This window comes from Lycium ferocissimum, chromosome 2 (genome assembly GCF_029784015.1).
Source record: "Lycium ferocissimum isolate CSIRO_LF1 chromosome 2, AGI_CSIRO_Lferr_CH_V1, whole genome shotgun sequence".
NCBI classification, from domain to species: Eukaryota; Viridiplantae; Streptophyta; class Magnoliopsida; order Solanales; family Solanaceae; genus Lycium; species Lycium ferocissimum.
In genome coordinates, this window is record NC_081343.1 from 33,336,527 (window position 1) to 33,404,395 (window position 67,869).

The 67,869-nt window shown below is 35.7% G+C and overlaps 3 protein-coding genes and 3 non-coding genes across 13 annotated transcripts; 1 reads left to right on the forward strand and 5 right to left on the reverse strand.

The window, feature by feature from the left end:
• Positions 1 to 16,587: 16,587 nt before the first annotated feature.
• On the reverse strand, positions 16,588 to 24,238 carry LOC132034984 (kinesin-like protein KIN-7C). Of its 7 annotated transcripts, none has more exons than XM_059425312.1 (13): positions 23,592 to 24,235; positions 23,341 to 23,430; positions 23,138 to 23,238; positions 22,778 to 22,894; positions 22,603 to 22,684; positions 22,210 to 22,277; positions 22,066 to 22,131; positions 21,861 to 21,985; positions 20,983 to 21,319; positions 20,151 to 20,246; positions 18,975 to 20,072; positions 17,835 to 18,142; positions 16,588 to 17,088 (listed from the first exon to the last, which is right to left on the reverse strand). In XM_059425312.1, exons 1-13 carry the CDS (start codon positions 23,761 to 23,763, stop codon positions 16,776 to 16,778), a joined length of 2,973 nt encoding a protein of 990 aa, XP_059281295.1. In that variant the 5' UTR covers positions 23,764 to 24,235; the 3' UTR covers positions 16,588 to 16,775. The 7 variants fall into 7 exon arrangements, with proteins under 7 accessions (XP_059281295.1, XP_059281290.1, XP_059281307.1 ...); XM_059425307.1 differs by having other exon boundaries at positions 17,835 to 18,148; XM_059425324.1 differs by having other exon boundaries at positions 17,835 to 18,148; positions 23,341 to 23,426; positions 23,592 to 23,731.
• A 5,578-nt stretch (positions 24,239 to 29,816) lies between these two features.
• LOC132048437 (U5 spliceosomal RNA) lies at positions 29,817 to 29,928 on the reverse strand. Its single transcript, XR_009412979.1, has one exon. It is a non-coding gene; the product is annotated as a U5 spliceosomal RNA (small nuclear RNA).
• A 3,027-nt stretch (positions 29,929 to 32,955) lies between these two features.
• On the reverse strand, positions 32,956 to 33,072 carry LOC132048434 (U5 spliceosomal RNA). The gene has a single exon (XR_009412977.1). It is a non-coding gene; the product is annotated as a U5 spliceosomal RNA (small nuclear RNA).
• A 5,632-nt stretch (positions 33,073 to 38,704) lies between these two features.
• On the reverse strand, positions 38,705 to 41,952 carry LOC132035016 (fructose-bisphosphate aldolase 1, chloroplastic-like). The gene is made up of 6 exons (XM_059425340.1): positions 41,712 to 41,952; positions 40,436 to 40,705; positions 40,231 to 40,340; positions 39,859 to 39,949; positions 39,481 to 39,750; positions 38,705 to 39,163 (listed from the first exon to the last, which is right to left on the reverse strand). Exons 1-6 carry the CDS (start codon positions 41,871 to 41,873, stop codon positions 38,885 to 38,887), a joined length of 1,182 nt encoding a protein of 393 aa, XP_059281323.1. The 5' UTR covers positions 41,874 to 41,952; the 3' UTR covers positions 38,705 to 38,884.
• Positions 41,953 to 44,009: 2,057 nt separating this feature from the next.
• LOC132035019 (protein CHAPERONE-LIKE PROTEIN OF POR1, chloroplastic) lies at positions 44,010 to 51,708 on the reverse strand. 2 transcript variants are annotated; one of them, XM_059425348.1, is made up of 5 exons: positions 51,515 to 51,708; positions 46,585 to 46,734; positions 46,370 to 46,470; positions 44,805 to 45,249; positions 44,010 to 44,475 (listed from the first exon to the last, which is right to left on the reverse strand). In XM_059425348.1, exons 2-5 carry the CDS (start codon positions 46,695 to 46,697, stop codon positions 44,325 to 44,327), a joined length of 810 nt encoding a protein of 269 aa, XP_059281331.1. In that variant the 5' UTR covers positions 46,698 to 46,734; positions 51,515 to 51,708; the 3' UTR covers positions 44,010 to 44,324. The 2 variants fall into 2 exon arrangements, with proteins under 2 accessions (XP_059281331.1, XP_059281327.1); XM_059425344.1 differs by having other exon boundaries at positions 46,370 to 46,473; positions 51,515 to 51,702.
• A 31-nt stretch (positions 51,709 to 51,739) lies between these two features.
• Positions 51,740 to 51,812, forward strand: TRNAE-CUC (transfer RNA glutamic acid (anticodon CUC)). Its single transcript has one exon. It is a non-coding gene; the product is annotated as a tRNA-Glu (tRNA).
• Positions 51,813 to 67,869: the final 16,057 nt, after the last annotated feature.

The window sequence follows — 67,869 nt, forward strand, 5'->3', positions numbered from 1 at the left end:
ATACTAATATTAGATAATCGATAGCTTAGCATACTTGACTAAAGCTAGAGAAAATTGGGCAGCATCTCTTTTATTTATACAACTTTCTCCATATCATATATCAACTCCCAAACATTTATAATAATATTCACAACATCATAAGCAACAATCTTCACACACCTATATTATCCATATTTCCCAATTCGCTTCAAATCATCCATAACCATAGACATATCACACTATTACGTTCATTCATATACAACATCTATCCCATGTTCTCAATATCATTTATAACATGGTTACAATCATAATATATCAAGAATCATAACTCAATCCAAACATTTACTCAAAAGTGACACTATTCCCACATTCATGACCCATTTCCTATTTCCTTATATAATAAAAGTATTTCAACTTTCAAATACCTTAAACAACATGGAAATACCATAAAACTTACCTTATATAGTGTAGGAATGAACCTTGGGTGCAAACACTTCACTTGAGCAAAACCCTAGTTTCACCTTCACTTGGATTTCTTGTTTTGGATGAACTTTAATGGGTTTCTTACACTTGATTCACTTAGTTTGATGTAGATGATCACTAATATCTCTTGAATTTGTGTGGGAGAAATGTTCTATAGAGTTCTAGAGAGGAGTGAAATGTGGAAATGAAATAATGAACTTGGTCCCCTTTTTAATAACTCCAAAATCTGATCTGTCGGGAAGTTATACGGACACTTATATGGTCCGTATAAACTTATACGGTCCGTATAAGTGACCGTGAAATGGACCCTTCATTGTCTCTTCTCTGTGACCATTATACGGTCCATTATACGATCCGTATAACTGACCGTATAATCCCACCAGTAAGGGACTTTCACTGTGATGGTCCTGCAGTCCATTATACGGTCCATATAACATTATACGATCCGTATAATGAACCGTATAACCCATCAGTCCACTGATCTTGTTCTCGTCACTTCGTTCGATCTCCAATCCTTATGGAACCTTCTTAACATTTGTTTAACACTTCATTGACAATCTAAGGGACATTATAACTCCTCTCCAAAGCATTATTAACTCGTTACTCATAAATCTCTTCCGATACTTGTCGTATGCCTTGTCTTCTCTTGGCAACTTTCTACCCTTACTTCGAATACCTTTAATATCTTAATTAGGGTCATCAAATGTCATTCTTTACTTATTGAAACACCGTATACTTCGTACTCTTCGTTAGTCTATTCACTGTGCATCAACGAAAAATTTTCCGAGGTGCAACAGTAAACACTTTAGTAATGTACATAACTGGGAGAGTAATACAGAAACATAGTTAATAAAACTTACATGACTTAAAGACGGAGAGAGGTTTTCTTTTCAGGGAACCCCAAAAACTACTTCTCACACTTAGAGGATTATTGAAAACTAGTACTATTGTACAACAGAGGTTTATATTACAAAAGTTTGGATTGGGAAAAGGGGTTGAGGCATTTAGTGAAAGGGAAGGGAAATATGGATTTTTTGGTGTTTGATGCTTGTATGTGTTGTTGGTTATGTCTTTTGTCTTCACAAATGATCTCTATTTATAGGAGCTTGCGGACTTCAACTTCGGATTTTAAATTGTTAAAGAATCTTTTTTAATTCAGCCAGGGGTGCATTGGGCCCCATCTCACATGAAAATTTCAAAGGAGTCATTATATTATTGTCCTTGTTGGTCCTGTAGCTGCTTTAATAAAGCTACTTTATCAAAGTTGTCTTCATCCGTCTTTGTTTCTTTCTTCAACGAATCTGCTTTTTCTTTGTCTTGGCTATAGTAATTATATGTCTACCAGCCCTTTTTATGTGTCTAGATTGTATAATGCAACAGAATTAAAACTCATCCCTGAATAGACATCGTTTGGATCTTGTGAATCTTGAAATGCACTATTCTGAAAATCTACCATATCTTTTTCAAGGTCTGAACTATGTACTGGAGACATTTCTGGACTTGGAGATAGTTCTGGACTACGATTTTTAATTATATGCTTGTCTTGATTGTCTTTTTCTAGAAAAAAAAAACTTTTCTAATGTCTGTTTTACTATATCCTCTATTTTATCACTTTTTTTCTTTTTTGACAATATTTTTTTCTTTTTTGGATTGTCCCCTAGTGTTAATGTTTTTGGGAGTCTTCGCCTTGTCTAGAGTGATGAACAACCTCCATCTTCACTTTTGGCAAAGTGACAGCCATTAACAGATTTGATAAGTCTTTACCGGCTACCGTTTGAACCGGACTAGCTGTATCTTTATCCGATACAGTGGATTTTACTGCATTCATTGGGGAATGCACACCCGTCTCATCCATTTTGTCTTGAGATGGAAAACTCTGTGATTGAACCAATTCGAATTTGACCGCTTGGAGTCTGTGTTCTAGCATTCTCACTTGCTCCATGAGTCTTGCTTTTTCTTGGATCAATGTCTCATTTTTCTGGTTTAGTCTTTTGAATGCCTCAGTCATGGAAGAACAATGGTCACCAAAAATCACTTTTTCTGTGTCCTTTTGGATATTGTATTGAGGAACTTTGTTTGGATTTTGTCTAAGCACTAGAGAAATATAGTAATTTGGACCAAGTATTCCTTTAGCATAATCTAAGGCTTCAGTAAAATCATGAAATCCTTTGAAAAGTGGTTTTTCCATATCTTTTTTATTGAATCTATAACTTCAGGCCAAGTTTGAAAAATACCATTTGTCTTGCCATGTATTACCACATAATATTTAAATTTTTTGTCTGTAAAATACTGGCATAGAGCATTTAAAGTTGCTATAAAATGTTTTGTGTCTTTTTTATTGTGTGATATTCATAGATTGTCTATCAAGCATGTCTGTGGTCTATCTATTACACATTCTAGTAATTTTCTAAATGTCATGTTTGACGGTGGGAATGATATTAAATTCTGCTTTGTCCCAAACTGTATTCTTTCTAAAACATTACTTCCTATTGAAGCTTGTGGTCTAAAATGGAGATTACTTAATACTGTCCGTCTGTAAATGTACGGGGTGAGGCTTAAATGCCCTTTCCCTTGTCCGCAGTCTTTGCGATTGTTGGTCTTATGTTGTCAATAATGAAACAATGTTACTAGTTAACAGTGATTTTTAACCTACTTAACTGGTCTGCTAAGTTATTATCTTTTCCTTTAATATGTTCAAAAATCAGATTATAAATTGATATAGTATCTATAAAGTTTATTCATCTTCTTCTACTACTATTTTTATCGTTTATCTTTTGGTGGAATTTAACTATGGCTTCACAATCTGTTCTAATTAATATTTCTGATTTATTTAAAATATATAACCTGAAACTATTTAGTCCATCTATTACAGCTAAAATGTCAGAGTCTATACTACTCATGTTGCCTTTTTTTTGTACTTGCCACTTTGATAAGCACATATTTTCTCCACTCTTGTTACTATATTTATTGGGTCTTGCTTTTAATACTGCTCCCCATCCTTTAACACTATCATCTGTCTCTATGATTAAATAGTCTGTTTCTAATGGCATATTTAGGTCAGGGATATTTTTTATTTTTTCTTTGATTTTTTATACTAATTTAATACCTTCTGTATTAAAATGGTTTTGTCCATTAGAACCTATCTTAGAGTATAATGGTCCTGCTATTTTTCCTAAGTCTTTTACAAAATTTCTAGCGTAATTTACTATTCCCATAAATTTTTATAATTCTTTAGCATTATCTAACTTGTCTGGCATTTCTAAGGCTTTCTTGGCTATATGGGGTTGTAATTTAATTTTACCATCTCCTAGTACTACTCCTAAGAAATTTATATAATGTTTACATCATTCCATCATCTTCTTACTAATTATTATCCCATTTTCTACAAATAGTCTAAATATTGTCCGCAAATATCCTAAATTTTCTTTGATATCTTTATTAAATACCAATATGTCATCTTCACACACTAATACAAACCTTTTTGTATTCTCCAAATATACTATCCATTTTTCGTTGGAAAATTGGTGGAGCTGTCTTTAATCCAAATGGCATTACTAACCATTCAAAATGTCCTTCAGGACAGGTGAATGCGGTCAATTTTATACTATCTTCATGCATTCTTACCTGCCAGTTTCTTGATTTACAGTCAAATTTACTAAATATTGTCTTTCCTTGTATCCTATTTATTAATTATGTTTTGTCTGTTAATTTATATCCATCAGTTCTAGTATTATCATTAAGTCTTTTATAATTTATTATCATTCTAGCTTTTCCTCTTATTATCTCACTATGGTTTCTTACCATAAAGGCCGCAGATCTATGTTTAGAAGTAGATCTCCTTATTACTCCTTGATTCATTAATTCTTTAATTTGTATCTTAAAATCTTCTAAGTCTTGATTTGTAGCTTCTATTGAAGCTATTTTAATTACATATCCTGAGTTTATTATGTCTAATCTATATACAACCTTGTTGTTTTCCCAATGTTTTAAAGGTTTTTCTCCTATTATTTCTATTTCATATAATATTTTTACTATATTATCTAGATCTTTTTGATTTTTTATTACTCCTATCCCCTCTATACCTGTTTTGAAATTATATAATTATGTTTCTATATCTATCAAAGTATAGTATTTTCCTAATAGATCTTCATTTTCTAATATATCCTCATCTTCATTTTCTTCTAGAATTAAATTCTTTGATTTTGTTTTTTCTTTACAGCATGTGTTATTTCCTTCACAGTCTTTACAACAACTATCTTTTTTCTTTTGCAGGTTTACCTAATCTGCAGTCTATATTTTATTGTGTCTTATTCTAGTTTCAGCTTTAATAGTTTGTACCAGTGTATGAGTGATATTGTTTAAGAAAATCACTCCATCTCTTGTAATCATACAGCTATCATTATTATGTAACATGAAATCTAATCCTATGACAATGTCTACATTTATATTTAAATCTCTTACCCATATTTTATCCATTTTGTACCTAGGCTTGTAAAATTCTTGTAACAACCTTCTATAGTCTTTTCGGCATTTTCGCTTTTTCCGAGCATTGGCTAGCGCATTTTGACCCGAAGTTGACTTCTGGGTAAACGGGCCTTTTTCAGAGATCTGTCGATTTCGAGAGGTTCGGATAATTTCTTATGACTTGTCTGTATATTTGGTTCGGTTCCCAATGCACTTGGATGCATTTTGGGACTTGGGTTGGAAATTGAAACTAAGGCGTCGGGGGTTGACCCGGTCAACAAGATCTCCGTTGAAAATTCCGAGGCCATGAGCGCTTTCGTAGCATATTTTTGTGTGGGTCTATGTATGTGGTTTGTGAGCAGATGGCCTCGGGACTGGCTCGGGATCTCGATTGTTAAAAAATGGAGGAATTCTGGTACCAGGTGCTCGAAATGAAAGCACCAAGGCCGCCCCGGCCGGCACCGCTATCAGAGTATGTTGCCGCCGCTAGGCGGCGCGTGAGTTGTCAAAAGTTGCGGTTCGCATATGCAGGTAGGTTTTAGTGAGACTTCGTATAGCGAAGCACATATTTAGATTGTATTATCGGAGATAGCATGTGAACTTTCGGGTATGAAGTCGGGTTGGATATTACCTTAGGTTGGGGCCTATTGTGTGTTTGGGGCTAGCCACCCTATTATGTGTGATTTGATTATTCTATTGTACCGGCTTGATGCCATGAGTCGTTGGTAGATATTGTATTCTGTTTATCATCTCGATTATGATATAGTTGGCATACCCACTGTTGGTAGTTGTACTCAGATATAAATATTCTTGGCGTACCCACTGTTGGTACTTGTGATTCGATTATATTATTGGCATATCCACTGTTGGTACTTGTGATTCGATTATATTATTGGCATACCCACTGTTGGTACTTGTGATTCAGTTATATTATTGGCATACCCACTGTTGGTATTGTGATTCTGATGTATTGTTGGTGTACCCATTGTTGGTACTGGTGATATTGAGCATGATTATTGATGTGCTTTCATGCATTGCACGCACACTCATTTTCATGATACACTGTTAAGATATTGATGATACTTGATGACTTGACGAGCTGGGCTTAATTTTACTTGAGTGACGTGAGAGTTCGATATCCGATGTTCGTCCCAGAATCGTGGAATGAGTGAATTGATATTTAATAAAACTCTTTTACTTGAGTGACGTGAGATGGCCGACGTCCGATGATCAATTCTGAAATCATTGTTGCATGGCCGATATGATGTTAGTTCCGGAATCGTTGTTAGTGCATGGACTCCGTGGGTCCCCCAGGATGGTGCCGGTGAGAACCCCCCGTGGGCAAAGATTCGGGGTCCCGTCTGTCTGTTGGACAAAGATACGGGACGGGTGGCACTTAGACTTCGCGAGTCACACTGGGTTGTGCTACTAAGATGTCGATATTTCCGTCTGGAGTACATGTGTACACCACATTTGCATGGCATTGCATTGCATTCATACCATTATTGCATTGCATTGCATTATGACTTGATTTGAGATATTTGGTGTTGTATTGTGATGTTGGATTGGATTGGATATATTCAGACTTGGCACATTTGGGATTAGATGCTTAAGATAGGTGATGACGGATAATTGGAATCGATTGTATTGTCTTATACTTGTTGGTTTATTTGCTTATCTGCTTTATTAGCTGAATTGTGTGAACTATGCTAAGCCGGCCGATGATGCCTACCAGTACTGTTGTTTGTACTGACCTGCACTTGCTGCATTCTTTTATGAATGCAGAGTATTAGGTCGGATCTACTTCCGTGACACATGGCTAATCGTCGCTTCAGCTCTATTCTCGAGTTTCCAGGGTGAGCATGGCCGTCCGCTGCCTTGAAGACTTTCTATCATTATGTCATATTCTATTCAAAGACATAGATACTTTATGTATTAGTATTCCGTATTGTATTATTTCCCTTTAGATGTCTTGTGTTATTCGTACTAGACCACGGGAGTGTTTATTATCATTCCGCACCTTATATATATATATATATATATATATATATATATATATATATATATATATATATATATATATATATATATATATCGTGAGACTTAAGTATTTGTTCTATTCCATTGCTTAATTTCATTCTTTTATGTATTTATTCATGGTTGGGTTGAGGGTTCGTTTACCGAGGTGGGAAGGTAAGTGCCCGCACGACTTAGGCAAAATAGATTGTGACAATTCTGAGCATGTATTTACAAAGCTAATGTATGCTTTATGAACATAATGTCTATATATATTATGTGTTCCATCCATCTGCATGGCAGCAACTGGTTTTTCTAGGATTTTTATTAAGTTTGGTGGGACTACTCTTTTATTTAGTATACACTTTGTACATCCCGAATCTACTAATGCTAGTGTTTCTATTTCATAGTCATCTATTTTTATTCTTGCAAGTATCTTTATTGTTCCTAATTTCTTATCCTCATTACATACTAGTGCTTCATAATCTTCTACGCTCATTAATTCTTCTTGATTGTCTTCTGGTATTGGCTTAAGGGGTCTAATTATTGGTCTTGTGTCAAATGAAACTATTTCTTCAGTTTCTTCACAATCTTCTATTTGTTTTCCTTTTTCTAATTTCTGTAATCTTTTTTCTAATTCATTTATTCTTGCTTCTAATTTCATTATCCTTAAATTAATAGTAGGATTCTCTATTTGTTCATGTTTTTCTTCTTTATTCACCTTTGTATTAAATTATTTTTCTATACACATAATACATCCTTCTATATAACATTTCTTACATTTAACTCTTTTATCCTTACTAGGGTACCATTTACAAGAAAAACATGCGTTACTATCTAATCCTCTATTTCTTTCAAAATCATTATTACAATCTTCAGAGATATTTGCTAACATGCTTGCTTGGATTACTTCTAAATTTAATTTTTCTAATCCTATTTCATTTATTAGTTCTTCTTCTTCTGAATCTGATGAGTCTGTTTTAACTTTTTCTTTTGCGTCTACGCTTACGATAGAATATATACTTTCATTATCAGACATATATTCATCTACATTTATTAAGGTTTCTTGAAAATCTTCTATTAATTGAGAATTTCTTGTTTTATTGTTTATTCTTTTTGGGCATGTATTAGCTAAATGTTCTACACTTCCGCAAGTGAAACACTCTAATCTATTCTTGTAATTTCTTTCTGTTCTATATTTTCTAACATGTCTATTTCTATCTAAATAAGGCCTTCTTGCTGATGACTTTCTAAGATAATATTTCTTTTTATTATAGCTTCTATTGTATTGTAGTCCATGCTTTTTATATTTTTTCTTTCTATAATTGTCCTTATCATAACTTTGAGTTGTGTATACCACCTTTTTACAAAAACACATTTCATTTTGTTTTAATTGTTTCTGTACTTGTATATGCGTACATTTTTCCTGTAGTATTTCCATTATATGTTGTATTTTATGTCCTATTGACCATCTTGCATTAGGATGTTGTATTACTCCTTCTCTTTTATACCATCTATCTTCTATTTCTCTTCCTAAAGCTCCTGGCAACTTGTTAAATAATTTTTTACCTAAGTCTTGATCAAAAGCATTTCCACTAATAGTACAATAATAAAAATAGTCATATAAAAATTTCTTAATATGAAACCAATTGCTTATACCTAATTGTTCTAGTTTTATTACTGCATTTCTTTGTAATGTTATTAATCCACTATTTGGGTCTTCTCCTGTAACTAAAGTATGTATCTTATTTGTAAATTTATAGGGGTTTGCTCCTATGGCTACTAAAGCTTGAAATTCTTGTGGGAATTCTGACTTATATGCTTCCGAAAATCCTTTTGTTGATTCTCCTAAGAAAGTCTCGAGACACTTATACATTGTTTCTGTATCTGAAATAGTATAGTTTTTTATATAATATGCTACTATTATTCCTTTCCAAAGGTCTATTACTGAGTTTCACATTTGTGGATCGTGGGCTGCTATATTTAGTATTTTACCTTTACTATCTCCTTCTTGTAATTTAATTGGCTCTTCGATAGGCATCCTTTTTCCTGATGGTTTTATGTTTTCTGTTGGTACTTCTCCTATTCTAAAAACTCTTCTTCTAGGCACATTTCATGTACTAGTAGCTATCGTAAATGGAATTGTTCTTTGAAATGGACTGGAACTAGTTGATTCCATTAATTCTTTTTGATTTATTATGATTTTAATTCTATTTCTTCATCACATTCTTGTATTTCAGCTAAAATTGTTACACCTCGAAAAAATTTCGCGTCGTTTTCATTGTAAGTAAACTAATGTAAGCTAGGAATGGTCATGGAACCCTTATAAGGTTAAGGAATACTCTTAACAAGTGTTAAGCAAGTGTCTAAAGTGTTACGCCTCTCGTTTTTATCGTAAGAAAGCTCATGGTTTCCTAGTTGAGTATGCCCTTAGAATGGAGACCCGTACCCGAGTTTTGAGATAGCAAGTGTCTTACCCCGTGTACCAAAGTACAAGCATGTGTTCTTTGCAATTCGATAGGATTAGAAGCTAAACGAACCGAATCGCCGCGAGCCGGAAAGACTCAGGGAACTGGCAAGAAACCAGTCCCCTTTGACGGACCGTTGACGGTGGCGTCAACCCACGCCGTCGACACGCCGCCATCTCTGAATCTCCAGTGGCTGATTGACGGTGCAAGTCGACGGACCTTCGATGTGTCGACGGGTCGTCGAACCGCATAACTGGAACCATTTTGTTCTACTTCTATATAAATGTCCCTCATGTTTTATCCTCATTATTTTCATCCTCCAAACCTGAGAAAACCCTAATATATTTACCCTCAACATTTTCCATCAAATTGGAGGAGTTTTAGTAAGATCCGAACCTGTAAAAGCCCGAGCTAGTGAAGAAGAAGGTTTCTCCTAGTGTTTCATTGAAGTTGTGGAGCTTAGAGGTTTGAGTTGAAGTTGATTCTTGGTATTCTAGTCTGTTCAAGGTATGTATATAATTCCTACCTTTGTGTTGGAGTTTATTATCAAGAGTTTTGGTGATTTTAAGTAAAAGAAATATAGTTAAGGAAGTGGTAAGTTGAATAAGGGTAAAGTTAGGGTTAAGGGCCGTCTTGAGGAATGGTTTGGGATAGATTTGATTATATTTTGATTTGCGAGTATTGATATTGTTGGTGTTTGGGTTGAATTGGAAGTGGAGGAATTGTTAACTCTACAAAGGAGATGTTGCCTGAGTTTCGTTAAGTTATACACTAGATTAAGGTTGGTATATGAATACGTTCTAATCTAATAATTGATACTTGGTCTTGTATGTAGATTTGTCAAGCTCAGGATATTAGCATAGTTAGCGTGAGAAGCAAATAAGATATGTTAAGGTTATTCCTTCTTTCATTTTGGTATGATCTATGACAAGTGCGAAACGTAATGATATCCATAATGAATCCACTCCTAGATGTAAGAGTTCACGTTCTTATGTTGGTATTGGTGTTGTTCATATCCTGAGTTCCTTGACTTCTTAAGTCCCGAAGGGGCATCCATAAGTTGTATGTTTTCATAATGATGTACAAATCCCGAAGGGGACATTCATAAGGCTTCTTTATTCATATGCATTTCATATTTGATTTTTAAGTCTCGAAGGAGACAAATGAAAAGGGGAAGAAGTTCCCATTTTGAACTAAAGGTTGCTCCGAAGGTAGTCTTTCGATGTTTTACAGAGATTATCATGTATTAACACACTTATGTACATGCACGACATCATTTCATGGGAAAGGGAAAAAGGGCTAAGGCGTTATATACGCAAACCACCTGTCAGTTGGTCCACTATGATTATGCTGCCCGAAGAGGCCATTATGCTATTATGCCCGAGGGGGCTGCGAGCAGGGCGAAGGCATGCCATTATATATATATACATGATGTTTTAAAAGTTCATATGCACATACATGATTCTCAGTGTTGGTTACAGGTACAGATTGAGTCTGCTAATCTTTTGTCATTCAAGTTGAGATATATTGTTTCAGTTCTGCCTTACATACTCGGTACATTATTCGTACTGACGACCCTTTGCATGGGGCGCTGCGTTTCATGTCACGCAGGTGTATACAGATGAGTAGAGGACACTTTCTATAGGATATTCCCAGGCTATCAGCTGGATTAGTGAGCTCCATTTCTGTTTGGAGCGTTGCCGATTCAGAGTTCTTATGTATGTCCTTGAGTCAGATGCATTACGGGTATGTTGGGGGCTCTGTCCTAACTTATGTTATGGTATCTTGTTACATATTAGAGACTTTGCAGACGACAAAGAACCTGTGGATAGTGTGTCGAGATGTCGACAGTTGTGTAAAGCGGTCATGTAGGTCGATGTGTTCATATGCATAGATTTAGAGATTTTATTTTGATTAAAGGTTTTATTTGACTTAACGATAAGGGAGAAGTCCCTAACAGGATGAAAGAGTTCTATTAAAAAGTTTTCATGTTTTACTTGAAGGAAGCGTCATTTCATAATTTAAGGGTTCACAAAAGTTGTGACTTGTGAATAGAATGGTAGTATGGCACTCAGCCGAATAGGGTCTTAGGTGTCAGTCGCGGCCCTCCGGTTTGGCTCGTGACAAAAATTTTATCAAAATTGTCTGATTTCTTTTGTGAAATACTTCCTACTCTGTATTCCCAGTTATCTGTTCTGTATTCACATGTTTTAAAATGTTTTATAGTTTCTTCTAATGTTAAATTTTCTAATTTACATCCTTTACATTTGAAATTTTTGTTTTTATCCTTTTTATGAATTTCTTTTGCTCTTTCTAAGGCTATGTCTAATTCAAAGTCGTATTGTATTATTTCGATATTCATCATTTCGGATTCAGTTTCTTCTATGGTGCTTTCTTCGTCTAAATCTCAATGGGTAATATAGTTATATTCTGTGAATCTTATAAAAGTATCCCCTCTAGAATTGGTATACATTAAATGAGATTCTGGTTTTAATATCTTTTTCTTATTGAAATCTTCTAAATTCCATTCTAATCCTGCATATTCTTCAGGATTTATCTTTATGGGTTTTATTAATTTTATTCCTCTATTTCTCATTACTTCTACGACATCGTCTACTTTAATCTTGAATTTAGTATTACTATTATTTGTCATCTTTCCTAAAAAATCCTACACACATTAATAAATTATTTCCATTACTCATTTCTTCATATCCTTTTGTCTGTATTCCTATCTTAATATGTTTTCCAAATTCTGTTAAATTTATCATAAAATCTGGGCTTATATAAAAACTCCTCCATTATTTGTCATATCTACTTCTGTTAATCCTATTATTGACTTTTTTAGGTCTGACCACCTATCATCATAAATTACTACTAATACTTTGGTTCCTAGATTCTTTCTAGTTAATCCTTTTAGTCCTATTACAATTAATCCCATATGCATTAAACTTTGTCTAGTATTTTTTATTTGTCTTACAGATTCTGAATTAATTAAGTTTATTGTTGTAACACTATTTCCTATGGCTGATAATTGTTCTTCTTATAATGTCTGTATAATTGCGTTGTACTTGAGAAATGTCCTATATTATATAAAAAAAAATTGGATTAAGTAGCCTTAATCGATTTTGCTGGAAAATTTGTATGTCTCTATCTTTGTCTATTACATCATCTAATTGTTGGTTTTCTTCTGGTCTTCTTCTATTTAGAATTCGTGACAAAAGGTTATTACCTATTCTATTATCTGAAAGACAAAAGGTTATTACCTATTCTATTATCTGAAAAACTTACTCTGGGTCTTTCTGATCCTTCTGGTCCTCCTTCGTTTCTCGATCTAATTGAAAGAAGGTCCATTTTTGCGGTTTTTTAATTATTTTAGCTTTTTCTATTTGGGGTGTTATTTCTACTCTTTTTAACTGGTCTATTAATTCTTCTACCTCTTTATTTCTTGGAGTTTATCCTTAATTATTTTATCTAACTTTGTGTTAACTTCTAATAGTAAAACTAATACAGACGTTTTTAGGAATAACCTTCTTTGGGAAATATATTCTACAAACGACGAAATATTTAGAGGAGAAGAATATATTAGATATATAGAAAGAAAAGTAAGTTTCATTCCTTTAGGATAATACATGCAAGATCACTATTTAGACGTAAAACAAGAACTAAATAGGCTATACCCAGAATATATTAGATTAAGTAACTCTAAAGACAATCAACAAAGATTACAAGAGTTAATAGATATAATATCAGGTTTAGAATATAGACTATTAGGATATATAAGATCTCGAAAATCCTCTCAGAAACAAGTACCAAAACGCTTTAAACCATATTAATTATCTTTATCTGAAAACACAGCTTTTCGCAAGACAAATAGCTATTAATTACTAGAATTTATATAGAGATATAGAACGTAAACAAGAGCTACGAAAAATAGATAAAGCTCTTAAGGCATTTTTAGAAGTAATAAATATAGAAGCATTATCATCATTAATAGAAAATAGATTCTTACAAAGTGTTATACATGAAGAGACCATATCTGCCATAACTTGGGAATTACAAGGTATAAGAGACGATATAGAAAGATTTACGACAAGAATTAAGTTTCAAAAAGAACGTAAAGTTTGGATTCCACTAGGATATTGATACATCAGTCAGAATAGATACATTAAAGAGTTTAAAATATTTAGACTTAAGAATATATCCAGAAAAGAAATATAGAGTACTAAAAGATCATACTATTATAAAGTGTAATTTCAGTAACGGAAAACATATATTACATATTGAAGACAAACAATTCAATACGTTAATAGATCTAGTCATAAATTTTAGTGAGAAATCTCAGGAAAATAATAAAAATACTATCAGAATATTAGACGTAATAGAATCTTCGCAAACTAAACAAAAGAAGATTTTAGAAAAATTAGAACAGAACTTTGATTTCTTAAAATCACAAGAATTAGAGATAGATAGAAAAATTTAGTTTTTAAATAATAAGTTTAACCTAGAAAAAATACCTATCAAAAACGAAATTAGAGAAACTAATTAGAACTATTGCAGAAAAAACAAAAGAATTAGAAATAAAGATAACCCAGTTAGTAGCACAAATAACGCAACAAATAGAAGTTTTAATAAGCAATATTATCAAATTGAAAAAGACAATAGGAACAATAAAAGAAATTTCTCTTTCATGAATAAACCAGACCTATATGAAGACACTTTACAATTAATAGATAGATCTATCCCGTTTCCACTAGGCTATAAAGATTATATTCCTAGCGCTAAATTTGATCAAATCTTACTAAAACAAAACAAGACGCTTTACAATTAATAGATAGATCTATCCCATTTCCACAAGGCTATAAAGATTATATTCCTAGCGCAAAACCAACAATTAGATGATGTAATAGACATAGATAGAGACATACAAATTTTCTAGCAAAATCAATTAAGGCTACTTAATCCAAATTTTTTATATAATATAGGACATTTCTTAAGTACAACACAATTATACAGACATTATAGAGAAGAACAACATTTAACTCTTTTATCCTTACTAGGGTACCATTTACAAGAAAAACATGCATTAGTATCTAATCCTCTATTTCTTTCAAAATCATGATTACAATCTTCAGAGATATTTGCTAACATGTTTGCTTGGATTGCTTCTAAATCTAATTTTTCTAATCCTATTTCATTTATTACTTCTTCTTCTTCTGAATTTGATAAGTCTGTTTTAACTTTTTCTTCTGCGTCTACGCTTATGATAGAATATATATTTTCATTATCAGACATATATTCATCTACATTTATTAAGGTTTCTTGAAAATCTTCTATTAATTGAGAATTTCTTGTTTTATTGTTTATTCTTTTTTAGCATGTATTAGGTAAAGTGAAACACTCTAATCTATTCTTGTAATTGCTTTCTGTTCTATATTTTCTAACCAAAAAAAAAAAAAAAAGTGAAACACTCTAATCTATTCTTGTAATTTCTTTCTGTTCGATATTTTCTGTTAATCCTATTATTGACTTCTTTAGGTCTGATCACCTATCATCATAAATTACTGCTAATACTTTGGTTCCTAGATTCTTTCTAGTTAATCCTTTTACGGTCACCGAAACCCAAAGGCTATGTATGCGTCTTCAAAGCTACGGGTAAAGGTTGTAAACCGGCCCATAGACGGGCAAAGGCACTAAGCCGGGCCCCACGCCACACTCCGCCATCTTCATACTCATCTCGCCAAACCATTGGCTCTGATACCAGTTGTTAGGCTAAAACGGCTCAAAGATACTCTTAACATAATGTGATATTGTCCGCTTTGGGCCAAGCTCGCACAGTTTTCTCCAAAAGGCCTCACATCATTAAAAAGAATCCAACACCTTATAAGTAGCTCCTTTTTCTTTTTAGCTACCAATGTAGTACTTTGTTCGCACACCCAAACAATCTCCCCCTCGAACTAAGTTCCAGATGGCTCATTACCACAATTCACGGGTCAGAGATTCAACATGTCTGTGTACTACCCACATCGTCAGTGAATTTACGATCACCGAAGCCCACCGGCCGTGGTAGCATCTTCAAAGCTACCTGCAGTAAGGTCATAAACCCATAGACGGCAAAGGGCACTAAGTCGGGCCCCACGCCACACTCGCCGCCATACTCGTCCCGTCAAATCATTGGCTGCGATACTTGGTTGTTGACTAAAACGATCCAAAGATACCTTAACATGATATGATATCATCAGCTTTGGCCAAGCCCCACGGTTTTCTCCAAAAGGCCTCACATCATTAAGAGTATCCAACTCCTTATAAGTAGCTCCTTTTTCTTTCCAGCTACTAATTTGATACTTTGTTCGCACACCCAACAAATAACTATAAATTGATGCAGTCATGCAAATCCTAGTATTAAACTCAATGCATTGTTTCTTGAGTTTGAAGTGACAGAAGGTTTAAGTTTCTTTAGTTAAGTATTAAACATTGTTTAAATTTCATGATTTTTATTAAACATTAATAAGCGGTCCAAAAACTGATCATCTCACCCAATATTTACAGCGTTGATGCCTTGGATTGTCTTGCACATGTGCTATAGTATATACTTTTATCTTGAATTGTGCGGAAACCGAAATAATTGCAAGTGCCTTTTTGTTTTTGTTTTAATTCATCTTTTATTCCTAAGACACATGTATAAAATGTGTAGCCAAATTATTGGCTCATTTAAACAGGTCAGCCCATCGAGTGCTCATGAGACACAGTTCTAAGGATTAGAAGTGTCTAGTTGGTCACTTCTTTTTCTTTTTCTTTTTTTTTTAAAACTGGTAACTGTAGTGTCTAGTTGGGCACTTGAAATGTTAAAGTGTTCGCTTGATTGTTGGTGATAACTGAAAGAGGCTATTTATGTTTTTTTGCATGAAGAAAACATGTCCTTCTTATAACCCCGTAATATGCAAAAAGAAAAAGCAACAACATCACCTAGAACGCGGGAGCATGATAAAGTAGGAGGAAACTAACGGTTGTAACAATATGGTTAATAGAAGGATTAGAAATGCAGGATTTTAATCCTGCCCAATACCACTTCCTCTTTTTCTTTCTCTACTCCCGCTATTTATGGATTCATTACCACCCCCAAAAAAAAAAAAAAAATCCTACTTTGAAAGATTGTGATAGAGGAAATGACGTTCGTATGTTACACTTTCTCCAATCATCAGTAATATTAATTTGGGCCTCCTGTACAAAACTAAAACTTATTACAATTAGCATGACAAAAAGGAAAGACAAAAAAAGAGACGGAGAGGATTGAACATCAAAGAAAAAGGAGTTGGAAGATATGAGGCAGCCTATATCACCAAGTATTTAAGATGTTCCTCAATACTATTACAAAATAGATTTCAGGCCTGTTTTGAAACTATAATTTCTACTTGTACCTGGAAAGTCAAGTCCAAACATCTCCTTAGGACCTTTTCCTGGCTCCATCAACCCAGCCAACTTTGCTACTAAATAGGCACTATCTGCAATGTGGTTTACATCATCTGTTTTGGTCCACAATTTCTGAGCCAACTGTACCCTTCTTCTTTTGCTATTGATCAGAATGCCCCACTTAAGGTACAAACTTTCTCGTTCTGCTTCACTTAACTTTTTCTGCATTTGCTTGCTAAGCATCCGTCTCTCTTCTCGAAGATCTTTCTTGCTGTTTTCCAGTATTGAAACAAGAATTAATAAGTGAACAAAGGATATTTCATTTTAATGTTCTGTAGCAGTCTGCTACACTTAACATTAACAAATACAAGATTAAAGTGGCTAAAGATGTCCAAGGAAGCAATTTGTTGGACAACTGCATACACGAAGGTACATTAGTACTATGCGAAGTGGCAACATTGGCAGAAAGACTGAGGGTGTATTTGGTATGGAGGAATTCCAATTTTCTCATGTTTGGTTGGTCAAAATGTTTTGGAAACATTTTCTCTAGGAAAACAATTTACTTAAAAATGAGGAAAATGATTTCTCCAATGGAAGTAGGGAAAACAAGCTCTATAAGTGACATTATAAGTTCACTGCCTCCTCCCCACCCACCCAATGTCCCCCAACCCCCACTCCTTGATTATCCCACCTCCTGCCACATCGAAACCCCCACTCCCCACCCCATTCCACAACCCATAATGTTTCGCTGATGCTCTTGAGATAATATTTTTTTGCTTACTTACCAAACACTAGATAATAAGAAATTCACTTCTTTTCCAAGAAAATTTTTCCATGAAAACTTTTCCATCATACCAAACACACCCTAAGCGGTAGGTGCAAAGAAGACGTCACAAGGATAAATATAATGATAGAAATGGAGAATTATGGACAACATTTCATGTATGTGTGTTTACGCACTTCTATTTGCAAGGGAACACCATAGAATAAAGTTTCGAGGGGATGCAAGTATATTACCTTCCCTCGAGTGACAAAGTCCTACTATTCACCACGGTTTTCTCTCCACATGAAAATGTGTCCTTGAGGAAGTTTAATCTTCTAATTTCAACCTCCATGTATATAGCATCTGTGGTATCACCTTGGAAAATAAGGAAGAAGTATGTTCTGTGTGCCAAGGAGACATTGCAAGCATGCCAAAGTTCAATAATCTCTTTTTGAAGTCTCTTGAATTCGGAGGGCCAGTTGTAACGACTTTTATAATCATCTTCAAGTGGCTCAACATCTCTGATACTCTTTGAAGGTTTATCATGCTCTGCTTCAGCCTCCTGAACCTGTGACATACAAGGACACATCACTCACAAAATGAAAGAAGATTAAGCTCCCCCCTATTTCAACATAAGCTGCACATATAAATTCCAAAGTACTCCCTATCCCAATTTATGTGAAGGTGTTTAACCAGACATGGAGTTTATGAATGAAAAAAAAGACTTTTGAAACTTATGATGCAAAACAAGACACGGATATTTGTGTGACTATAAATAGCTCATTGGTTTAAAGTTAAATTGAATATAGAACAGCGTTATTATTTTTTAGACTGACTAAAAAAATAAAGGGTGTCACATAAATAGGGACAAAGGGAGTATAGTCTTAAAACAAAGGTTGGCTTCCGGTTCTTCTGAGTCAGAACAATCATTCTCACGATTATAATTTATTTATTTAATGCTCGGTACACAAAGCATCCCGCGTTAGCAAGGTCTTGAGAAGGGTTGCACCCCAATGGGTGTGATGTAGATAGCCTAACATAATGCAAGCATTAGTGGCTGCTTCCACCGTTTGAACCCGTGACCTATAGGTCAAGACAAACTTGACCTTTGCTGCAAGGCTCCCCTTCCATATACTGATTATAATAGCTTCAAAAAAAAAAATTGTGAACATTCTTTCTGACCAAATTGTTAAAAGGGAATAAGGCCAATTCCTAAACTTTATCTTTATAATCAACATGGACATATGCACTGCTTGCGATGTGCATAGTTGCACCTTTCAGTAGATCCCCATGAATGATTGGAAGTACGAAAACATAAGACTAAAAAAGTATGATGAAAAGGTGCTTAATAAGATGGCAGAATGAAAAAGGAGAGCATGAGGGCTGATACTCACATGATATTCTTTGACACCCGTTTCATGTTGAACCTCGTCCATTTCATTCACCCTTGCACTGCATGCACCATCAGCATTGTTGACATCCTCCTTAGTAAAAGGTTTCCTTTTTGGAACTTCAAGCTCAATATTGACAGCACCCTCTTCATGAAAGGTGGGACCATTTCCTGAAGAACACTTAACATCAGAGCCAAAGTTCATAGGAGAAATTCTCATTTCTGAATCCTGAGGTCTTGCATTGAAATCTCTTTCTAGGTCAGATGGTGGTCCATTTTCATTTCTGTTGGACTCCTCTAAGCATGGAGAAGATCGATCAATAATTATGCTAGCTTTGCAACTTGTACTTTTATATAACTTCAAATTTCTATCACATGGTGAGGATAATTTTTCTGGAGGAGCATTTGAGGAATAAACACAAATTAATTTTTTCTCTTCTTTCTCTTCTTTTAACAGCAATGGCGTGGACTCTTTGTCGTCCTTGCACTTTGATGATTCAAGGGCTTGCTCAACCCTTAAGGGAAATGACACTAAATCTCTATTGGAATTCCTTCCTTCCTCGAAAAATGATGATGACACTGATTCTTGGTCTTCTTTAAACGGTGATGGTTTCAACTCCCCGTTTTCCTTATGTTGAGGTGACACTGATCGAGGTGATATTGTTCCGTGATTTATTCTTTCCCCATTTATAATGGTAAATAAAGCTGGAAAGCGACCATTTTCTTCAGGAAATGAATACTGTGTTCCCTTGACACTGGATTCTTCTGTTTCAATGCAACGAACTTCCTTGCATAGATCCTCAGAAGTATCGTTACTTTGTTTTTCAGCTTGATCATCCCATCCCTGACATGAATCACTTCTGCTATTATTTGAACTGCCAACTAATAGCATTGGAAATGCATTGTTGCGAAAGATTGTTTCTTCAAACTCTGGCACGTGTATAAACTGATCCTCAGAGCTACACCTGCTATGTCCCATTGAACGTGCTCTAACATCAACATCTATGTAACGAGTGTCTCTCAATAGGGAAATCTGTTGCATTGGGCTTTGATAATCTGGTGATCTCTTCACACGCAGATTCGGGTAGTGTCCAAAACCAACCTGTGGAATATGTCTTTAGGATAGAGTAAGCAAATATATAGATGAGGAAACTAGTAGAGTCTAATAAATTTCGTTTACCTGTATTACATCATCTCCAAGCAGCTTCAACAGATCTTTAACTTGACTCTGAGCAATGTCGCGTTGCAAAATTAAGTCCTTTATCTCCTTCTCCAGCTATAGGAAAGGGGAAAGTTGATCAAGGATTCAATATGTCAAACAGCAGTGCATTTGTAAAAGAAGAACTAATCTAAATAGCCGTTCACCCAACGGCTTAAACTAAAAATAGCCTGAATATGTATTATATATGGGTAATTCCAGTATAATAATTGTGTATAATTAGTATATAATTTATATGTACCTGCTAGGAAAAGTAAATAGTGAATCCGGCCAGCTATTTGTATAAAGATCCCGTAAAAGAATCAGGAAAATGAACTTGTAATTTAAGACAATAAAGATGAGAGACCCCAAATAGCTTGTCAGGGTAATTAGATATGCTTCATTTGCGAAAGAAAAGACTATTAACATGCTAGATATATCACTTTAAAAAAAATAGAATTAGCTACGAACTTCTTTGCTAATCCGTTGCTAAACTGCTTATAGCTAACAGGAGTTTTTGATAATCACTTGCTAAATGGGATGAGCACGGATTTTGCTATTTAGCTAAAGAAATTTTCCATCGCTAATTCCTGTTTTCTAGTAGTATATAATAAAAGCTACATCTTACATGCTGAAAATCTCAATTATCTCTATTCTTCCAACATTGAACTTTGGACCTTCAACTGTTTTATTTTCAGTTTAACATCTAGTGTCATTTATTTGTGCTTGAACCACAATTGTGCCCTTCCAGTAACTTCCTATCTTTTGCTGACACATTAGCACGTTTGCTATTATCGTCATCAAGATGCATTACCTGTTGTATTTGATGGTCCTTCTCTTGCAGTAACGCTTCGTAATCTGAAGGGAATATACAAGCCCTAGGATACCTTAACTCACTTTCCAATCTTGCCAACTCCCTCTGCAAATGCTTCACTAATGTTTTATCTGACATTACTATGTTCGCTCGGGCATTAGTAGTTACTTCCTTTGCACAACTTGCAAACAGTAGCGTATTCCTTGATTGCTCAACATGACTTCGTGCAGGGCTAATTGTACAGATGATGGCAGTTCTACCATTGCCGCCTAATGAGGGCTGCAATATCCTAGTTAGCTTTGAATCTCGGAAAGGAATGTGACCCCTCCTATCCTTGCTGCATTAAATATACAGCAACCTGAATTAGTTATAGCTTCAGTTTCCAAATTCATCAGCAGCAATCAAAGGAGGTATGTCAAGCTTAAATTTGGTTTACATTTTAAATTTGGGATTTTTAAATTTTTAGCCTGTTGGCCCAAGTTAGTTACGGGCACTAGCCAAGATATACAAAACCTAACTCTGACTGTGAATATTATTTGTATATTTGTGTATATTATATGTATAAAAGTGTATATACAATATGTATATTATATGTATATTTATGCTTAAATATACAAAACCTACACATTTTATGACTATTATTCTCTTGAGATGTCCACAAATGTAATTATCCCTTTAAATCTTGCAGGCCATAGGAAGGAAACATGAGTGAAAATAGAAGAAAATGCTAAGAAGACCATGCACATCTGATGCAACTGATTAGAAGGCAATGCACAATGTACAACTTTAGCACAAGCATTACAGGATTTAAACCCTTCTTATAGAGCTAGTTAATGATCTTTGTTAAATTGCTTAGGACTGCAAGAACGTTGAACAACCTTAGCTTACGAATAACAGTGCCCAGGGTCAGCAAGCTGCGGTTTATGTGACAGCCTTCTTTCAGCCTTGTACCAGCTGACGACGACTGAGATGCCCGCTCACTTCCAGCCAAATCGACAAAATTCTGTGTTTCAATGATAAAACAATCAGCTGAGTATGTTATATTAACACTCTATATTCGGCAACAGAAAAACATTTTCGTACCACAGTAGCTAAAAGGGTACTCGAGTTGTCGTTGCCTGAATACTCACGAGCGGAACTTTCAATTGTCTGCACCAACTTGTACATCAAAAATCTTGTTGTTTTAAAGCACAATAGCCTGTTAGACAAGAAATTTCAGCTTTTTACCAGTCTGATGATTTGGTGAGATCTAGAGCTTGTTTCATTGAGGGAAGTCTCCCCAATCTGTCTCTGAGCTGCAAAATTTAGTTCTAAAATTCAAAACCATGGTTAATTATAAAACAAGGCTACTCAGTGTTTGGCCAAGCTTTTGAGGAAAAATAGGTATTATTGAGTAGTGGCAGAAGTTGTTTTCCAGAATCTAAAAAAGGTAGTTTTTCTCCAAAATCACTTTTGGAACATTGGTCAAGCACAAAGTACTACTCTACTTATGGCAAAAGTATTTTTCAAGTTGATTAGCCAAACACAAACTACTACTCTCCAAAAGTACTTCTTCGAAAAAGCAGCTCTCAAAATAAGCAGATTTTGAACGCTTGGACAACCAGACGATCATTTTCTTACCTTCACATATAGAAAGGAGATGAATCACATGGTTCCAATCCCTGAATATTTCCTCAGTGAGTTTCTCAACAACGGTCCCTCTCTGGTGAAATTGCTCTACATGATTTAAGTGGGAAAAGAAGAGAAAAATAGACAAACAGGACTAATATTTTGTTGATCAGTAAATCAAACTAACCTCTGGATCATCTAGAAGTCTGAGTGGAGTACTCCTACCTTCACCAAGGAGATCTCGAACAGATTCATTGTATATCTCCATGGCAGAAAACTTCAAAACAAAGTCTCTTTCTGTGTGCTATATGTAGTAAATTTTGGTAATTAGAGCAAGCAAAAACTCTTGGAACAAAAGAAGGAGTGAAACCACAACAAACAGTATGTACTAAAAAGACATGAATTAGCGGCAGACGAATTCTGTAGCTAAACAACAAAAGCATTGCTAATCCTATTTAGCGATGGATTAGCGACGAAATTCGTAGTTAATTCCATTTTTTCTTTTTCTTTTTTGTAGTGAATTGATCATGAAGTTCCCTCACGTTACCTTGTGCACGTATTCGTAGATATCTGCTATTGCATATTCAGTTATTCCAGTCATAGTGTAGGTCTTTCCACTGCTTGTTTGGCCATAGGCAAGAACACTTGCTAGTAGATACAACAAATGATTTTAGATTATTAATACAGGACAGAGACTTCTGTTCAAAAATTCAAAAACTACAAGCAAAACACATAGTTTTTATTACTCACAATTGAATCCTTTGACCACGGAAAGAGCAACTTCTTTAGCTGCTTCTTCGTAAACCTGTCTTGTAGAGCAATCACTGGTGAATACCCTGTCTAGATACAAAGTCATAAACCAGGATTTGTTGAGGCTGCAAGCATAACGCCCTATGAACTAGGATTATTGGGTTACTTTTTGCATAAATAAATAAAGAATTACACACTATACACCAAAAATTTGGAATCATATATAGATACAATCAAATGTAATGACTTACCAAATGTATATGCAGAGGGATACATTAAGCGCTCTGATGGCGAAAGGCTAACATTTTTGTATATAATAGTTGTGTCATTGATACATTCCCAATCTGTAACATCGTTTCTTTCTTTCTCATTCAATGGCCTTAGCCTCACCGATACACAAATCCTCTCTTCGCGCTCCTCCATTTTTTCCAGTCTCCTCAAAATCACCTCAAATTATATATAGAGAAATTAAACCCGAAAATCCCATTTAATTTCCTTGGCCTTTCATTCTTCAAAGAGACGAAAAGAGTCAGTGTATATTGGTGCACCTGATGGTCATGGTCCAATTTACAATCTTGTTAATATATGTGCATGCATTATACTTAATAGTATTGATAATAGTTCAAAAAGATCAAGAAGATATTTTTCTTTTCGTTTTTTTTTTTTTTTTTCCTTTTGACCTGGGTAATGGAAGAATTTTAGTTTGTTCTTCTGTGGGTTGTTTTAATGGAAATTTGATATGATAAATTTTGAAGAAAAAAGAAGCTTTCTGTGAAAAACTCCCTCTCTCTCTCTCTTTCTCTCTCTTTCTCCTTTTGTTTGGAATATGATATCAGAGAGAAAGAGAAAGAGAAAGAAAAAGAAATGGATATAAATGACAGTTGAGAATTGAATTTGAGAATCACAGCATTATTATAAATCAAAGAAGAGGTATAGAGAAAAAAAAGAAAAAAAAGTTGCGACTTTTTTTCTTTTTCCCTGATTGGTTGAAGCTTACAAAGATTATAAAAAATAAAAAATAAAAAATAAAAGTTGGCCGTACACCACCTTATTTACTTGACGATATATTTTCACGTGTAGTACGCTAATACAACATTTCTTTTAATCATTAGTTGGTTGTTAATTGTTCATATTTCACCTTATTTGATTTAGTACGTCTTCTATTGTTCCCAGATTCAAGTTAGTAGGTTGAATATTGGACGAAGGAAAACATTTTATAATTCTTTCTGTCCAAAATTTTATCAATCAAAATAGGGCAAAGGGTCAAATTTAACCTCCAAGTATGGTTTATAGTTTAAATTTGTCTTCCGTCAAAGTTTGGGATCAAATTTACCCTCCCCGTTAGGATACTTGGTATATTTGTCATTTTATGGACAGAAAAGGGTCAAATTTACCCTCTAACTATTGTTTATAGTTTAGATTTGTCCTCCGTTAAAGTTTTGATTCATATTTACCCCTCCCTTTAAAAAACTTGTTACATTTGCCCTTATCACTAACAGATTGCTGACTAGAAGCCCTTATCTATCAACATAGGCACTAGGGTTGTACATGGACCGGGTTGGTTCGAATTTTGTAAATACCAAACCAATTGCGTCGGGTTTTTTAATTTATACGTCAAACCAAACCAATAAAACTCAGGTTTTTCAACCTCGAATTTTCTCGGGTTATTCGATATTCTCGGGTTTTTTGGTTTTTTTCGAAAAATCTTCATACAAAACATATAACTTTTAATTCAAATATTTCTTTAGTCCTAGTAAGATATAACTATATAATAAGGTGTTTCTTAAGAAAATAACACAATGTGAGAAGAGTGATGACATTGTATTAAAATATTCAATAAAAAAGATAACAAAATCGGTTAAAATAAATATTACTAATTGGTAAGTCATAAAGAAAATGATCATAATCTAAAAATACTAGTCATGCTAAAAAAGTACGGCTACTAAGTACTATTAATTACATGACAAAAAGAAAAAAATTAAGTTATATATTTTCACTCTCTAAATCAATTATGCAAAATTAAATAATAGATATCCAATATTATTGTCATTCCTAGTGGTAGAATAATTGAATTTCTTTTGTTAGCATTAGTGTTGAGTTGGTTTTGGTTTGGACTTTATTTTGAGTTAGGGAAAATACATAAACCCCCCCTCCCTAACGTATACTCGGATTAATTACAGGCCAACAATGAACTGCGACCTATTACCCCCTAGTCTTATTTTTTCCGTATTTTTGTACAATTTTTGGGCGACGTGGCACCAAAACAAAATTTATACTGATTGATTTTTTGAGAGTGTTACAGACACTCTCCGCCACATTGGTGCCACGTCACTATCACGTCACTGCCACTTTTCCTTTCTTTTTTTCATTTGATTTTTCTTTTATTAATTATATTTACACTAATTAACCTCTAATTAATCATTAAACCCTCCATTAATTTTGTCTTCTTCATCACTAAACCCTTCTTCTTCTTCTTCTTCATTTCAAGAAATCCATCAACTCATTTTCTTCCTCCATTAACACACACACACATTCAACCGATTTTCTTCCTCCATTAACACACACACACACATTCAACCCATTTTCTTCCTCTATTAACACACACACATTCAACCCATTTTCTTCTTCCATTAACACACACATTCAATTTAATCATCAATCATAAAGAGCTTATTTTCAAGAAATATTCAACTCATTTTCTTCCTCCATTAACACACACATTCAATTTCATCATAAACCCCTTCTTCTTCTTCATTTCAAAGACACACCCCCCCCCCCCCCCCCCCCCTCATCCAAACTCGAGATTGTGCAATTTCTTCATTTTTCTGTTGTCGTCGTTGCCGCCCTCCCCCCCCCCCCCCCTCAACCCGCTCCTCTTGCCCCACCCATTTGAAGAAATTGTCATTGACATCCATTTGAAGAAATTGCCATTTGAAGGACAAACTGTGCATTTTCTTCCTTTCTGGGCTATGTTCAATCATGGACTGGAATTTAACAATAATGGAAGTTGTTGTTTGTTAAATTTCATGAAAATTGTCCAACCCGCTCCTTTTGTCATTTGTTAAATTTCATGGAAATTCATGGGGAATGAAATTTAACAACAATGTAGAAATTGCACGAACTGCCCATAATTTTACGAACTGGGCTATGTTCAATCATGGCGACGGCGGTGGGGGTGGTTGAGGAGAAAGAGAGAGAGAGAGAGAGAGAAGAAGAAAGAGAAAATAAATTGTAATTAGTAGCTTTACTGACGTGGCATCGATGGCGGAGAGTGTGTAACACTCTCCACCTGTGCAAGAATCGCATCAATTTTTTTTTTTTGCCACGTCAGCCAAAAAATGGTACAAAAATACGAAAAAATAAGGCGGAGGGGTAATGTGTCCGCTTAAAAAGGTTGGAGTGCGTCATAATTAATCTGACTATAAGTTGGGGGGGGGGGGGGGGGGGTTTATGTATTTTCCCTTTTGAGTTACTAACATCCATGGCATTTAAAGTTTTTTTTAAGATTCAAAATTCTAAGTTCAAGCTTGAATTGATACGATAATAGACAAAAAACTAGTAAAAAATTTATGAAATATTTATAAATTACATTACAAATAAATATATTTATGTATAAAATGTTTTAAAAATTGAATAAATGTAATGTTGGGTTGGTTCGGTTTGACTTTTTTTTAGCTAAAATCAAACCAAACCAATTATGGTCGGATTTTTTTTTAACACCAAATCAAGTCAAATCAAACCACTAGTCAGATTTTTTTCTCGGTTTGACTCAGTTTATCGATTTGGTGCGGTTTGTCGGTTTACTTTGTATACCCCTAATAGGCACCATGTGTATATATAAGTTTTCTTTTTATTTTAAACCATACCAATTGAATTTTGTCATATAATTTTCTTTTTCAATAAAAAAAATACAATACCTAATCTTCTTCACCATCAAATCATCACTTCCCCTTCTTATGCTCCGCCACTGTCACCGCCATCCACCGCCACCGGTTAATTTACTAAAAAAAAATGATTACTTCCCAATTTTTTACCCAAACCCATTACATCTCTATCTAGCAGATTGTTTAGGCATTTAGGCTTGCACTAATGACGACATTTCCAAGATTTTTCATTGACGCCCATCTTCGGAAAAAATGGACCTCAAAAATCTTCACTCAAAGCTCAAAATACTCACTGATTTAGGTATACCATCTTCTGACCTCACCAAAATCCTTAATTGCCGTCCTCATTTGCTTAATTGTCGGATCAATCATTGCTTAGATGAACGCCTTGAGTTTTTCCAAACTTTGTTTGGTACCAAAGAAGTTCTTCTTAACCCCATTGTTCGAAATCCATCGTTACTTACTTATGACTTCCATAAACAGATTAAACCAACTGTTGCATTTGATGAACAATGGGTCTTAGTAGAAGTGATTTAATTTCCATGCTTTTAATTGAAAAAAGAAAATTACATGGCAAAATTCAATTGGTATGATTTAAAATAAAAGAAACTACGTGGATAGATAAGGGCTCGTAATCAGCAATTCGTTAGTGATAAGGGCAAATGTAACAAGTTTCTTAACGGGAAGGTTAAATATGAACCAAAACTTTAACGGAGGGCAAATCTAAACTATAAACAATAGTTAGAGGGTAAAGTTGACCCTTTTCCCTTTTATGGATGGAAGTATGATTTAGACTCCACAACACAAAAAAATTAGCCACATAGGCTCCACATAGACTCTCAAACCCAATTATTTTAACCCATTTTGCCGTGACCCGTTTACCCATCATTAAAATAATACAATCCTAGTCCCTTTTATTTTAGAAAAGAGAGGGAAGGAAAGAGAGAACAGAAAGGCATTTCAGGGCTTGGTCCCTTGGTGATTCTACTGGTGTGAGTTAGCCAATCAACCACCAAAATTGACTTGGCAAAACAAGGCTGCAGTTACAAGGAATCAGCTAAGGGTGAGAGCAGAGAAGATGAAGACAAGGAAGAGGAATGGGAATCAAAATTCTTTAGTTCTTATCTTTACTGTACCTCTTTTTGCTTGTTGGTGCTGCTATTTACTACCATTTTTGTTGTGGGGTTCGTTCTTGATTTAGCTCAGAATTCTATGATTGTTACCTTCAGTTGCTTTTGGAACTGTTGTACCCCTTTGAGTGCCCAATTGATCTTGGCCTAATGCATATCAATTATGAGTTTTAAGCTGAAACCAAACCAACAATATCTATGAAACCAAACCAACAAAGAGTTTTTCTTTTGAGATAAGTAGCAATGTACAGTGGTTAATGAACCAAACGAAATGGGTACAAGTATACATGTACATCTAACAAAAATGAAGCAAATGTGTTAACTAAACCAACAATTATACACTTCATTAATATTAAAGTTGGTACACCAAAAACCAAAAGGCTCACCAACTGGACTTGGTTCATAACATGGGCACAAAATGGCACAAATGGTAAGCTACACTAACTCATTAAACCACCAGATTTAATGGCACAATAAGGTACAAACATGAATTTAGTTCATAGCTACTAGTTCTTAATCATAAACAACACACCAAACTTCATCTGAAGCTAGAAATACATATTCACTTCATAATCGACGCCGCAACGAATCCAACAAATAACGCCCATGAAATCATCAGAACCACGCGCATCTTCAAAACTTTGCTCATTTCAGCTTGATTTATACCCTTCAACGCAACTATTTCTTCCTTCAATTTATCTCTTTCGGTCTTAACGTCTTCTATTTCCTTCTTAAACGCATCCAATGACAACTTTAATTCGCCTACGAAACTTTCGGAGTATTCTTCATGTTCCCATTGTCAATATCCACAAGAACTTCTCTATAAACAAAAATGAAGCATGAATTAAATCAAGGGTATCTGCTAAGTACTAAATTAAAATCAACAACAAATCAGTCCAAAAAATTGACGAACTCACCAAGAGAAAGGCTTGTAGGAGAGGAAAATGTGGGCTGAAATCAATAAAAAATGAAAACCCTAATACCCAAATTGTGAGGCACAATCTGGTTTAAGAAAAAATGAAGAACTCTAAGTCGCCTTTTTGTTCTCTCTTTCGTTCCCTCGCTTTTCTAAAATAAAGTGGACTAGGGTTGTATTATTTTATATGATGGGTAAACGGGTCACGAGCTATAGGTTAAAATAATTGGGTTTCGGAGTCTACGTGGAGCTTACGTGGCTAATTTTTTTGTGTTGTGGAGTCCAAGTTACACTTCCATCCATAAAAGGGTAAATATACCAAGTACCTAACAGGGAGGGCAAATTTGATCCCAAACTTTGACTGAGGGCAAATTTAAACTATAAACCATACTTGGAGGGTATATTTGACCCTTTGCCCATCAAAATAAGTCGGGCCAATATGAGTTAAGCAACAAGTAAGAACTCAAAACCAACCATTCTAATTAGGGAAAATAGGTCGGGTCGCATAATTATGGGCCAAAATAAGCTAATTGAAACAACATTGGCACGTCTCAGTAAAAAAAAACCCCTCCAAAAATAAGCGTATACCACTAATTGCAACACGGTATTCTTTAGTAAAAGGCGAAACAATAGTTCGCTTTGTGCTCATCGCGTGGCTGCGTGAGTTTTTTCTTTGGTGCATGAGCTTCTTTTCTACTGGTTCTTGCTACTCGCTTCTTCACGTGTAACCGGTGTGGGACAAAGTTCCACACTGTATAACAATTAATACACTATGGGCGCTTTTTGTATGGACTGTCTTAGGGCGAGCCCAAGACTTTAAAAGCAGCTCTTTCCCATATTAAGATGAATTAAACAGCAGTCTTAGGTGCCGTTTGGCCATATATACCAAAAATAAATTCATTTTTTTTTTTGGAATTTTTGAAGTTGGAGTTGGAGTTGTATTTGGCCATAGTTTTTGAAATTGTAGTTTTTGGTGAAATGTAGTTGTAAAAAAGTGAAAAAAATTTGAAAAATAAGTTTTTCTTGTTTTTGGTATTCCGGAATACAACTTCAAAATATTTATGGCCAAAAGTAAAAAAGTGAAAAAAAATTCCGGAAAAAAAGTGAATAATTTTTATGGCCAAACAGCTACTTAAAATGAGTTATTTTGGGCACTTCACCCCATGAAATAGTGGTCAAAACCACTGGGCCTTGAATATGAGCTCCAATCCTAAAATTATGGAAAACCCAAAAAAGTGATTTAATTTTTGTTTGATTAAGTGGATTTAATTAGCAAAGTAGATAGAAATGATTGGGATTGAGGCATGATTGATTAAAGTTATTCAAAAACTTTTTTGGATGGAGAAGTGCCTTGAGTAACTTTTTAAACCAAAGAATCTTCTACATACAAAAAATTGTACTCAGAAATTCCAAAAGGCAAAATTGTGTTTTTAGTCCCTGAGTTATAACAATATTATAGTTTTGGTCCCTGTGTTACAAGACTATGCACATTAAACCTTTAGTTAACCTAATTGTGTTATTTTAGTCCTTTAAACTAACAAAAGTAAAAACATAACAGGTTAAGAACACAAAATATTAAACAAAGAAAAAAAAAGCAAATAGCAAGAGGCGATTGCCGTGTAAATTCACTGAGACATATTTCTGCCAAGTGATGGCTTCTGAATAAAGGGTATTAAACTTTTTCATTGATATGCATCAAAGTTAGATTTCTTTTACTTTAAGACTTGGATCTCAGAATGTAACTTTCAATTTTTGTTGGTCTCATACAATTGCAGCGGGTTGGGGCATCTTGCATCAAATCTAAATATTGCTTCAATGGTTAAGGGGGCAAAACGAGATATTTCATGAAATCACACTTACGTTTTCATTATCTCTTGCAAAGTGTGGCCAGATATGGAGCAATAAAAGTCCCTCTTTCTTCTTCAATTTAATCACGACGAATAGAATTAAAAGCTACTATGTCCTAATAAAAATCTTTTTCTTTAGATTTTCTTTCTTCAAATATTTAAAACAGGCTTCTACAGCTTTGAAATTTTCAAGATTATTTCGTTATTAATGCACAGGTGGAGGAGCTTTTCATCTTTTTTGGGCCACGATGAGTTACGTAACAAGTAAGAACTCAAAACCTACCTGTCTAATTGGGGAAAACTGGACGGGTGGCACAATTATGGGCCAAAATAAGCGGAGTAAAACAAAATCAACATGTTAAGAAGAAATAAGCAATAAACAAGTCAGGACACAATTTGCGTAGGTCAAAATAAGTTGAGCAACCTGCTTTTAGATAGTCCAGAAGATATTGAGTTTTGTCTAGTGCTATTTAATTATTTTCATAGAAAGCCAATTAATTAGGTGGACCGACAGTTTCATCAGATTAGTCTTCAAAATTCTGTGTCATTTTGCATTCATGAGCCCATACTAAAACTTTCAATCAATTCCTGTCAATATCCACGCCAAGAAGTTAAGAACATAAATTCAGTAGCCCGATGTCCAAATAAGAACATCCATGTTTGGCTCTCGTATCCAATTCCAATACATTCATTGAGATATCGCGTGGTTAAACTTTGTGAAAACGTATGTTGGGTTTAGCCAGTTCATTTCATTCTATTTAACCCCAGTTCGCTCTTTAGTGTTCGCGTATCAAGCCCTCATTGATTAGTTTAGTTTCTTAACTATCGTTGAATAAAAAGGAAGCTACTGTTATTACATATGAACCGTTTTAGTCTTAAACATCAATTAGCGACTTGCTATATTAGCAAGGTGAAGAACGAATTAAATTTAGAATTAAAAAGAGAAACTTGGAAAATTAAGTAGTAATCGTAAATGCGCCGGGATCATAACAACGTATTTATCAATATCTGATCAGTAAAGGAAACATATTTTGTTCACTTCACTTAAGTGATTTGGGAAAAAATTGAACCACTCAGACAAACATACTACCTCTTCTTACCCACAACACTACACCAGGCACTAATTATGGGAATTCACTAGTTTACCGCTTGCACAAATTTAAGAGCATTCCTTGAAATTCTGTGAAATATGAATCTTTTACATTATACTGAAGAAAAGAAAAAGCTTTGTACAGATCCCAGCAAACTTGAATCAAACTAAGGAGCCGTTTGGACATGATTTCATCTCATGAGATGAAATCATAAGATGAAATCATGTTTGGACATACAATTTGAATTTCTTAAGTTGCGTATTTTTATAAACATAAAAACCCCAGAAGTTGTGAAAACCATCAAAAATTTTCCAATTCTTATACAATCTTACCAAATGAGTAAATTATAGTTCATAATAAAATTAATACGCTACTAGAAGGCTTTTCTAAAAAATACAACATCAATTGATCAAACTTTAGTTCAATAAAAAGGAAAATTTAACATGAATAGTAATGTAACTACTCTTTAATATAATCCTCCCACATGATACAAACAATATATCTACGAACTTATGGTTGATAAATATGATTGGTAAATATATCTACCAACTTATGGGTCTTTTTTTTACAAAATATAAACGTTTGGATCAAATTTTACATGTATATTTTTTGAAATCATGATTTGGTATTTCATCTCCTGAGATGAAATCAGAAATGAAATCTCATGTCCAAACGCTGATTTCATCTCATGAGATGAAATCGCATGTCTAAACACCTACTAAGAAAATTTTAAACTAGAATTGTTAGGGTTCTCAGATAAGAGAACCCCTCCAAAAATAAGCGTATGCCACTATTTGCGACGCGCACATGGTATTCTTTAGTAAAAGGCGAAAGAATAGTTCGCTTTGTGCTCATCGCGTGGCTGCGTGAGTTTCATCTCTAGCGCAGGAGCTGGTTTTATACTGGCTCCTGCTACTTGCTTCTTCACTTGGGCAATTCGCAGAATTGCCCTTCTTTTGGGGTGGTCTTTAAATTTTGCCCCTCATATTTGAAATCTTTAAAATTTGCCTTCGGCCAACACCCATAGGTTTCGAGTGTTCGAACCCACGCGCAGGCAAAATTTTAAAAAAAAAATTTGCAAGGCAGGTAGTTTAAATTTCGCTATCTTGGGACTGAGATACTTTTGTTAAGGAATTACAAAGTTATCGACCAGAGATACTTATGCCTTGTGGGCGACTTGGCATAAGTATCTTGATCCCAGATAACTTTGATAATTCCTTCACAAAGTTATACCGTCCCATAAAAGTTTACGGATAAAGTGGATCCATGCCTACTATGTCAAAGAGTAGGATTTGACCAATTTAACAGCGTGTTGGCCGGACATATTGGATGGTTAGACAAATTATTAGTTCTTGAATCCTGGAGCAAGTGCATACTTCTTCTCAACCTGGAAAAAGCTTGATTCGAACTAAATTCTTGCAATTATTAGGTAATCTGAAAAGAGTCAACCTAAAATTTATGGTGTTTCAACATGCCACTCGACCAAATATATTTCACAATGTGATTGTGCTTACATGGAAGATCATTTGCTAATAGGATTATACAATGGGGCTTGAGTGTAGAACCAATTTGTGTTATGTGCAAGTGTTGTGATGAAGAAAGTTTGCCCATTAAAAGTATGCCCCCACCAAGATAACTTTTTGAAATTTATCAAGTTGTCTGGGACCCGATACTTATGCCTTGTAGGCGGACTTGGCATAAGTATGCCTGGATCCGCATAACTTTGATAATTCCTTCACAAAGTTATGCCGGGTCCAGCATAAAAGTTTATGGATAAAGTGGATCCATGCCTACTATGTCAAAGAGTAGGATTTGACCAATTTAACGGTGCTTGGCCGGACATATTGGATGGTTAGACAAATTATTAGTTCTTGGAGAATCACGGAGCAAGTGCATACTTCTTCTCAACCTGGAAAAAGCTTGATTCGAACTAAATTCTTGCAATTATTAGATAATCCTGAAAAAGAGTCAATTTGAAAATTTATGGTGTTTCAACACGCCACTCGTCCAAAATATATTTCACAATGTGATTGTGCTTATATGGAAGGCTATCGCGATCGCTAATAGGATCATACAATGGGGCTTGAGTGTAGAACCAATTTGTGTTATGTGCAAGTGTTGTGATGAAGAAAGTTTGCCCATTAAAAGTATGCCCCCACCCATAATCTGTGAAGAAATTATCAAAGTTATCTTGGGACCGCATACTTACGCTAAGTTTGCCCATAAGGTATGAGTATCCGGGTTCGACATAAAATTTGTAATTCCTTAACAAAAAGTATGCCGGGTCCGGCATACACGCGATTCAACCCTTGTCTTGCGATTTTTTTTTTAATTTTTTGTCGAGCGAGGGTTCGAACTCGAACTCGCGCGAAGAGCAAAAATTAAAGACCGGCAATATGAGGGGCATAATTTAAAGACCACAAATATGAGGGGCAAAATTTAAAGACCACCCCAAAAGAAGGGCACTCCGCGCAAAAAATTGCCTCACTTGTAGCGGATGTGGGACAAAGTTCCACCTTATTGTGAGCCTGTTTGGATGGGCTTAAAAAAGGCAGCTTATAAGCTGTTTTTTTAAGCTAAGCGAAACGGGGGAACTTATTTTAAGCACAAATTGACTTATAAACTGGCCAGTCAAATACTCAAAAAAATTAAATAAGCTGTTTTTAGCAACTTATAAGCTAAGCCAAACGGGCTCTATATGATGATAGGCACTTTTGGCATGGGCTTTCTTGGGGGGAGCCGCGAGCCCAAGTTAGTAGCTCTTTCTCGAATTACATTGAGGAAACACAGAGGTTGGGCAAATGCACTTCCCGATGAAATAGTGGGCAAATGACTGGGCCTTGAAACTGTTGAACATGAACACCAATTCTAAAATTTTAGAAAAACTGAAAAACAATTTCATTTTTCTCTTGATTGAGTAGATTCAAATAGTGGAGTTGATAGAAATGAATGGGATTAAGCATGGTTGATTAAAGTTTTGCAAAAACTTTCTTGGATGGAGAAATGCCTTGAGGAACTTTTTGAAACAAAGAATCTTCTAACATGCAAAAAACATTCCTTAATGATCAGCAGAATAACATAACAATAAGGAACAGCAAACCATATTCTTTCTGATTATTAAGGAATAGTCCTCCTTTCTTTACCGTTTTGGTCATCTCGTAGATGCATCTATGATAGACAAAATAATATACAAAATCCACTTCCACTTTTTATTTCCTCATAAATTCTTTCACTTAGTTAACGAGAAATGAAGTAGCCAGTGTGAGAACTTTAAGCAGCCAGATATGAACGTTTATTTATTTATTTACTATCAGCACGATTTAGGTCTCAGTGGCTGCTCTACCTTTTCAATGATTTAGCCCTTCATTTGAAGTTTTTCTCCCTATTGTTCAATGTTTGTTCGCCTCCAGGAACTATGTATGTCTATTTTCAGACAATTCCAATGGTTTTTCAACAACAACGACAACAACATACTCAATGAAATCCCACAGTATGGGGTCTGGGGAGGGTAAAGTGTATCCAGACCTTAGCCTCATCTCGGAATATAGAGAGGTTGTTTCCGAAAGACCCTCGGCTCAAGAGAAAAGATGACGAGAAAAGGTCAGATAAGCACCAATAGTTCAAAGCAATATGAAAATGAAACTAATGAAAGCAAAAAAGCCATGATAAAGCAGTCTGAGAAAAAAAAAACAGTAGCTACCACAGATAAATACGATAATTGAAGTACAAGAAACAACATATAGTTGCAAGAATCAAAGGACAATAAATGAAGATCAAAACTGCGACTACTAGTACGAAGGGATACGTGGGACTACTTACTAGCCTTTTACCCTAATCTAAGTCCTCCATAGCCTCCTATCTATAGTCATGTCCTCGGTAAGCTGGAACTGCGTCATGTTCTGTCTAAGCACCTCTTCCCAATACTTCTTCGGCCTACCTCTACCTCTTCTAAAACCGTCCATAGCCAACCTCTCACACCTCTGCACTGAGGCATGTGTGTCTCTCCTTTTCACATGCCCAAACCATCTCAGCCGAGCTTCCTGCATCTTGTCCTCCATCGATGCCACTCCCACCTTGTCCCGGATATCCTCATTCCTAATCCTATCTCGCCTGGCGTGCCCACACATCCATCGCAACATTCTCATTTCCGCAACTTTCATCTTTTGGACGTATGAGTTCTTGACTGCCCAAAGACTCCGCCTCGTACAATAAAGTCGGTCTCACTACCACTTTGTAAAACTTGCCTTTAAGCTTTGGTGGCACCTTCTTATCACACAACACTCCTGAAGCGAGCCTTTGTTTCATCCACCCTGCACCAATACGATGTGTGACATCATCGTCAATATCCCCATCTCTTTGTATAATAGACCCAAGATACTTGAAACTTCCTTCTTTTGGATGGCCTGGGTACCAAGCCTCACTTCCACGCCAGCCTCATGTGTCACGTCACTAAAATTGCACTCCATGTATTCTGTCTTGGTCCTACTCAACTTGTACCCTTTAGACTCCAGAGTTTGTCTCCAAACCTCCCGCTTAGCATTCACTCTGTTGCGGGTCTCGTCAAACAGGACTATGTCATCCGCGAATAACATGCACCATGGCACCTCACCTTGAATTTGCCGCGTCAAACCATCCATCACCAAGGCAAATAAAAATGGGCTAAGAGCTGATTCCTGATGCAACCTCATCTCCACTGGGAAGTGTTCTGAGTCTCCTCCCACTATCCTTACCCTGGTTTTGGCTTCCTCATACATGTCCTTGATTGCCCTAATGTACACCACAGGTACACCTCTAACCTCCAAGCATCTTCATAAAACCTCTCTTGGCACTTTATTATAAGTCTCTCTTCCTCTCTCTATATTGCTCCACCCGTCTCCTCACAAGATGAATAGCTTCTGTAGTCTCCTCACAAGATGAATAGCTTCTGTAGTCGAGTACCCCGGCATGAATCCGAACTGGTTCTCTGAAATGGACACGCCTCTCCTCACCCTCATTTCCACCACCCTTTCCCACACTTTCATAGTGTGACTTAGCAGCATGATACCTCTATAGTTGTTGCAACTTTGAATGTCGCCCTTGTTCTTGGACAAAGGAACCATCGTACTCCACCTCCATTCCTCGAGCATCTTCCTTGTCTTAAAAAATGGTTTTTCAACAAGGCAAGAATAAATAGGCTACTGCTTTGATTTATCTATTAAAATATCTAAATAAAATAGATAAACGAGAATAATTGTGAATTGCACTTCATCATATTTTAATAGCATTAGGCTTCGCAAAGTACTCCATTTTATAAGCAAGCATTATTCAACAACGAATACAAACAGTAGAAAACCATGACTGGTTAATTTAAAATCACTGTTTATCGTTGCTGGGATTTATAACAGAAGCTGCGCTAAATGACAATAGAAACTATGGTTCATATCTCACATGGATAATGGATTTCAAGTTGTTTTGAGCCGAGGGTCTATCGGAAACAACCTCTCTACCCTATAAAAGTAGAGGTAAGGTCTGCGCACGTCCTGCCCTCTCCAAACCGCACTTGTGGGATTACTCTGGGGATGTTGTTGTTGTTAGTGTAATGGATTTCAAGTCCTGACATATACAGACCATCAAAAGAAATGATAAAAATAAGTCAAAGAATGACTTTTCTTATTCTTCTTTCCCAACAAGTTTATACATAGCAGGGCAATATAGTTTTGATCCAAGTAACAAGTGTAAGAGAATCCTCCTTCTCTAGTTATTGAAATGCTCAAAACTCAGTCAAGCTTGTTCATGTTGTCTTTGTATTCAACACTTTCAAGAGGCCACTGGTTCGGACCTGGTAGGGCTGTCCAGCTAACAATATTATTATGGACCCAAACAGAGCATTTATGATATTGAAAATTCATACAGCCGACCCCGCCTAGTTTGAGACTGGGAAGGTATAATTGTTGTTATTGTGCACTTTCAATGGTCCCTTAACTTGCATATGGAAGTGGGGCGATATGATTTGTGGTTGAGGTAGATTGAATATATATGGGGATAACACATAAATAAATTTGTCTGAAGTTTTCAACTATATATTTAAATTTGGAAAAAAGTTCATTTGTCCTGTTTGTTGAAGTGTGTGAATCATTTCATCTAAAACTTATCCTGACAGAATATTCACTTAGTACTACCGTGAATACAATTTTTTAGCCCACCTGTATTATGATGCTCCCAAATATAATCTAAGAAGAAGTTTTTATAAAAGGATGACCATAGTATATCCCTATTTGAGAATTCCAATTGCTACAGATGAATAATCCTAGTTGCCCAGATAGGTAAACTGAGATACTTTTGGCTACTTGTGTATGAAAAAGATGCATGTTCTGAAAGCGGAATATGCTATAAGCAATTCAATATCTTGGAATAGTCAAAAGTTTCAGGGGAAAACTCGTAAAACATAGATAGGCAAATAATGTGTTTAACAGAGAAATTGGTTTAAATGGCCATTTGGTGCATGACTGCATCATAATTTGGAGAAGAATTTGAAGAATAGCATAAAACTGAACTCAGTCGCATGAATGTCAATAACTGCTAATAAGGTACATGTTATATGAACAAAGATAGTATTCTTGAGGAGCTATAAGCTTTTATGCAGTTCATCTCAGCCACATCATGAAACATGTACCTACTTAATTTGGTTCTAAATAACTCAGTAGACGTATCCTTTCTCGAACATTCCCTCCTTGGCCTCCTCAGACTCACCCTCACCGGTGTATTTGCCAAGCTGTGCGAGAGAGTTGGCACTTGCTCTAACAAGCAAAGCTTCCTGAGCTGCCTTCACATTTTCTGGTCTTCCACCCCATGTCGTGAGGCATGTGTTCTGAAGGGCTCTGGCATATGAGAACGATACGTGCCATGGGTTGGCAGATTGGTTCATGGCATTCAAGTTAAGAGTAGCCTCCACTTCAGATTGTCCACCAGACAAAAACTGTAATAGCAAACATTGAATAATTAGTAGTCGGCTTCTTTTAGCACTGTCAGTGTATAAAAGTTAGAGACTTTTTCATTTTTGGCTCATACGCTGAAAATTTGATTACAGGGCTAGCCAAAATATACAAAACCTACACACTTATTATGTATATTATATGTATATTTTCGTATACAATATGTATATTAATGTATGTTTATACTTAATATACAAAACATATGTATTTGTCGGCTATTATCTTTTAGGACAGTCCAAAAAGGTAATTATCCCAAAGTTTGTTTAAACTCTTTATATAATAGGAGTTTTTAGGTACTTGCCATGATTCCGGGGACAGCAGGGGGAATTCTTCTGTGGAGGAGCTTGAGGGTATAATCGGCAACTTGATCAGGGGTGGCCCTCTCCTTGCACTCAGCTCCAGGGGTGACCATGCTAGGCTTCAAGAGGATACCTTCAAACATGACATTGTTTTGGGCAAGGTAAAAGAAAACTTCAGCCCACACCTTCTGGGCAACCTCGAAGGTCCTATCGATGTTGTGTTCACCATCAAGCAAAATCTCTGGCTCAACAATTGGTACCAACCCATTGTCCTGCAACAATTGACAAGAAGTTTCTCTGTTAATCATCTTGGAACTCCAAGAACGGAGAATTGCATCATATTTATTGTGTCACCATTAGCTATTTGCCGGCTTAATTACCTGAGAAATTGCAGCATAGCGAGCGAGACCCCAAGCTGCTTCTTTCACTGCTAGTGCAGAAGGACCATTGGGAATGCTGACCACAGTACGCCTGTAAGATTCACAATGAAGAAGATAAGAAGGGCTTCAAGTAAGCATTTGTTTCTCCATTGAGTTTAATTTGTACTTATATTATACTACTATTAATACTTTTTATGCTATCAGGTGGTAATTATTCATAATAATAAGTGGCATCAGTAACCCAGAAAACAAGGTAACTAGTCTTCTACAACAGGTTAAATTGCACTAATTGTGTAAAATTTCATTTACATTCTCAATGAACATGAAGTGAATGCCATTCAATTTATATATGAAAATAGAAAAATATTCTACCATTTAGCAAAACGAGCGCCTTGTTGGTAGTAAGCAGCAGAGCGGGAGGCAAGGCCGTCAAGACCTTGGCACCAAGATTCATCGTTTGAACCAGCCAAGGGAACTAGACCCTGTAGTTTTCATTAAAATCATAATTATAACTTGTTAAACATGACAACTAAATATTAATCAAGAATTTAAGAGAAGCCGGCATACTGATCTTTACCTTGTCAGTCTTAATTCCAGGAACAATGTTCTGCTCACGAAGTACATCAACAATTTTCTTTCCATCAACAGTGGACTGGTAGAGTGTCTCCTCAAAAAGGATGGCACCTGAAATGTACTGACCAAGTCCTGGAGCTGAAACAAGAAGGGTTCTGTATGCCTGGCGATTAGCTTCAGTGTTCTCTAATCCGATTGAAGCTAAACGCTTCCCGCAGGTAGCATTTGACTCATCCATGGCCAAAATTCCACGACCAGGAGTTGCAATAGTTTTCTACAGTCAACAGTTAGTTTATATGATCAGCTAATAGTTTATATGATCAGCTAATGCTTCATGTACCTTGACGAACTTTCATACAAGGGTTTAGCCATTTGAAAATACTTCTTAATCTTGTTTAGCCCTTATGATATATTCACATGCTATTTCCTAGAAGCTTGTGTTTAAACCAACAGTATCACAGTACAACCTTTTATAAGGGTTTTTCTTTTTTCAGCTTAATCATTCACATGACACACAAATAAAAGTGACTTAATACATCAGCAGCCCCTTAAACTTGTCAATAGATTTCGTTTAAACATTCAAACTATGGCTTGTGCCAATCGAGCACCTGAACATGATAAAGTGCTCCTATTAGACACTTTTTGGAAAAACTTTTGTGCGTGTTCTCAAGCGTAGATTGTTAAGTTAACCACATAAAGTATGTTACCTCCTTTAATTATACACATCTGTCTCAAGTGGAACAGACCTGAGGTTTTATAGCTTATTGAGGCTAATGCATATAAATAAAGGAGGTGACATAATTTAATTGGTTAACTTATCCATGTAATGGCACTTAAGAACACATGCAAAAAAATCCAAAATTTGAATCAAAAGTGTTTAATATGAACACTTTATCTATGCTCAGGTGCTCAATCGAAACAAGCTGTAGTTTGAGTGTCTAAGTGAAATTAATGACAAGTTTAAAGGGCTATCGATGTATTAAGCCAATAAAAGTCTTCTATAGGAAAGGCAACTAGTGGACAGGAACTACGTTATTTGCTACTTGCTAGTAAAAGAAATTTGATGAAATGCTATTAAGCAGTGGAAAAGAGAGTAAGATGGTAATTGCAACTTCTATCTTGCAAAACCTCAAGTGAAACAACACACTAGTAAGTAACAGAGCAACAATTTACTTGATTAAATTAATCCTTAACTTGCTACAACACGTTAAAATACACTGATAGTGTGAAAATCATCAGTACATATAAGCAAAATTCATAATGCTTTTAGCAGTACGTACCGCGGTTTTGACGAGCTCATCAGCATAGCTGGCACGGACAGTGAGTCCGGAAGGTTGGCACCGGACAACGGAGACCGAAGGCTGGCGAAGGGCCTGACCCTTTATGAAGTCAGTTTTGTTAATGACTGGTGATGTCTTGAGGAGAGATGCTGATGATGCCATTTCTTTTCTTTCCTTATCTTTCTCTCCTCAGCTATAAGTTCCTTATCTTTTTGGTTGTTTACTTCTTGTGTTTATAAATACTCGTAGAGCCTCATGCTCAATATGTTTATATAGTACCAGCAGATATGCCATTTGAGGCCATAATACACTGACCAATAAACAAGTGACAATTGGCTTGATAACTTGCTGACCTGGCTGGACAAAACTAGGAATTACACGAAACTGAGCTAACAGGACGAGAGGTGCCAGAGGTTCCTCTTGAAGGTGGGTTAATCTTGGAGTAATGGGTTTTGTGGTTAAAAATACTTTTTGATCAAATTAACATGGAGGATTAGATTGAAGAACATAGTTTAGCTAGTTTCTCGTCACTTGCGTTTTCGAATATATAAAAAATTTAAGATTTAATGTCCGAATTCATGGTTAAAATAAAAAAGTTTTGACTCTCAAAATTCGAAAAATTCCACATAAATGGGAACAAATGGACTAATGAGTAAATACTTACGCTCATAAAATGTTCACACCAATCCATGATAGTCGAAAGGAGGGATAAGTCAACGGAGAAGTGTTTAAAAACTAAACTAATAAATGCAAGATATGTATTTTTAATATGCACATTTAACGTATTCGCACTTTATTTGTACATTAACATCTAAGGTTAAATTTTTTGGTTCTATGTAATAATGTGAATATATATTGGACGCGAATAAATATTTACAAATCTGGAACTCTGTGCCTAAATAAACACCTAGTAATAATTCTATTATTTTGTGTCCTTTATCTTTCACTAGACTTCGCACAGTACCGTCGAATCTGGTTGCTAGAAGGGACTAGCTATCAAGCACTAGTTGAATTTTGAGGCTCTGATTATCCTACAACGCAAGTTAAAATTCCTAATGCAGTCAAATTTGGGTTCTATCAAGTCAAGACTAAGAGAATATATAAACCAATGCTTCCATAAATTTTATCGTGATTTATAATTATAGCTTTTTTCTCTTTCAAAAAAATGGGTGGTCGATTGTAATAAGTGGCTCAATCTTTGTTTCATTCGGAAAAGGAAGATTAACAACCGTACAAAGAAAGGTTGATGTGATGAGATTGGCAGGTCCTACCAAATTGATTTTATTTGGACAATTGAGGGATGCACACGTTTCCCTTTCAACATGGCAAAAAGTTACTGAAGCAATGTGGTGATAAACCAGACGAAAGAATTTATTCCTCTTTCGCTTGTAACATCTGAAGAAAAAAAAAAATACTAGGCGACTGGTATCTGGACAAACCTCACAAGCTGACCATTTCATGCTTCATGCCTAGAATATTCCTTTTTTTGGCTTAATCGTCGAATATTAGTAGCTCACTGGTCTAACCAATTTGAATTTTGCATCGGGTAGGTCGACGAAGGGGGTAAAGCACCTATTTCATGCTTAATCATACCCAAAAACATCCTTTTTTTTCCTTGTTAAATCATCCAATATTGAAGCTCATTAATCTAACTAATCCGAGTTCGCGCTGGGTAGGCCCACTAAAGCAGGTAAAGGCAAAAAAATGCTTTCTCCTTAGAAGTTCTTCATTCCGATATCTGGTTTGAGGTGGTATGCCAAAGATCTACCGCTCCATTCAACCACTCTAAACAAGAAAAGGTAAGCACATAGTACATCACATCAAGTGATCAAACAAGTGTCAGGTTAGCGGCTGGAATTCAATAATGGCCCATGGAATTTTTCAGAAATAATGTCATCACTCTTAAGCCACTCAACACATCCCATGACAAACGACCACTAGACTACAGTTGTGTAGCCAAATTTCCTTTCCTTTGTTTCTTCCTCAACTGTTACAGCTGAGATTGTGCTTATGCAATACCCATCACATGCCTAAGCACAACCACAACATTTTAAGTGTTAAATCAATGGTGTGGTATCAAATGTGAAAAACAAGAGTGTGTGTGTGTGTGTGTGTGTGTGTTCTATTGTTAAAAACAAGGCATATGTATGTGTTCGGACAAGCCCACACGTGCAGATGAGAAGAACCGGGTAGATATTCTATGCATACCAACTCGCACATGGTGTTCACACTAAACCAAGGTTTTTTTCTTGGACCAATAGTCAAAAATTAAGGAATCAGCTAATCATGGTCAAGTGATATAGCTTAGTTTTTTGTCCAAAAAAATAATTAACAAAATACTCAAATGGCAAGTGAACAGCACCAAACATTTAGCCAGAACAGCAATCCTAAGAATCACTCTTAGGCCTAATAAGCAGCATTTAGCCTGAAGAATCACCGATTTCAAAGAAAAGAAGGTCTCATTCCATAAATCTACAATTCCTTGCATCAAAAATCTCACTAGATCTTAGCAATACAAGCTGTTACCAACAATCATGGCACTTGGCCTGAGTTTCAATTTCTTGCTCTCGTTTAGAAGTACTTCTCTAACAAAATTGAGATGATGAAACCGTTCTATATGAGGTAAGTAGAAGAAATCCACAAAAGTACATACGTAATCAGTGAAGTTGTCACCTCCAAACTCATTGGCCCTTTCAGTATGGGAGGAACCACAGACACCATCAAGAATGTCCCCAAAAGCCAAGAGAAAATAAAAGCACCAGCTCTGCACCACAATATAATCAAGAAAGACTTTAGCAAAACAAAAAAATGAGAACACCTTGACTATCAAATAGGAAGGTTAATACATGGAAGAAGTCTAGGAATTCAAAAACTTAAAGACATAATTCCATGACTAACTTTAATGTCTACAACTAATTTTGAGTAAGTGCTTTACTGAGCTATACACCATCAAGGCAAAATTTGTGTCCATGTAACATAAGTCTCAGGGCAGTTTTCTTTGTTAGTCATTAAGTATTAAGTCAACTGTGCAGATAATAATGACCCATATTAAAAAGGCAAAACAGCTAGGTCAGAGAAAAATTTAAAGCATACCCATATAGAAAAGCTCGAAGTTTGCTCTTTAACCGATCATGAATGAAATATATGGCAGTGATGAGGGAAATGGCAACTTGAAGGGTTGGACCTTCTTCAGTGGGAAAGAGAACTGTGAGAGCTCCAAGGACTATGAAAGCAATGGAAGTTTTCACAATGAACTTTGTAGCTGGTGTCCTAAACCTGCTAGTGACAGCCTGTACAAAGCGAGATTGTTTCATTTCCCTGACTTTCTTGTTAATATCAATTTTTGGGTTCTTTCTATCGTAGAATTTCTGCATTATTATTTTATCATGGGCAGCTTCAATTGCATCCACGCTTGGTTTATGACCAGCATATCTTTGTATTAGGAAGTTCCTAGCAGCTTGGATTTCATCCTCAGAAGCTTCCTTGTTAATTCCAAGTCGTTTGTATGGGTCCTTCACATTGATTCTCGGAAAGATAGCTGCACTTGAAGAAACAACACACACCGAGAAGAAAATGCATCAACAAGAGCAACTAAAAAAAGTAATAAAGAACTCGGATTATTGAACTGAAAGGTAATTAAGAAGCATAGCAGGCTCTGTGCTATTTTGTGCATATTCACATGTAGACGACTTAAGAAGTTATAATTGGAAATGTCTTTTTCTGTACAAAAACGAAAAGGCAGATATTTCTTTCTGATAACCACGGGATTTATGTTAATTCTGAATCCAAGTAGAAAGTCATCTACTATAGAAATCTTTAGGTATCTTCCCAATGTTACTACATCTATTGATATAATGCATCTAAGGGGATACTTCCTTGCAGTAAGTGCAGCCTCTCAATCTGCTAGACATGATTAAATTTGATAGACCCACCAAAAAACAAAAGAAATAAAGGGTGCGTTTGGTACGAAGGAAAATGTTTTCCATGAAAAAAATTTCTTGGAAAATAAGTAGTTTTCTTACTTATTTTCTTGTGTTTAGTACGTGAGCAGAAAATATTATCCCAAAAATATTTGTATATAATCTACGCAAATACATGGGAGGTGAGGGTGTGGGTAGCCGGGTAGGAGTGTGGGGGTGGTGGGGATGGGAGCTATAAGGGTGGGGTAGGAGAGTGATGTGTTGGAGTGTGGGGAAGAGACAATCAATGTGGAATGACACTTGTGTAACTTGTTTTCCCTATTTCCACTAGAGAAGTCATTTTCCTCATTTTTAAGGAAGTTGTTACCCTACAGAAAATGTTTTCCAAAACTTTTTACTAACCAAACATTGGAAAATTGAAAAATATTTTCCTCCATACCAAACACATGCAAAAAGCGGCAAACACATTTAAGACATGAAGGACTTGTTTCTCAAGATTCCAGCTTCCTCTGCTGCTTATTTATCATCGATAATAATTTAATGGAGACCTTATTTTGCTCACATCACATCTTTCAACAGAGTAGATATCTAAAGGAATGGCAAAAAGAGAACAGAAGAAAATCCACATTCATAAACTTCTGAAAATGAGTCCATATGCATCTCAACAACTGTGTAACTCAGGCATAACTTCTTCAAATTATAAAGAAGCTAGATTAAGAGAAGAGCCATCAAAATTACCAGCAGAGTCATCGGTAGAACCACCAAAAGAAGCTTCCATTGCACACTTGACTATAGGCATTCTTCTTGGGTGATACTTCTGTGTAGAACCAGTACAGCAACTTCTATATGATAAACAAAGAAAATGAAAACGATCAATCAGGAACGTTCTACCATTTGAGTGAACTCTTAGAAAAAGTAAAACTTATCAAAACCACACTTGATAGAGCATGTACCTTGATCTCCCTAAGATAGAAGCTGAAACTCTCTTCTCACGCAACCCTGGACATTGTACAGGTAAGTGGAGACAGTATTTTATAGGACTAGCAGCTAATCCTGATGTTGCCATTGTAGCCCACCTTACTATTTGTTGACAAACTGAGAAACTGCATATAATTTGAGTGAGAAGAAATCAGAAGACCCAACTAAAAGAAATGATCCATAGAAGTCCAATAGTAAGTGATGTAAGATACTTAAAAGTTCGACGCAGATTCTCTGCAAAGAATCAAATCCTACAAAGAAAAAGAATTGACTTCCAATGTTGCATACTGAAGAAGAAAGCTCAACAATTAAAACAGAATTATGTAGTGAAGCATTAGCGTGAAATTCAAGCATATGCAAGGAGGGAAAGAGAAGGGAAGAAGATAGGAATTGTGGGAATCAGTCAAATACATAGTTCGATACAGGTAACCTGAAATCTGTAAACCTGCGCTTATACTACGATTTATTCAGCAGACTATACCTTCTTTTTTTAATCAAGTAGATATATTCTCATTCATAAACATGGCCAAAAAGCTGGCCGTATACAAGGGTTCTACCAAAAGGTAAAGAATCTGGAAAAGGAAATGATTGGTGTGTCTTCTATACAGCAAGGAACTCTATGGGTGCACGATAAAAAATAAAAAAAGTGATCGGAGACTACTCCTCAACTAAGCAAAACTCGACTCTACCCCCCCTCAAAAGCTCTCTTGTTTCTCTCTCTCCAAACAACCCACATTAATGCAAAAGGGACCACATTCTTCTCCTTCTTCTCCCGCTTTTACATTAGAACGTCAACTCTTTCACAGTTTTTCGCATTACCCATGAAATGCCGAACCATCTATGCATATCCCACCATAACCTCATGGTTAGACCACAATGTAGAAGAAGATGATCAACATCCTTGCCTGCCTAACACCAGCTGACACAAACAACCTTCCGTTTTCTAAGGTTTTCCATCATCAAGATGACCCCTCTAGTAGCTAGCCAAGTGAAAAAGCAACCTTTCTCGGCACCTTAAGTATCCAAATTGCACTACGTAGAAAAGCTTCTAACTCCGTAACCAAAACTCTCGTAAAATGACTTAAAAGAAAACCTTCCATTATTGCCCAACCCCCACCATAGAACATCAGGGTTATCAGACTGAGTGACTTGTCTATGGAGGGTAGTCATCAATCTTTACAACTCTGTCACCTCTCAATCGTGGAACTCAAATCCCAAAAGAACTCCCTAGCTTGTGTCACCCTGATTTGCTGAATAGTCGAATCTCTCTGGCATGATATTTGGTAATGACTCTGGAATCATCTTTCAATAAGTCGTCCCGACACCAACTATGATCCAAAAAATTAACTCTCCTCCTGTCTCCTACCTTAAATGAGATGTTTATACTAAAATCATCCCATCCTTCATAATATTCCTCCACAAACCACACCCAAAAGGCAAAGTGACATATCTAGTTCTCCATGCCTCGCCCACAACTCCATATTTATCAATTATCACCCCTATCCAAAAATTTGTTCCTCCACTCCGAATCTCCAAAGCCATTTGCCCAGTAAAGCTTTGTTAAACACCTTTAAATCTTTGATGTCAAGGCCTCCCCATATTTTAGGAGATGTGGTTGTCTCCCACCACACCAAGTGAAACTTCCTTGTCCCATCCCATGCATCCCACAAAAAGTTTCTCTGAATCTTTTACAACTTTCCTGTGACCGAAGCTAAGGCATGAAAAAAAAGCCATGTAATAAGTGGGGATGCTCGATATAGTGCTCTTAATAAGCACTTCATTTCCTCCTTTGAACAGCTAATCTCTTCTCGACCCTCTGAAGAACCGAATTCCACACTATAAGATCCTTATCCGAAGCACCTAACGGTAATACAAGATAGGTAGTCGTGGAGAGCACCAACACTATAATTCAAAACTTGAGCGAGCAATCCAATATCTTCCACCTCTCCTAATGGGATAATCTCATACTTCCTCAAGTTAATTTTAAGTCATGACACCACCTGGAACCAATTTAGCACTTGGCCTAAATAATCCAATTGGGTCACATCCGCATCACAAAAAACCAAGGTATCATCCGCAAACAACAAGTGTGAAACCGAGATTGTCCCTACAACCTCAACCGCAACATTGAGACCCTTTATATATACCCTCCCAAGATGGCTCTATCTATCATTTTGCTCAAAGATGAATAACTAAGATGAATAACATCGATGACAATGGGTCTCCTTGTCCCAGACCCCTCGAACTCCCAAAAAAACCATGCCGATTGTCATTCACCAAAACAGAGTATCTCACTGAAGAGATGCAAAATTTGATCCATTTTCTCCACTTTTACCCGACCTCCATCTGAAGCATAATAGAGCCTAGGGAATTCCAATTCACATGGTCAGAGGCCTTTTCGAGATCAAGTTTGCACAATACAGCTGGCACTCCTTGTATTCTCCTTGAATCCACCACTTCGTTCGCCACCAAAGCCGCATCCAAAATCTGTCTACCCTCCACAAAAGCATTCTGCGAAGTAGAGCTAGTCTCATCCAGCACCTTTTTAAGTCTAAAGGAAAGCACCTTAGAGATGATCTTATAGATGCTTCCCACTATACTAATGGGTCTATAGTCCTTCATGCTTGTGGGTCTCTCCCGTTTAGGAATGATGACAATAAACGAAGTATTCAAACTTTTTTTAAATTCACCCCTTTCCTGAAACTCCACAATAGTATCCATCACGTCAAATTTGACCATGTTCCAGCAATCCTGCAAGGAAGCCAAAGAGAAACCATCAGGATCTAGAGCTTTATCATTTGTACAACACTCCACCGCCTTTTTTACCTCCTCCTCGTCAATAGCCCTTTCTAAATATCCGCACTCTTGGCCTCCAATCTGCTTCCTCTTTGTACAAACGTTCTTAGAAGTCTAGAATTGCCCCCTCTACTTGCTCCTCCCCTGCATGAACTTGCTCCTCCCCTGCATGCCTTACCCTGTTAACCTCCACCGACTCTATGAAGTTTCCCCTCCTATTTGCAATGGCTACCCTATTGAAAGATTTTGTGTTGGAGTCCCCCTCCGCCAACCATAACACCCTCACTTTTCGGGCCAAGGTCAAATCAGCTAGCTTTCAGCTCCTCTTTCCTCTCCTTCTCACACCTCAGTATTCCACACCTTTATGTCTCCTTTAACCATTACGTCTCTTTTAAGCAATTTCAACTTCTTGGCAAGCCTATAAGAAGGCCTCCCCTCCACCACATAATTACTAGACAACCAGCCACTCTCTCCCTGAAATCCGCCAGTTTCAGCCACATGTTCTCAAATCTAAAGGACATCTTATTCATCTTCCTCTACTACCATCCAACATGATAGGTGGATGGTCTGATATCAGCTGCGGAAGAGGAAACTGGATCACATTGGGTACCAACTCCTCCCAAGAAGTAGACACTAAAAATCTGTCAAGTCTTGATCGGCAGATTATACTAACTAAAACAGTAAAATATCCGAGAACACTGTGACAACTGCAGCAAGACCATTCCAAAAAGCATGAACCACATGAGAGCTAGGGAGAAAGTAGAACTGTCATTTGGATTACCACTCCTATGGCTTCATACTATTAGATATCACAAAACGATTAAGAACTAATCTACTGAAGATACCACCAAGAAGAAAAAAGTAATAAATCCTGTTTCAAGAGGAGTAACCGTATGCAGCATCAAATTAGAAGTCAACTTAATAACATTATTTCCTATTTATCAGACTGTAGATAGTTTGAACCACCGAAAAGAGTATTCAATCCTTTGCTCTAATCAACTGAGCTACCTAAAATACTTTCCTAGAGTTTGTTTTCTTCATCAAATAGCGTCCTACTTTATCACTTTACTAGTAAGGGAAAATTCCTTTACTAAACTAAGAAAATAGAACAGATAATACTTGTTTTCGCTTGTTTGTAAAGCTTTCAAGTGCTCTTTCAGCATCTGTATAATCCACCAACACGCTCAAGAACTAGTCAAAGAAAAACAAGGCACAATGAGCTCCTGCTCATAGTCACTAAGAAGTGCAATCTTGTACTCCAGGGAACGAGACCCCACCAAATAGGTTCTTTCTCTCACGTAATTCACCCTCCTGTTTAATTTCAGTGCCGGAAGAAATGGGATTAGAACCTATGATGCAATCATCTTGTATGTCCATTCAGCAAATCAAATTCGTTATTGGCTTTCCTTTTAAACAAGTCATTCACATCCTAGTACGCTTGTGAGGCTTTGTCCGCTTTGTTCCAATGACACAACGAACCTAACAGGTTTGTCAACTGAACTTGTTCATCCCTTCTGCCACTTCTCTAATTATTACTCCCTCCATCCCAATTTAAGTGTCTTACTTTGACTAGACACAGAGTTTAAAAACTTGAGACTTTTAAATCTTGTGGTCCGAAATTAAAGATGTGTATAATGTACTAAAATGTCCTTTAAATCTTGTGGTTATAAACTTGTATGTTTGAAATGTCAACTTACTCAATATAGAAAGAGGCACTCCTTTAGGACAGACCAAAAAGGAAAGTAAGACACTTAAATTGGGACGGAATATCTTTTTCTCAATCTCAATTGAGAAATAACCATGCCTACTGACTAGTTACTACGGAGCAATTTCTACTCGGTATTGTGTACTCAATTTTTCATTTTGTTCATTGGATAAATGAAGCTTTTCCAGCCCCATGACAATAACACATTCCAGAAGTACAATAGTTTACACAGTGTAAATTAACTTTTCCACCCCCTCTTCCACAACATAAATGAAACCCCACTACCCCAAATTCGATAAAGATTAAATATTTTAAGAGATTGGAGCTATATTAACGAATTGAAACAGTAAAAGAAATGGAAATGGGGTAACAATCCAAGTAAGCTTAGAAAACAAAATGAGAACCTGGTGGTTATTAAAGGAGTTGCTGCGTTGTTCTTGTTGCTGTAGCTTGGAAAAAGGTGAAGTAGAGGGCAGCCAATTCCTTAGGCGACAGACATTTGAAGTGGGATTTCGAGTTCCCCAGTGGATAGAAGTAGCCAAGAAACACCTATTGTCGAAGCAGGGAATGATGGTTTTGAGCCTAAAGCGTTCAGGCCTTATATAAGATCGTTTGACAGTACTGACAAATCCGTTGTAGTCTAGTTGGTTAGGATACTCGGCTCTCACCCGAGAGACCCGGGTTCAAGTCCCGGCAACGGAAGTTTTATTTGTTTTTTATATAATCTCAACAAATATTGATTTTTAGGGTGTGTTCGGTATAAAGGAAAATGTTTCTAGGAAAATAAGTCTATCTCTTATTTATTTTTTTGTGTTCGGTTCGCAAGCAAAAAGACATTATTGTATTTCTTGTGTTCGGTTCGCAAGCAAAAAGACATTATTATAAAAGCATTTGTATATAATCTGAACAAATACTATGGAGGTAGGTGGGATAGGGGAGTTGGGGTGGGTGTGAAGGGGTGGAGTTAGAAGATGAGATGGGGTGTGGTGGAGAGAAGCAATGCGGAATGCACTTGTAGACTTATTTTCTCTACTTTCATTATGGAGTCCTACATGCCTAACACACACGTGAACCAGGGGCGGAGCTACACCCTCCCAAGGGTGTTCAGCCAAACACCCTTTGATGGAAAATTATACTGGGTAAATAGGCAAAATATCAATTTATGTGCGGCTATATATTAAATTGAACACCCTTGACATCAGAGAGAGTTGTGGCCCAGCAGTCTAGGGTGTTCATTATCTTCTTAAGGGCGCAGGTTCGATTTCTAGCAGTGGCTTTGTGTGCTGTATTTCGGACCATTTTATTTATGGTGGAGAAACTGCTAAGACAAACCAAACCTTTATCTTAAAACTTTAAGAGAGAGTTGTGGCCCAACGGTCTAGGTTGTTCATTATCTTCTTAAGGGCGCAGGTTCGATTCCTAGCAGTAGCTTTGTGCGCTGTATTTTGGACCATTTTATTTATGGTGGAGAAACTGTTAAGACAAACCAAACCTTTATCTTAAAACTTTAAAGTTATGTAAAATCAAATATTTTTTTCATTAAGCAAATCTTAAAGTTTTAAAGTCAAGTCGTAGAAAAAAAAATCTTTAACAAAAAGCTCTAGAGTTCTACTCTTCCGCCATAATTGTGATAAATTATTTAAATTATACGATTTATTAGTAGAATTTTTTTTGTCTTTTTTATGTTAGTTTTGATTTATAAAATTATATTTCTATTCAAGTATTTGTATGGTTTAGCCAAATAACTGCATTGTTTGATTTAAAATTTTCTGAGCACGCATTCAACGCAAAAAATTATATCGATTTCTTAAAAATTTGAACATGCATGACGAGATTTCTGGCTCCGTCACTAACGTGAACACAATACTTTCTTTGAAAAAGATAAGGGGTTGTTTGGTTGTAGCATGTAGGAAAGCGTTGGTTATCTCACTATAAAATCTGGGATTTAACTTTTTCACTCAGTTTTATTGAAGGTCATAGGGCTTGATGGATTTTTTGTTAAGTAGCTGACTCATGGTCTGTAACGACCCGTTTGATTGTTATAGTCTTTCCGACATTTTCGCTGTTTCCAGACCATTGATTAGCTCACTTTTGACCCGAGGGGACCATTGACACGGTTCCCGAGGTGTCTAGATCGGATTCGGGCAATGTTTGTGAAATGTAGGCTTTAAGTGGAAAAGAGTTGACCCAAAAGTTGACTTTTGGGTAAACGGACCTTTTCCGGAAATCCGTCGATTCCGAGAGGTCTGGATGGTAGTTTAGAATTCGTGTGTATATCTGGTTCGGTTCCCAATGCACTCGGATGCATTTTGGGACTTGAGTTGGGAAATTGAAATTCAGGTATCAGGAGTTGACTCAGTCAACGAGACCTCCGTTGGGAATTCTGAGGCCACGAGCGTGTTCGTAACGTGTTTTTATGTGTGTCTATGTGTGTGGTATGTGAGCAGATGGCCTCGGGAATTAGTCGAAAAATCAGATTGAATTGTGAAACTTGGGTGGATTTCTGTGTGCGGTGCCCGGCAGGCGGCGGTACCGTGGAGCGGTCGCCCCTACTTTTTGGAGCGGTCTAAGCCAATTGGGCTTGATCGCTGGAGCGGTCTAAGCCAATTGGGCTTGACCGCTGAAGCGGTCAAGGGACCGGCGTCGCCAAAGCGGGTGACAGGCAATGAGTATAGTTAATGCAGTGTTAAAAGCCTTTAGTCCCTCATTTAATACCATTACGAAAATAGAGCTCTTGGGATCTGTTCTTGGAGATTAGTAGTGAAGATTCTTGGTGGTAAGTTCTCCTAATCCTTTTGCTATTTCATTAATTCTAATCATCTAATTCCTCTTCCCTTATCAATTCCTTAGTTATGGGAGATTAAAAGTGGGTTTTGATGAATGTTCTGTCTATGCTTGTTAATGATGAAATTGATGGGGTTTATGCTAGATTTTGATGAATCTAAGGTTGTTAATCATTTATATTCCATTATTAGTGTTGAATTCTTGAATCAAAGAGTTAGGGTTTATACCCAAAATTGGGGGTTTTGCTTCGAATTCGAAATTAGGGGATTCCATGAGTTAAATTAGCAATTCTTTGTTGGGTTATGATCACCTAGTGCTTAATTTGATATTTTACTCCCGAATTTTCCGTTTTGACCCTGTGGGCCCCGTTTCCCAAATTCTAGGGTTGGATTTGACCTAAATTGAATGATAGCAATATTAGTATCGTTCTTCATGATTTCTAATCTAGATTTCAAATATGCCTAGACTTCTTTGATATTAAGGCTCAGTGGAAAGGCAAGGCAAATGAGTGATTTGTTGGTGTTTGCTCTTCGGCCATCCAGGTAGGTTATGGCTTACCCTTGCTGAGACTTCATATAGCGAAGCATATATTTAGATTATATTATTGGACAAAGCATGTAAACCTTCGGGTATGAAGTTGGGTTGGATATTGTCTTAGGTTGGGCCTTGTTGCGTGATTGGGGCTAGCCACCCCATTATGTTCGATTTGATTGTTCTATTGTGTTGGCTTGATGCCACATGTTGCTGGTAGATATTGGAATCTGTTGTTCCTTCTTGATTATGATATTGTAGGCGTACGCACTGTTGGTACTTGTGACACTGATTTATTGTTGGCGTACCCCTTTGTTGGTACTTGTGATATTGAGCATGATTATTGATGTTGATACATGCATTGCACGCACTCTCATTCTTCATGATATACTGTTGAGACACTATTTGTACTTGATGAAACACTGTGATGAGTTGGGCTCGGTTTTAAATGAGAGTGATGTGAGAGTCTGATGTCCGATGTTAGTTCCGGAATCGTGGATTGAGTGAGTGCATGGACTCCGCGGGTCCCCCAGGGTGATGCCGGTGAGAACCCCCCGTGGGCAAAGATCCGGGGTCTCGTCTGTCTGTTGGGCAAAGATCTGGGACGAGTGGCACTTGGACTTCGCCAGTCACCTTGGATTGTGCTACTGAGATATCGATATTTCCGTCCGGAGTATATGTGTACATAGCATTTGCATGGCATTACATTGCATCCATACATTATTTCATTGCATTGCATCATGGCTTACATTGAGATGTTTTGGTGTTCTACTTGTGATGTTGGTTTTGGACTTGATATATTTGAGACTTGGCACATTTGGGATTAGATGCTCTGCTTAGGCGATGACGTGTACTTGGCTTCGATTATGTTTGACTTATACTTGTTGGTTTATCTGCCTATCATGCTTTATTGTCTGAATTATGTTAGTTATGCTTAGTCGGCCCATGATGCCTACCAGTACCGTTATTTTGTACTGACCTGCAATTGCTGCATTCCCTTATGAATGCAGTGTATCAGGTTGGGTCTGCTTCCATCTCACGTGACTGATCGTCGTTATCAGTATTGTTGCGAGTTTCTAGGGTGAGCACGAGCGTTCGCTGCCTTGAAGACTCTTCCTATTTTATGTCTTACTATTCCTATTCAGAGACATAGACAGATTATGTATTATTACTCCAGATTTGTATTTTCATTAGATGCTCTTGTATGACTTAGATTAGACCCTGGGGGTATTTTCTTATTCCGCACTATTTCTATTATATAATATTGTGAGACGTACGTATTTATTCTTTTCCGCTTACTCGATTATTTATTCATGTCTTTACTTATCGTTGGGTTGAGGGTCCGCTTACCGAGGTGGGAAAGGTAAGTGTCCGTACGACTTATGTCAAATTAGGTCGTGACATGGTCGCAATTTCCACTTGATACTCCAGTACAATTGATTTTTTTTTCTTGTAACATATTGATTCCAAATAAACTAGAAATGATTGCTCAGCACCCGGACCTATCAATTAAAATGCCAAGTGGAGTTCATCTCAATTTTCTTATAATATCTTAGGAGCCGTTTGGATATGATTTGAAATCATTATATGAAATCAGTTTTTGAAATCATTATGATTTGAAGTTGAAGTTTTGTTTGGACATGTAATTTAGATTTTTAAGTTGTATTTTTTTTCTTATATACATAAAAACCCCACAAGTTGTAAAAATCATAAAAAACTTTCCCAAGTCTTATACAATCTTATCAAGTGAACATGCCATAATTCATAACAAAATTAATACGCTACTAAAAGGCGTTTCTGAAAAATACAACATCAGGTGATCGAACTTTAATTCAATTAAAAAGAAAACTGAACATGAGTTGTATAAGTAAATGCAGTTGGTAAATGGTTGATAAGAGTAAATTTGTTATAAATATATTACCAACTTGCAGATCTTTTAATATTTGATATAAATGGTTGGTAAATATATCTGTCAACTTATGGATCTTTTTTTTACAAAATATAAACTTATGGGTCAAGTTTTACATTTAAAAAAATTGAATTCATGATTTCGAATCCCAAATCATATCTTTCTGGAGAATATGGGATTTAATTGAAACCATGATATGAAGTTGAAGTTGAAATTTTGTGCAAATTGCTTAAACAAACACTAATTTAAAATCAAAATATGAAATCATGATTTCATATTCCATGATCAAACGCCTACTTAGTTATTGCACTAAGATAGTACTAAGTCAAAAATATTAAAAAGAAATCTTAGCTCTCCACTGCTCTAAACTCAATTTTTGATTTGTTGCCGGAACCTAAATGACCCAAGAAAAAAAAACGAAATGAACACAAATACTTTAAAAAAAAAAGTTACTAAAGTACTCTTAATGCAGGAATTTCCTGAGTTAAAGAACTTAAATGTAACCGTTACAGTTAAGTCCTTTAACGTAGGAAATTTCTACGTTAAAGGCTCTTGTTTAATGCAGGAATTTCTTGCGTTAAATAAGCCATTAAAACTATGGCAGAACCTCTATTTTCCACATTTCTCCATTCCTTCATCTCCTCCATTTTCACTTTTTTCCATACGTTAGCCCCCCATAAGTCATGTCTCAAAACTCCGGAACGTCGTTTTATGCTATAGAACCTGATGTTTATAAGTGCAGTTATTATTGTCAGCTCAAAACATCAAGGACCCCAGACAATCCGGGCCGTCGTTTTTGGCGTTATAAAGCTACCGAAGTAGGTTTTTTTGCAACTTTTTTATAAATTTTAATCACATTGTCTACATATTATACTTTAAAAAACTTAATTTTTATTTTTTATTTTATTAGGCAAATGGTGGGTGCACATATTTTCAGTGGGAAGATGAAGTTACGGATAAAACGGTGGCGGCAATGTTTAAAAAGCCACGGATTGATAGAGATACCGCGACTTCACGAAGCAATGTAGATACTGTGAAGTTTGATTTGCAATGTAAACTTAGGGAAGCTGAAGGAAAAAATGAACTTCTTGAGTTGTTGCTAAAATAATCGGAAGAAAAAAGAGTTTTTTCAAGGATAATCTTAGAGACTCGACGCGCGACAAATGCTTTGAAAGAGAAACTGAAATTTTGGAGGAGGATTTGTGGTCTCTTGTTGTTGTTTGTAATTTGAAATGTTGCATTGTCGGTTATGTTTATTATTTCCTATGTATTTTGTTTTTATTTTTAGTAGTTGCACTTTTTGTGTATTATGTATTTTCTATTGCTTTTTAATGTATTATGTAATTGGCACTTTTTATGTACTAGTTTCTTTGTGTTTTCTATAAAAATTTGAATTGTTGCACTTTGTATGTGGATCACAAAGTGGATCTAGATATTTCAGCTTGCGAAAATAGCCCTTAAGCTTTATTAATAGGTGGGGCTTCAAATCGTCTAACAGGAATTCACCATTATCGGTTGAGGAATCACCGGAATAGCTGCTATGATTGAGCTGTCATCACCACTGCTATTCACATCCTTTGCAAAGAATATCGACCAATCTACATTTCTATTATTTGACATTGAGTTTAGTAGTTTACTAAGTAGTGAAAGGCTACTTATATAGGTATCAAACTCAATAGGTTGTGAGATCATGACTATGACCCCACCTAATTTATTTAAAACAAATATTAATAAGATTATGGGGAATCATCATCATCAGACATCTCACAATCCGAGTCCCACTTGGATGTGACGTAACCATTTCGACTATATTCAGTCTTAATGCAACGTATTTTCATCCTGTTGTTCTCTTCACAAAAACTATTAAGAGAAAAATTCAACTCTTGTGGTGTACCACGACGCATTGACGTAGCACGGCTTTTTGGGCGTTTAAGTCCAAATGCCCTCAAGTTTTGTTCCAGGGCTGCAACCTCCCTAACACGCCAATTCCACTCATTGTCATTGTTTTGTTGTAATGTTAATTGTATCTCTCGTTCAAGGTATTCGAGTATTCAAAATTTTCACCCAATTCCCATGTCCTACCCATTGCTTCGAATATGTCTCCTGGACAAAATGATGTAATACGACTAATATTTTCAAATTAGTTCAAAAACGACATACTAACTCGATTTTGTGTGATTGCTAGTTATTCATCAATTCCAATATATAATACTCGCTAGCACTTTATTTGTATATAACGCTGATTTTACATGCGTTATGCATGGTGAATTTATGATGTTTCTGAATGACAACTCTGATTGAAAACACAATGCAGGCTTTTGATCATTTTATACGTCACACTTACATAATGCTGATTTTATATGCGTTATGCATGGTGAATTTATGACGTTTCTGAATGACAACTCTAATTGACAATTGATTTTTTTTTCTTGTAACATATTTGATTCCAAATAAACTAGAAATGATTGCTCGAATGCTCATTATTCTCATTATTTGGACCAATCAATTGTTTCATCCAAGTTTCCTTTTTTTTTTCTTGGAAAAGGGGTCGGATTTACTCCTGTACTATTAAATATAGTCTAATTAATCCTCCGATATACTTTGCGACTGAATTTATCCCTACCGTTAACAAAGTAAATAAATTTATCCTTATCCTAACGATAGTCCACAGGGCACCCGGATCCATCAATTACAATGCCAAGTGGAGTTCATCTCAATTTTCTTATAATATCTTTTAGTTATTCACTAAGATATTACTAAGTCTAAAAATTTTAAAAGAAATCTCAGCTCTCCAATGTTCTATTGAACTTGGATCGCTGACGAAAATTAAAACTAGGTAACTTGTCTGAAGTTGTTATTAGAGCTGAAAATAGAATTTTCTTTTCATTTGAAGAATTTGTGGTGAAAATTTCGAAACCCACGATGTGTTCATGGATTCAACTTTTAAATTTTATATGGAGGAAATTTGTCGGGTGTTGTCTTTTGAAACTTAAAATCGTGAATCAAACGTTGATTTCAAGCTTGCTAATTTTTTCATCTTCGTTGGGAACTCTGGAGCTTCATCGAACGATGGTTTGAGGAGCTTTACCGGCGATGGCTTTGTATTTGATTTTCTCCTGCTCACGTGGTTAACTGACTCTATACTTTATTCAAATTCTTTAACTCGCCTCTTTCATCATTTTTTTTTGTTTTTTTTTTTGCATGGATTGGCCTTATATATATATATATTTTTTTTTGGTTCATGGATGTAGGGGTGGATACAGTTTGAGCCAACCCGAAATTTGAACTTTGTGGATATTTGAATTATGGATTGGACTTTGGATTTTATTTTTAAAATTTATGAATTTCGAATTGGATATGGATTTAGTATTATGGTTTTTCGGATATCTGAAAATTTAAAATTTCTATACCTTATATCTAGCCCTACCATATCATATGTGCCAAATACTAATAAGTCTAATGTCTAAAGGTCCAATAGATTAGTACCTAAGGCCCTACCCATTAAATACTAAGTCCAATATACAATTCTATACTAAATCAAATACAATATGGGGAAATAACTCATATATACAGCTAAGACATCTAGTTTGTAGCCAATGTAACCCACTATATCAAGTACAGATAATGAATCTGTTCTGTATAGCTATTTATAAACATTACGTATGCTCTGTATATATAATGTATATGCTTTGTATAATCATGTATAAACACTGTATAATATGTATAAACAATGTATCTACTTTGTATAATCATGTATAAACATTGTATACTAAGTATGAACAATGTACCCGAACATAGGGAGTGGCTGACTCATCATCAACAAGCAATAAGCTAGTAGTATTTCTGTCTACCCTTTATAATGGTTGTTAAACCCACATTAAAAATCAAAACTATCAAGGTATTCCATAATTAGCAATGCCAAGATCCAAGGATAAAGAAATTCTTCAATTAGAAATTTTTCAGGACAAGTTTACAATCTATCTTGTGGAATATATAAAATCAGACTTAAGAGTCGATTGGGTGGCCATCTTCAAACAACTGAAGGAAAATATTAAATATGTTGGGATGAGCCTTTCAAATATCATCTAGCAGCGATAGTGAAGGGATTTTTGCTAATAGCTTCAGTTAGAGTCCCAGTACAACTTTTTACACAGATGTTACACATTCTCCATTTCAAAATCTGAAAACATTATTGCTTAAATCCCCAAAAATAACTCCGACCGGAAAATCATATGAGCTTGGGCAACAAACCGAGAGAGAGAGAGAGAGAGAGAGAGAGAGAATGATTGAAGAAGATAAACAACTAAAGATATATAAGTAGCAAGGTTTCATGGATAAGGTGGACAGAGTTGGTGTGAAGAAAAAGATACGGGAGGAGGGTTAGGAAGAAAGAGGAGAGATAAATTTAGCTATTTGGAAAAAGGGGATAGGATTCAATGGGTAATGATAAAGCTACGATGGACTATCCGGTTTATAAAGTAAGAATTGGGCTAAATTTCGTACACTAGATGACTTTACGATATTGGGCCATAATTATCCCATATAATATAGGGTTTTCTTAGTACAGAGCAATTGAGATTTAGATTTCCTCTGTGGAACTCAAACATGAATTCCGTTCCTATTAAGCTTGTCTTAAGGCTCAAAAGTCAAATACAAAATATTCAAACCGATTAATCCGAAATCGAACTTAAAAAATCCAATCCAATTTGAGCTTATTTGGGTTGGATTTGGATTATAATTTCTTCAATCTAAAAATCAAAAATCTAAACCGATAATTTCATATCTAATCCGACAGCCCGAACGCCCACCCTTGCATGGATGCGTTGAAAAATGTACTCAGACAATTTTCTTGATGGGTTTGCTGAAAGTTGAAATGTTGTCCCATGTTTTGACCTTTTTTCGTGGGTGTAATAAAAAGTTCTAAAAATTAGTAGAATAACAAGAAAATGTGATATGAACATCACTTGGCAGTTTAATTGATGGGTACTGATGCCATTGTGGACTATCGTTAAGGATATGGGTAAATTTATTTATTTTGCTAAGGGTCGGAATAAATTTACACGCAAAATATAACGGAGGATAAATGTAAACTATTTTTAGTAGCACAGGGGTAAACTTGACCCATGCACCGTGTAAAAGAGCTCCTAGTTGATACATTCATGGGGTGACAAAGCTTGAATTCATTCTAGGAATTCAAAAAATACTAAAGGATCATATCTAGAATTTGAAGTTTAACTTAAGGCAATATTTGAACCTGCTTTACCTCTACATTAGAATTCTTTTTTCTTATATCAAGAAGGTTCAATGGCTCGTATATAACCAAAAAATTTACCCTGTTTGCATTGTACAATTTTCTGATGATATGGAATTCAATTGCACTATATATTTGATGGGTCTTGCAAACATACTACATGAAGGTAGTATGTTAGCAAGATACCCATTTTTACTTTACCCACAATACCCTAACAGCTTATTGAAACATATTAACATTAAAGGTTTTTTGGTCTTTTCATAAATAGTACCACACCAACACATCTGGTACCCATTTTCTCATCCCTCTCTTCCTCTACCCTCTTTGCCATTTCCAGATTCATCTTCACTATCAAGTAAAAGGATTCATGGCCATAATCTTTAATAATTAAGAAGTATCTTTCAGTTTTGATGCCCCAATTTATTTGATTAAATCCTATTTCTTCTCTTGCATTTTGTTTTAGATATTTCGGAATAGTCTTGATATTACACTAGAACATCAATGGAGTTACACCGAAGAATTAGCTTGTGGTGACCCTTTAGTTGTGAAATTACCACAGGTGACTTATGGGGACCACACAAATCAAAACCCAATTAAATTTGGGATTAAGAAGATTGGGTTCCAAAATGTTTCAAACTTCTTAATCTTTTACAAAATACAAAAAGACCCCAACTTAATCCAAAAAACCCATCAGCCCCCCTTCTCTTCCTCCCACCCCTCCCCCCGCCCCGCACCCTCCCCCCCCCCCCCCAATTTTTTTTTTAAAAAAAAAGTTTTGATATTTTTTATTTGCTTTTTCACCCCCCCCCCTCCTCACCCCCCCCCCCCCCACAATTTTTATTTTTAAAAAAAAAATTAATTTTTTTTATTTACTTTTTCACAAGCCACCCCCTCCTCTTCCTCCCCTCCCCGATTTTTTTTTAGTTTTGATTTTCTTTATTTATTTTTTCACCCCCCCCTCCTCCTCCTCCCAACCCTCACCCCCCCCCCCCCCCCCCCCCCCCCCCCCCCCGTGCCCCCCTCCAAAAAAATTATTTTTTTAAAAAAAGTTTTTTTTTTTGTTTTTTTTTTGCACCCTCACCCCACCAACCCACCACCCTTCCAAAAAAAATTGTTTTAAAAAAAGAAGTTTTGAAAAGTTTTTGTTTTTTTGCACCACTACCCCTCCCCCACCACCCCCAAAAAAAATGATTTTTCTTGAAAAGAAGTTTTGAATTTATTTTTGGTTTCTTACTTCCCCCACCGACACACACACTCTCCAAAAAAAAAATCATGAAACAAAGTTTTGTATTTTTTTTTTTTTTGGGTTTAGGAAAAGTTTGGATAAAATCCAGGTTGTTGTTGTTATGTGTTTGTAGTGAAATAGATGGTTTTTCTGTTATTGTCATGGTATGGTTCAGGGTTTAGAAAAATATATCCAACAGATAGTTTTTTGTTCTTGTCTTGGTATTTACCTGGTTTTGTTTGTACAAGGTAACCAACAGATTTATAGTTATTGCAGCAAATTCTACACTTTTTGCAACAAATAGACAATCTGTTGCAACGACTCACTAATCTGTTGGATATAACTTCAGCTATTTGCTTCTCTTTGTAGAAGATATCTAACAGATTTGTAGTTGTTGCAACAAGTTCTACACTTGTTGTAACAAGTAGACAATCATTGCAAACAACTACAATCTTGGACATAGCTTCGCTTATTTGGTTCTATTTATAGAAGATATCCTACGATTTGTAGTTGTTGCAACAAGTGAACAATGCATTGTTGCAACAACTACAAATCTGTTGGACATAGCTTCAGTTATTTAGTTCTGTTTGTAGAAGATATCCAACAGATTTGTAGTTGTTGCAACAAGTAAACAATCTATTTATGAATCAGCAAATGTTAAGGAAAGATATAGTCAAATTGACATCCAAACTGACAATCAATCCTCAGAAAGAGATGGAGAACAAGCCAAGAAGCAGTAGATGCAAATGAAGAAAGTAAAGAAGAACTAGAAGATGAAGAAGCTGATGATGGAAATAAAGGAGATGGAGTAGATCAAGAAATGCTACACCCCGTGAGCGTTCTTTGAACAAATTATTACTTAAGTTGTGGTATTTGGAACCAAGGTTGCTGTTGAACAATTTTTTTTTTTTTTTTGCCCTTTATGTTATTTGTGAATGATGTTTATGAACTTATTTATTTTGATTAGTTGTGGTATTTGGAGCCAAGGTGGCTATTGAACAATTTTAGTTTATGAACTTATTTATTTTGCTTACTAATTGTTGCAACAGATGCATACAGTTATTGAAGAAGTTGCAACAAGTTACTAATTTGTTTCAACAAGTTACTAATATTTTTAAACAAGTTGCTTAGTTGTTGCAACAAAATTACTCACCTTGTTGGAAAAATCAAACAATTGCTTAAATTATTGCAAAAACTAAAAAATATGTCGCAACAGATGAGTCAATTGTTGCAACAGATCATACACTTGTCAAGAAGTTGCAACAAGTTACTAACTGCTTCAACAATGAATCGATGTTTAAGCAAGTTGCTTAGTTGTTGCAACAGATTAATCACCTTGTTTGAATTATTGCAACAACTTACTCATATGTTGCAACAGGTATCTCATATGTTGCAACAACTTACTCATACGTTGCAGCAGGTATCTCATATGTTGCAACAACTCCTCCATTATTGCAACATATTCACGATATTGATCACATTGAACTCCTTTATTTATACTGAATAACATTGAATTCATTTATTTATTACTAAATATGGTTGAATTAAGTACTTCACATCAAATCACTCTAATGATCACTCGATTTAGGAAGAATACACTTAGAATTGCCCATCTAATCCATGAAATTACATGAAATTACTATCTAATCCATTAAGGATGTCAGTAGATATATATATTCATCACTAAATACCATTTATTTCCTTTGTTTAACACTAAATATGGGTGAATCAAGTAGTTCGCATCAAATTGCTCTAATGATCACTCGATTTAGTGCATACTGACTTAGTAGGTCATCTTTTCTGACTCAAAATACATCAAATTGATTAAGTATTATACATTGATCACTAAATATCGTTGATTTCCTTTGTTTATCACTAAATATGGGTGAATCAAGTAGTTCACGGTGCATACTGACTTAGTAAATTATCTTTCCCGACTCACAATACCATCAAATTGATTAAGTATTATATATTGATAACTAAATATCGTTGATTTTCTTTGTTTATCACTAAACTAGATGGCCCGAGCCCGTGCAGAGCACAGCGAATGTTGTTATATAAAAGTGGTCCAAATTTCGCAAGGTACTTCCTTATTCATTTAGTAGGAGTTTAACACAATATGCTTCATATTGTGCGGAACATACTTGTACAAGCTTGCTAGAAAAGAGAAAGTTCGTAAATTCTTGATACTCTTGGTGTGAGTGTGCAATCTGGATTCAAGCGGTGTAGTTGGTTGTAGAAATTGCATTTGGGTATAGCGGAAAAGAGAAGAGAAGCATACAAAGTTAGATAAGAATTGCTACAAGTTACAACTAATACAATCAAATTGTAATGCAATGTTTAAGGTTTACCATCAATCTTTGAGAGAGTTGGAATAAAAGTTCAAAATCATGCAGCAGTATGAGGATTCTATTAGCAAACCATAAGAGTTGTCCAAATTAAAAAGACTGAAGTTAATGCACTTTTTCACACTGCAACAAAGCTGTTTTCCATGAAATGAAATATCCACCAGAGTTAACGACTAAAAGGTACAATCACAACATATTCCTTTCTAAGATGAAATCACTGTTGTAATCAACATAGCATCAAAAGGATATATCTATTCCCCTCGCGAGAAGGAAGGAGAAAAATAGATAACACGACAAAACTCAAATTGTATCTCTATAACTCGAAACAAACAGAAACAGTACCACCCATCAGCTTCTCCAAAGTCCTTATGGGGAACATTCGAGTAACTCTCTCTCTCTCTCTCTCTCTCACGGTACGTAAATACTTCAGGAATACAGTTCTAAAACAATAGCAAGGAAAAGAGATTGGAAGATTGAAATTCTAGCTAGAATTAAAGCGATAAAGCAATGTCACGTTTTTGAAATATATAGGAAAAAATAGTACCTAGTAAGCTTCTGGTACTTCAGCATTGACGTTGCTGTGGAAAACCACATCTTTGCGTATTTACTAAAAACTAATCATATATAAAACATAAGTTTTGGTCTATCGCTGCACCAAACTGCCACTACCAAGGTAGTCGTTATGCTGCAAATTAACATGTCTGGCCTTTCTTTATCATCTGTTTTAGAAGTGCAGAAAGTAATTGCGGAATTTGGTTATTCGAAATAATAGAAAATAAGTGCAATAAACAAAGGAAAATAGCGAAAATAACTTCAAAACCAAGGCTCTCAGCTTGATTCAAATAGAACAAAGATGGAAACTTCGAAAGAATGATGATCAGATCCTTATTGTTACCAGATATAGTGCAATAAAGAAAGAAAGATTGTAGGAAAATCAATTATCTTGGTCAACCAAGTTTGTTCAGTGGTCATAAGCTTATTAATCTGACCCAAATTCTTTCCATTTCGGCAATTTTTACTTCATGATAGGCGAAATAGGATTGTATAAATAATATGACACAGGAAAGCTTATGATTGCAATTATAATCATATTGAATGTCGTACACACTTATCACCATTCTGTTTAAATTCTAAATATCGTTGCTTTAACAAACTACTCTCACTTTAAAATAGTAAAAGCTCTCACTTTAAAATAGTAAAAGCATTTTGAAGGCAAGAACAAAGGTATTACTATAAATTATCTTATAAATTTGTACCCGAGTCTACTTTGTCAATGATGCCTAGTAAAAGTGATGTGTTAGTCTAGATGATCTAATAAATTTATTTATCTGAATCTAGCTCGCAAATGATGCCCATTAAAAGTGCAGTCCTTGGTCCTTCCTTTCAACAAACTGCTCACTTATGTAGATTATGTGGTAGACACAATCATTTGAAAAGAGAACTTCACCAAAAAAAAAAGTAGATGTAAGTTTTTGCACAAAAAGGGTATATCCAGAAACATTGTAAAATCATACAGAATAGAAAGTAAATGTAAGTAGCTGCACCAAATGAACTTGGAGATATGTGTTACAAGAGATATAAGCGGAAAACCAAATAAGAGTGCGCAGATAATTTCAGGCTGTAATAGTAATAGTAAAGCGGGAAGTTTCGATGAAGAATTATTTGTTGACTTCAGCAAATAAGTTCAATGTACAACTACCTACAAATCGAAGCTAATGAGTAGGTGAAATCCGATTTTGAATAAGTCTGATTAACATCGATCGGAATTTACTATGATCTATATACTTCTTAGTTTCCACAACAAACAACAATTCATGGAAGTTTTTTTATATCAATTGCCTATGAGACAAAGGTTGAATGAGTTAAAATCAATTCGTACTTTTGTCATGTACAAAAATTGTTGCAAGCAAAGAAGTCAAGCAAAGGAAAGAAACAACACTTGCATCATGGTATAAGCTTTTTCTGTTTGCCTTAATAATTATACGACATGTGATTGAACTATCACAAAGGAATTCAGTGGTAAGTGGTTCCAGCCGGACCATAGCCTGGCAAAGGGGTAGGTCTAATTTGGATGTCCATTTAGGTGGTGCCAAGAGGACCTCATCATTGATTTGAGGTCTTTTCTTTTTTTCATTTAGCGAGCAACTGAAGTTTTCATTGGATAAATTTACCATATGACCTATTAGAAATAATTGGCTGAGGTGCTAAAATTAGTCTATCATGTAAAAACATCAAGCAGTAGTTATCCGAAATGACGCATTCAAATATCTATTTCTAGATATTCATGTGAAGACCAGATGAATACACTGACAGACATGTAAGAATCAAACAAAAATCTACCCACAAACATGTGCAATAAGAAAAGATTAAAACTTACAACAACAACCTCAGGACGTGGCTTTGATTAAGGACAACAAATTCAATAGATAGTTGATCCAAGTTTTGCCAAAAATTGATCTGACTTTTGCCAAAAGAGTACTCGTTTCTTCCAGCCTTAAAACTCTATGTTCAATATCTTTGATTCTTTACTTGACCAGTTTTATATCTGTCACACCCTTAATCCGATAGGGTGTGATGGGCACCCGACCCTTACCCAAGGCCGAGCGAACCCGCTGACTCTCGTAATACTCGTAGCCATACTGGGCCCTTAACCAAAACATGAGTACATAACGGCTTTTTTTTTTTTTCGTAAAACAAATAAGCTTTAAATT

Excerpts from the sequence above, each read along its gene's own strand:
- LOC132034984 (XM_059425307.1), bottom strand. The coding sequence starts at position 23,763 with ATGGAGGAGCGCGAAGAGAGGATTTGTGTATCGGTGAGGCTAAGGCCA. Across the intron at positions 23,431-23,591 it reads TCCCTCTGCATATACATTTG|ACAGGGTATTCACCAGTGAT; the intron begins GTAAGTCATTAC and ends CTTTGTATCTAG. Across the intron at positions 17,089-17,834 it reads ACTTTGTCACTCGAGGGAAG|CAAGAAAGATCTTCGAGAAG; the intron begins GTAATATACTTG and ends ACTGGAAAACAG.
- LOC132035016 (XM_059425340.1), bottom strand. The coding sequence starts at position 41,873 with ATGGCATCATCAGCATCTCTCCTCAAGACATCACCAGTCATTAACAAA. Across the intron at positions 39,950-40,230 it reads GGCGCTCGTTTTGCTAAATG|GCGTACTGTGGTCAGCATTC; the intron begins GTAGAATATTTT and ends TGAATCTTACAG. Across the intron at positions 39,164-39,480 it reads CTGCTGTCCCCGGAATCATG|TTTTTGTCTGGTGGACAATC; the intron begins GCAAGTACCTAA and ends TTGCTATTACAG.
- LOC132035019 (XM_059425344.1), bottom strand. The coding sequence starts at position 46,697 with ATGGCAACATCAGGATTAGCTGCTAGTCCTATAAAATACTGTCTCCAC. Across the intron at positions 46,474-46,584 it reads TCTATCTTAGGGAGATCAAG|AAGTTGCTGTACTGGTTCTA; the intron begins GTACATGCTCTA and ends TTTATCATATAG. Across the intron at positions 45,250-46,369 it reads TTCTACCGATGACTCTGCTG|CTATCTTTCCGAGAATCAAT; the intron begins GTAATTTTGATG and ends CTTCAAGTGCAG.